This window comes from Theropithecus gelada, chromosome X (genome assembly GCF_003255815.1).
Source record: "Theropithecus gelada isolate Dixy chromosome X, Tgel_1.0, whole genome shotgun sequence".
NCBI classification, from domain to species: Eukaryota; Metazoa; Chordata; class Mammalia; order Primates; family Cercopithecidae; genus Theropithecus; species Theropithecus gelada.
Window position 1 is genome coordinate 83832925 of NC_037689.1, and position 60948 is coordinate 83893872.

The 60948-nt window shown below is 42.6% G+C and overlaps 2 protein-coding genes across 2 annotated transcripts in view; both read right to left on the reverse strand.

The window, feature by feature from the left end:
* Positions 1–2874, reverse strand: part of AWAT1 (acyl-CoA wax alcohol acyltransferase 1) — a 6131-nt gene extending 3257 nt beyond the window's left edge. Inside the window, exons 1-4 of the mRNA XM_025373328.1 lie at positions 2764–2874; positions 1704–1811; positions 1391–1461; positions 286–490 (exon numbers count right to left, since the gene is read on the reverse strand). Of these exons, the coding sequence (XP_025229113.1) occupies positions 286–490; positions 1391–1461; positions 1704–1811; positions 2764–2839 (460 nt within the window). The 5' untranslated portion in view covers positions 2840–2874. The remainder of the gene's footprint in view (positions 1–285; positions 491–1390; positions 1462–1703; positions 1812–2763) is intronic.
* A 30107-nt stretch (positions 2875–32981) lies between these two features.
* On the reverse strand, positions 32982–60408 carry DGAT2L6 (diacylglycerol O-acyltransferase 2 like 6). The gene is made up of 7 exons (XM_025373382.1): positions 60224–60408; positions 38994–39104; positions 38493–38563; positions 37880–38084; positions 36270–36444; positions 33807–34018; positions 32982–33369 (listed from the first exon to the last, which is right to left on the reverse strand). The coding sequence occupies exons 1-7, from the start codon at positions 60306–60308 to the stop codon at positions 33215–33217; spliced, it is 1014 nt and encodes a 337-aa protein (XP_025229167.1). The 5' UTR covers positions 60309–60408; the 3' UTR covers positions 32982–33214.
* Positions 60409–60948: the final 540 nt, after the last annotated feature.

Consider the following 60948-nt stretch of genomic DNA (forward strand, 5'->3'; position numbering starts at 1 on the left):
CTTTACTTGCATCATCTCCCTTAGTCATCATCCCACAACTGAGGTCAGACTGTTTTCATCTGCACCACTTTATGGATGAGGAAACTGAGGATAGTTTGCTCAAGACCATGTAAGTGGCAGAGCTAGGTTCAATCCCAGGCAGCTTAGCTCTAGAACATATGCTTTTGACTAGTATGCTACAGTGACATGGGGGCGGGGGGTGGGGAGGAGGGGATGGGATTTAAAAGGGTGCATTTCCAAGCAGAAACATGGACCAGAAGCTCCAGTAAGTATGGTCAGAAGCACCTTTGGCCATGAGGTACTCCCTAACAAAGGGGATCTTGAAGAACCAGGACAGCGTGGCCAAGTGAGGAGTGATGCCTGGGAAAGTCTTCGAGAAGCCTGTGGCCTCAGTGCAGAAGTTGCAGAAGGCACCAAAGGTCAGGAGGCCGTGGGGGTGAACCCCCATGAGGTAGTTGTGCTCAGGTGACAGGTCCTTTGTCTTCAGGATCTGCAGCCGTGGAGAGAAATGCCAGAGGTGGTGGAATGAGATTACATGGCAGACACAAGGGTGGTGACACTTCAGGGATCAGGGCGCTCTCTAAAGCAGAGCTTTCCGACAGATTTTCTGAATGGGTTTCAGGAGGGCTGAGATATTGGTCTCTGAGGCCATTGGACAACAATCTGGGACAGCTAGAACTGCCAGATCTCCTGCCTGCGGCTAGAAGTAGCCTCAGCCATCTGAGGCTTGCTTTGTGCAAGTTATCATTGTCTATGAACACTTTTGTGAAGAAGATCAGGAAGCTTGGCTCTAAAAGTCAGGGCAGTGTTTGTTGTATACTCCAAAGAGTGCCCTGAGGGTCAGCATAGCAGTACATTTCTGGAACCTCTTCCTGGCATTGTTTCCCGCCAATCCCCTTCCAGTGCCTATCTAAGTAACTTGTATTGAACTTGGAAAATCCTGCTTAGATATCACCATGTCTGTGAAGCCTTTCCTTATCCCCCATCTGAACTACTTCTGCACCTTGTGCCAAACAAATAATATACTTTATACTAATGTCCTCCTCATTAGATGTGAGCTCCTTGATGGCAGAGAATTGCATCCTACTCATTTCCCTGTGCTCCTAACATGTGGTTCAGAGTAGATTTTCAATCCATGCTTATTAAACTGATCTGAACGGTGCTTGCCTTCCGTCTGTGTCAGCTGGCAGGTGATGCCAAGGGTGTACAAAGTTTCCTAGCAGAGTATAGAGTGCTCAGTAGAAATGTTGAATCTTGAAGTATATTTAGCATAGACTGAGACTTCCCTGGGATACTTATCTTCCTTATGGACAACTCTAGTCATGTGGCATAAATGACTTTTGCCTCAGAGTTTTGGGAACTCTGGGGACACTGGGGAAGAGATACTTACCGTAATGGGGAAATAGTCCCTGATGTGGGTCCAGACACACCAGTTCCTTACCCAGGCTGAACGCCTGCCACCTGAGACAAAAGCAGTAGGGGATGATGTCAGTGTGTGCCACCCCATACATTCCACGGGCTCAGGGATTCCCTGGCATGGCTCTGCTAGAGAGGTGGGAAAGGAGGAGACCCTAGGATGGTCCTGTTTGGCCCAGCTCCTGTGGCTCTGAGAACTTGGATGAGGAGCCTGTGGTATGGCAAGTGGGACTCCCTGGCTGCAGGTTCTGATGGAACATTCTTCTTTCTAGGTCTGTGAGTCTTACCTCGCTCTGGGGTCTTCCAGTCCAGGAACAACCAGGCAAGGTAAAGCGCTGGTAGCGGCCACAAGGATGTAAACAGCAAGTAGATGAACAGTGGCTGCAAGATCCAAACTGATGAGGGACCAGGTTAGACCAAATTTGTGCTGCCAGCAGAACTTGACTATGCCCAGTCCCATCACCAGCCCTCCACATTACCTAAGCCTCTGGTCCTGGCCTCAACACAGTCCAGGTCCTGTTCATCATCGTCCATGTCTACTTCTACTTGTCCTTCAAACATTTCCTCTATCATCTACCATACACAAGCCTTATTTCTCTGCCTACCTGTCATCCCTGTCCACCTGCTTCCCTGTACAGCCACTATCTCTGTACTCCTGCTCTCTACTTCCTACCAGTTTCTTTCCCCTCCTACCCCCATTTGGTAACCATCTTTTTCCTCTTGTCTCCTGTCTCCCTCCCTATCCATCATCCCTCATTAAGCCACTAGCCCACTCTCCCTCACCCCTATGCTATCCATATCTTCTTACACACTGCCCACTCAGCATCTGCATCCTTCTACTATTTCCTATCCACGATGCTTGTCCTTTTGCTCATTCACCATTCTTTCCATGGACACTGTCTTCCCCCATGCTACCACCACCCCACTCCCAGAATAGACAACTCTATGGTTCAAACCCAGGCTATACTTCTTTAAGTCTGGGATGCTAATGTTTCCTCTGTCCTATTCCCCATGATCATAAGGGAGCATTCCCTGGGCCTCACTTTTCCTCTCCAGATAGTAAGGATTAGGAAGTGGCTGAAATTAACTAGATCTACTCATATCCATCATGACCCTGTTCCATCCCCCGCCCCTCCCCCTACATATTCTCACTGTCTCCTGGGGCTCTATCTCATTCTTCTCCAGGGCACTCATGGAACTCGAGACTCCTTGGTTTTACCCTCTAGTACAATCTTAGATGATGGAAAGGCTCGAGATGAGACTTCACATGGCCCTGAAAGTCACCCTAGATCTGGCCCTGGCTTCTGACTCTGGCTTCTTGCTATGCACTCTTGGGTCAATACTCACAGATGGCAAGGTAGCTCAAAGGCCACTGCAGAAGCATCAGACTCTGGAAGTGACTAGGCTGCTTGGAATGAGGCATGATTCTTGGGAGCCTGAGGGAGGCAGAGATCTCAGAACAGTGTTCCAACCAAAGGTGCTACCAGCCTCTGGAAGTTCACTTAATCGTGAATGCATATGACTATGAGGAGCTTGTACCTGCCCTCTTCCCTCTTGTCCTTCCCTGTCCCCCACCCACTGCAGGGGCAGGTTCTGAAGTACAAGGACTGCCCCGTCAGGTCTGGTCCAGCCCATTTGCCCTTTGACTGTCTTTCCTAGGATTATTAGCACATCAAGATGGAGAAAGGTGAGAATGACTGCCATGTAGTCGGAGTGACACAGGGACCTAGAGAAGGTGAAACCCCCTCACAGGCTACTCAGAAACTGTAGGGATTGTGACCTTAGGGAGATGACTGCTGAGAAGGGAGTTCTGGGGATTTGTGGTGTGGGGAGCACCTGGGATTTGGCCTTTGTTGCCCTGAAGCAGGCTGCTTTGGGGCTGCTCCACTTTTAACTTTTATTATAAAAATTTTCAAACACACAAAAAGCGAGAAGATGCAACAAATTTTTATCTTCATGTTCATCTTCAACAACTATTAATATTTTTCCATACTTGTTTCATTTATCTCCCCACCTTTTTTTTCCTTGGAGTAATTTAAAGCAATTCTAAGATAGCATGTCATTTCACCCCTAAATGCATCACTGTGCATCTACAAAAAATACAGATGTTTTCTTTCATATCACCCTTAACAAATTTAATAATTCCTTAATAATATCTAATATCCAGTCCATATTCAAATATCTTTCTATATAGTTGGCCAATTTGAATCACATCCAAACAAGGTCCACTGGTTATATTTGGATGTTACATGCCTTATGTCTCAGTCTCTTGCTCTTTGTTTGTCATGATAAAATAGAACCCAGATACAGAAAGCCACTTAAAACAAATGTATTGGTTAATGAATTATTGTAAGACAAACACCTTGTAACCACCACTTGGTGAAGAAGATGAACTTTTCTATCCACCCCAGGATGCTCTCCATGTGCCCCATTCCAGCCACAACCCACCACTTCCTCCTCCCAAAGTAACCATCATCTTGACATTCAGAGTCATCTTTTCCTTGCATTTCTATGGTTTTCTTACCTAATTGTACTTCCCTAATGACTATGGTTTAGTCTTCCCCATTTTAAATATTGATTTGTCCTTGAAATTTTCTCTCTCTTTTTAATTTTATTTTATTTTGTTTTATTTTTTTGAGGCAGGATCTCACTCTGTCACCCAGGCTGGAGTTTAGTGGTGCAAACACAGCTCACTGCAGCCTCAATCTCTGAGGCTTAAGTGATCCTCCAGCCTCAGCCTCCTGAGTAGTTGGGACTACAGGTATGCACTATCATGCCTGGCTAATTTTTTATTTTTTGTAGAGATGGGGTGTCACCATGCTGCCCAGGCTGGTCTTGAACTCCTGAGCTCAAGAAATCCTACCACCTCAGCCTCCCAAAGTGCTGGGATTACCAGCATGAGCCACCACACCTGGCCATTTTTACTTTTTATTTTGGAATAGTTTTAGATTTATGAGAGAGTTGCAAAGATAGTATAGAGAGTTCTCTACACCCTTCGTGTAGCTTCCCCTTTATATTAACATCTTATTAACAATGGCATATTTATCACAACTAAGAAACCAATATTGGTGCATTTATATTTACTAAACACCAAGTTTTATTTGTACTGTATCAGTTTTTTCCACAAATGTCCATTTTCTGTCCCAGGATCCCATTGGAATCTCACATTGCATTTAATCATCATCTCTCCTTTGTCTCCTCCAATCTGTGACAGTGTCTCTGTTTTTATTTTATTTTATTTTATTTTTTTAACCACATACTCAGATTGGGTTAGTTTCTCGGTCTTTCCTCGACTTCCATGACTTTGGTGCTTTTGAAGAGTTTAAGTCGGTTCCCCCTCCACCCCTTTCCTTTCCTTATGCTTTAGCTGTTGAAGAGCTCACAGGATTTGACCTGTAGAATTTCCCACAGTTTGGATTTTGCTTATCTCATACTTACAGTGCTTCAGCATGTTCCTCTGTATTTCTTGCAGATTGATAGCTGGATTCAAAGACTATAGTGATTCAGATTTGATCCCTTTGTCAAGATCTTATTTTTCTTTTAATATAGAACAATCTCCCTTCCTCCCCTCCTTTTTTTCCATTGCCACTGACTTAGTGAAGACTGTTTTTCTCTGGAGTAAGCCAGTCTTCCAAGCTTCCACGAGCAGGGGTGGGGTGTGGAGCGTGATTCCTAGGTGAGTCTCAAATACAGGCCAAAGTGGGACGGGGGAAGCAAAGCCCTCACTTCTCTCTTTGACTCTTGTAACTTTATGCCCATTAAAGCAAATGTGGTTGTGTGTGTATGTGGTTTTTGGTTTTGTTTTTTGCTTTTTCCACCTGAAGATTGCATGCCTCTAAAGAGACTGGGACCATATCTTATTTGTCAGTATATCTGCTCTTAATGCCTGAAAGCCCTAGGGCCTTGGTGTTAAGAGAAGGATCAGTAAGTGAGGATCTTAGTTTGGGGTCTATGGTTGGATGATTTCTCACATGTAATGAGATCACTAGAGTCCTATGGGGGCATATGTCCTGGGGACTTGAGTGGGGGATGAGAGGCCATACAGAGACAGAAGACAAGGAACACATTACAAAAGGGGAGAAGAAAGAATGAGAGAAAGGAAGGAAGGCAGGTGCTCACCTTTGAGGCACTTTGGCAAAAGAAAAAATTCTGCCTACTTTGCCCTCCCACTCTAGGTCTTCCTGTTTACTGGAAACCAGCCTGGCCCTAGAGCAAATGTTAGCACTCAGGTCTCACGGCACCACTGCTCTACTGATGTGCTGACATTCCGTGATTGAGGATGGAGACTCGCCCCTGACAATATGGGGAGATTAGCACTCTGTCTTTCCGGAATAGAATATCCTGGGCCTACACCAACTCCCTCTCCATGCTCTCTCATCCTTGTAAATTGTCTTCTCCAGGAAGCAAGCCTCCTGGGTTAACTTTTAATAATGTGTGAATTCTCAGTTTTTCTCCTGTATTTCCTCCTGCCTCCCCTAGAAAAAAAAGGAAGTAAATTGTTGAGAAGACACTTGAGCTAAGAGAGTTGATCTGTATATATATTTTTCTTTTTAGCACTAGATCCCAACCATCGCCTAAGTATTTTAACGTTTACAATGCCATGGCTCTCCACATGATAATATGTAACAAACTAAAGCCACTGTGTATATTACATAATGACAGTATTTATATGCATTTGAAAGAAAAGTGTGCTGCAAGCATATTATTTATTCATTCTAAACAAGGCTTGGGTCAGGTAGAGGTTTCTGGGATCCTTGTGTAATTAAGTTGCTCTTCCACTCCTCAGAGGTTTGCACCTCCAGGTTGGAAACAATGGCTTGCTTGCTTTTTTCCCAAAATGGAAATTTATTTCCTTTTATTTCTGATTATGAAAATAATCCATGTAAATCATAAAATTTTCAGAGCCCTCAGAAAAGTATAAAGGGAACAAAAGTAATTCATAATCTCACTATCCAGAAATGACCACTGTTAACTGTTAACATCCTGGTATCTATCTTTCTTGACTTTTTGTCTATATAAGTATAAGCATAGGTATAGTGTCACTGTTAAGAGTTCGGGTTCTTGAGTCCAACATATCTAAGTCTATATCTCAGCTCTGCCACTTAAGTGAACTATGGCAGATGATTTAATTTCTTAGTGCCTCCGTTTCCTCATAAGTAAAACAATAATTATAATACCCACATCACAGGGTTGTCATGTAGTTAGAATAATTCATGTGAAGCACTTTGATCAGCACCTTGCTCATATATATGATCATATTAAAAACTCGATACATGTTAGTTATTATATATATTAACCAAAATGGGATTATATTCTATGTCCCATTTTGTAACCTGCTTTTTCACCCAAAAGTATATCGTGGACATTTTTCATGTCAATCTTCTTCTATAACATCGTACATAGCATTTCATTGTATGGGTATGCTGTAATTCATTTAACCAATCTCCTATTATCGAGGAAGCACTTATTTTTAGACCTGTCTCTTCCACACTCTGGTCAGATCTTTAGCTTTTTAATGGTAGGTGAAAGGTCACTGATCAGAAACCCTCCCTTACTTGGAGCCTTCTCAGTGGCACTGCTATGTCCTCTCCCCCAGCACTTTCTAGGAGTTAGTGTGGTACAGAAAGTGAAATGCATTTTTTTTTTTTTTTTTTGAGACGGAGTCTCACTCTTGTTGCCCAGGCTGGAGTGCAATAGCATGATCTTGGCTCACTGCAACCTCTGCCTCCCAGGTTCAAGCGATTCTCCTGACTCAGCCTCCTGAGTAGCTGGGATCATGGGTGTGTGCCACCACACCCAGCTAATTTTTGTATTTTTAGTAGAGATGGGGTTTCACCATGTTGACCAGGCTGGTCTCGAACTCCTGACCTCAACAGATCTACCAGCCTTGACCTCCCAAAGTGCTGGGATTACAGGTGTGAGCCACCGTGCCCGGCCTGTGAAATGCATTCTAAAGCTTCCATCAACCTGGGTATGTTCCGGGGATCAGGCAGCCAGGTCAGCAGAATCAGCCTCTCTCTCCAAGGAGATGACCATGTCTGAACAAAGGGCTTGATTTTCTTCTCCAAACAACTCAGGAGGCAAGCGCTGTGGTCTGCAAGTGTCCCCCAAAGTTCGTGTGTTAGAAACTTAATTCCAAATACAATGCTGTTAAGAGGTGGACCTTTAAGGGATAATTAATGTCAGTATCACAGGAAGGGGCTAGTTATCATGGGAGTGGGTTCATTATCACAAGAGGGAATTCGTTATAAAAGCGAGTTTGGTGCTTTCTCGCTCTCGCTCTTCCTCTTCTGCCTTCTACCATGGGATGACGCAGTAAGAAGACCCTCACTAGACGCAGGCCCCTTAAGTTTGAACTTCTCAGACCCCAGAACTAGAAGAAATAAATTTATTTTCTTTGTAAATTACCCAGTCTGTAGTATTCTGTTATGGCAACACAAGATTGTCTAAGATAGCGCGTTTCATGAAGGCCCCCAGTATCCTACTAGACCTGGCAGGGCTGTTGTTTGGATTCACCTCAGTTAAACTGAGGAAATGTTTAAATGCAAGCTAAGTCCAGGGCTGAGGTGACGCCTGGAAAAATGGGATTTGTAAGTCCCATCACTGAGGTCAGCCTGTACCCAGGATAAACTAGATAAGAAATCTGTGTTTCATCAGTGTCTTGGTTTCTAGGCTTTTCTAGTTTTGTTTTCCTTTTGAGAAACATTCAGTCAGCTCACCTGAACTAATGATTAGTGTTTTACAACTTCCTAGGCCAGAGTGTCTGGGGCATCCAGGGATTTTCTTGGTATCTGGGTGGTCCTGGCCACCTTGCCTGAATTACATATTTTTTAAAAAAGTAATAGCTAAAAGAAAACCTGGGAATGTGGAGAACTGGTTGTTAGTAAGGACATGATCCTTTCCTTTTGTTTTTGTTTTCTTGATATGACATCAAGAAATTGTAGTAATAATAATCCTTGACTGATGACATACTTTCATTGTTTTATGAATGTCCTTCTTTTCTATCTATCCTATCTGTCCTTCTTTTCTATCTATGTATCCATGTATCTGTGTATCTGTCTATCTATCTATCTATCTATCTATCTATCTACCTACCTACCTACCTACCTATCTATCTTTGTTGATTCAGGTTTTTCCAGTTGGAATTTCTCTCTGGAGCACTACACATGAAAAGTACTGTCTTGCCCCTGGATCACAACTTAGCAGCTAGTTATCTGGCCTTGGCCTTCGCTTTCTACTCTGAGAGCTGAAGGCATCTTCTTGATGCTACAGCTTTGGTAATAGAATTCTTCTTTCCCTTATCTTCAGTCCTTGGCCTGTAAGCATTCATCAGAGCAGATTCAAACTCTCAAGTGATTTCTGTCACAATAGGATGTGGGCAGCAAATAGCTAAAATAGGTCACAGAGGATGAAGAGGTGTCAACATTCTCCCAAGCCAATGTTTGGTCATATGAGGATCCAGGTATCAAGACGCAACTTGATGTTCTAAGATCTGGAAGGTCAGCAAGTGGGGAGGTCAAGGCAAAAATAAGCCAAGAGGGAAGGCCATTCCAAAAGGTGGCAAAGCCAGTGGAAACCACCCAGGCCTAGTCCTAGGTCAAAGGTTAGTGGATATCGAAAGGGCAAGTGATCTTGGTCTCTCTGTCTGGGTGATTAGAACAATCAGACAGGAGACTTGCCATTTTCGCACCTGCTTTGACATTGTGGGCCAGGGTGTCATGCAGTGTCACTGGCTAACCTCAGCTTATACCCAAGTTACCCTACCTGCCTCTGGCTTTCTTCCTTTTCCTTTTAAACATGTTTTGGTGCAAAACAATTGGATGAATTCATGCTGTAGGGGGTGTGTGTGTGTGTGTGTGTGTGTGTGTGTGTGTGTATTTGTAAATAGCCAAGGTAGGGGCAGCAAAGATCAAGGATTTATTTAATGCAGTGTGATAGCTGCAGGAGCAAACAATTGGATGAATTCGTGCTGTAGGGTGTGTGTGTGTGTGTGTGTGTGTGTGTGTGTGTGTGTGTAAGTAGCCAAGGTAGGGGCAGCAAAGATTGAGGATTTATTTAATGCAGTGTGATAGCTGCAGGAGTGAAAACCATGGTGTGCAAAGACAGAATCTGTCATATCACAGAATGTGCCTAGGCAAATGCTATCTGGGAAGCTGCTTCCATTTCTCCAGCATGACTGAACTGTGAGGGACTGAGAACCCATCAGTCTGAAGGGCAATGGTTTATTGGCTGCAAACTCTCCGGGGCTTATGCACCTACCAGGGACTCTTTCTCATTCATTCTCAAGTCCAGGAATGGCTGCCTGCGCCCACTGGGTAACAGTCATTCATCTCATACATTATATCCTTCATAAGTAGGTAACCCCATTGGCCCCTTAATGTTTCTGGAAGATCTTAGTTTCCCACTCTTTTTACCTTTGGTGTCAGAGATACTACAGGAGACATAAAGAATCATAAAACTGGGCCAGGCGTGGGGGCCTAGCACTTTGGGAGGCCGAGGCAGGTGGATCACTTGAGGTCAGGAGTTCAAGACCAGCCTGGCCAATATGGTGAAACCCCATCTCTACTAAAAATACAAAAAATTAGCCGGACATGGTGGTGGGCACCTGTAATCCCAGCTACTTGGGAGGCCGAGGCAGGAGAATCACTTGAACCTGGAGATGGAGGTTGCAGTGAGCTGAGATCGCGCCATTGCACTCCAGCCTGGGTAACAAGAGAGAAATGCCATCTGAAAAAAAAAAAAAAGGGAGTCATAAAATTTTTCATCTTACCTTCTGGGAGAAGTAGCTGGTGTGGCTTGATGTTTCCAAGGCCTCATCTTTATCTTCTAAGAGATGGCATACTTGCCAAAGTTACTGTAGCTGCTGGGGCTGTGGGTGGAGAGGGATGCCCTTCACTGCAGGGTAGTGGGGAATTACATCAACTTTTATTGTCCTTAACCTGTTCTCAAAACTAAACTAAACTTAGTGTATGGTTTATTCAGCCTCTGGGAATGAGAAAAACATCTTTTATGCCCCAGAGCTGTGACCTGTTTACAGAGAGGAGGCAGGGAGACCTAGAAGGAGTCAAGACCTACAAGCTGAGCCAGAGGTTGCAAACTCAAGTGTCTCTAGGGATCGGAGATACAGAGATGAGGGAACCAGGCAGAGAGTTGTAATAGGGAATGGTGGGGACTTGGTTGACCCAGAGAGGGCGTGTTCCTTCTAAAGGCCTTCAAATTTAGTTTCTCCAACTTTTCTTAGAAAAAACTTCAAACATACAGGAAGGTTGAAAGAATAGTATAATAAACAACTGTATATCATCTACCTCTCCAATTCAACAATATTGTGCATATTTATTTCATCTCTCTGTACATATATGCATATGTACATGTGTACATGCATATATGTATGTATGTGTGTCTTGTTTTTCTGAACCATTTCAAATTTAAAAACAACCATAACTGTGCTGTCCACATAAAACACAACTACAAACAGATTTAGCCCAAGGGCTGCTAATTTGTTACCACTGGGGAAGGGCTGGTATGAGGTGCATAGACCAAGTGTTGGGTGCCAAGAGGAAGTCCTGGTAGTGCAATCAATAGCCGAGAGATCTGGCGTGCAACAAGGGGTGGATTAGCAGAAACAGGCATGGCCTTCTAGCTCCTTCCCTATCTTCTTGTTTCTGAAAAGAATATGTAATGCTTTTCAGATCTACTAGGGATTTTTTATCTTTTCCTTTTTGTGTTAATTATGAAATATATCATGCATATAAAAGAGTTGAAAGAATAATATGCAAATATATGTGTGTCTGCCCTCTGACTTAAGAAATAGATGCTGCCAGTAGTTTCTAAGGCCCCTGTGTGCCTCTCCCTGTTCTCGTTCCCCTGTACCCTCCCCTACCATGAGTAACTGATGTGTTTGTCTATCATTCCCTTGATTTTATTTACAGTTCCATCGCATATGTATGTCTTCCTAAACAATAAAACATTTAGGTTTGTCTGCTTTTGGCATAGAAACATTACACACACACACACACACACACACACACACAGTATTCTTCTGTTACTTGATTGTTTTCACTCAACACTATGATTTTGATACTCATCTTTGTTTACATAAGCAGCTCTGTTTTTTGTATTCCATTGTATGAATATGGATGTACCACAGTTCATTCATCCATGTTCTTATTGATGGACATTTATATTGTTTTTTCCTATTATGTACATTGCTTCTAGAACATTCTATTTTATGTCTTCTGGTGCTCATGTGCAAAAGTTTCTCTAGGATCTATAACTAAGAGTGGAACTGCTGGGTCATATGGTCTGTGTGTATTCACTTGTACTAGAGCCTACTAGATTGTGTTTTCCAAAATGATTGTATCAATATATGCCTTTGCCAGAGTGTGACAGTTCACATTGCTCCATATCCTCTGTGACACTTGGCTTTAACTAACTTTAAAATTGTTGCCCATCAGTTTAGTGTGAGATGCTACCTTGCTGTGGTTTTCATGTGCATTTCCTTAATTACTAACGAGTTTGGGTGTGTCAGTTCATATGTTTATGAGCAATATTTCTTCCGGAAAATTCTTGTTTATGTTTTTATTGATTTTTCTATTGGTTGTTTTTCTCTTATTGATTTTCAGGAGCTCTTGATATGTTCCATATATTAATCCTTTGTCAGTTAGGTGCTGGAACTGTTGACATACCAATGTGCGGTGAGGTATAGAAGACATAGCCTCCAGAGCCAGACCATGTGGATTCAAATCCCAGCTCCATTTTTTACTAACTGTGAGATCTCACACAATTTAACCTCTCTGTGCCTCAGCTTCCTTAACCTCTTTGAGCTTCTTTGTTCTCATCTGTGGAGTACCTAATTCATATGTTATGATGATGATTAATTGAATTAATATGTGTAAAGTACTTAGAATGGTGTCTGTTTCATAGTAATCAAGACATAGTTTTTTTAAAAAAACTTTTATTTTAGGTTCCGAAGTACATGTGCAGGTTTGTTTTATAGGTAAACTCATGTTACAGGGGTTCGTTGTACAGCTTATTTCATCACCCAGGTACTAAGCCTAGCACCCATTCATTATTTTCTCTGATCCTCTCCCTCCTCCCTTCCTCCACCCACAAGTAGGCCCCAGTGTCTGTTTGTGTCCATGCGTTCTCATCATATGGCTCCCACCTATAAGTGAGAACAAAGGCATAGTTTTAAATAAAATGCTCCTCTGAGAGTAGGGATTTAAAAAAAAAATTTATAAAGTACCTTTTATTTTGTTACAATGTTTTCTCTTTTAAATTTCTAACAAAGGAATAAATTCAAGTAATAAAAAATAAAATAGTATGGAGGGTTTATGATGAAAAAGAACAGTTCTCTAACCCTGTCTCCACTTCCTAAGGGTAAACAATTTTAACTCATTTTGGTTTTAATTCTGGAGATTATCTCCCTAAGTCTAAACAATATGCTTTGATCTGTTCACTGATGTATCTGAAGGGCTGTTGACAACACTTGGCACATAGTAGGTGCTCAATAATATTTGCTGAATGAATTCTCCTTTTCCTAGTTGGTAGATTGTCTTTTCACTTATTTATTCATTTATAATTTATTTGAGAGAGAGTCTCACTCTCTCACCCAGGCCCAGGCTAGAGTGCAGTGGTGCGATTTTAGCTCACTGCAACCTCCACCTCCTGGGTGGAATTCTTGTGCCTCAAGGAATTCTTGTACCTCAGCCTACCAAGTAGCTGGGACTACAGGTGCATGCCACAATGCCCAGCTAATTTTTGTGTTTTTTGTAGAGATGGAGTTTCACCATGTTGGCCAGGCTGGTCTCAAATTCCTGAACTCTAGCAGTTCGCCCACCTCAGCCTCCAAAAGTGTTGGGATTAAAGGCGTGAGCTACTTTGCCCAGCCCTTTTCCCGTTTTTAGAGATTTTTTTTCAAGTTCTTAATTTTAATGTGGTTGAATTTATCAATCCTTTCTCTTGAGGTTTATACTTTTTGCGTGTTGTTTAATCAATTCTTCCCCATCTGAGGTTTTAAAGATAGTTTCCTATGAATGTTCTTCCTGAATTTAAAGTCTATTTTTCTTAAAAATTTATTCATAACTTTAGGGAAAAGAAAGGGCTGCAAAAATAGCAGGTTTCGATAGTTACAGAAAAGAGTCTCCACAAATATTGACCCGAGTGATTCTCAGTCTGTAAATGGAGCTGGGCTAAGCCTCTTGGCTCCTCTTCAAGCTCCTTCCTTGATGTTTTTAGTCTCAGGACCAAGTCTTCCATCTTAGCCCTCCTCTGCCAACCACTGCTACCTCACATTTTCTCTAGCTAAGATTCCTTGAAGAAAAGTACGAGTAAAAAGGCTTAAACGAAATCTATTTTATATCTATCTCATTCATTTGTTCAACAAATATTTATTGCGTGTTATGTTTCATGCAGTGTTCTAAGTGCTGGGGTTACAGAAGTGAACTAGACAAAGTCTCTGTCCTCATGATGCTTACATTCTAGGGAGAGAAGACAACAGCAAACATATATAATATAATATAATATAATATAATACAATACAATATAATACCAAGCTGTGCTACATTCTGCAAAATAAAATAAATCAGAGTAAGGGCGCTGGTTAATGGGTTGCAATTTTAGATAGGTTGGCAAAGGAAGGCATGTGGCTCTAGGGGAAAAGTCACTGCAGACAGACAGAATAGCAGGTACAAAGTCCTTGAGGCAGGAGCATGCTTAACTTGTTCAAGGGGCAGCAAGTGGGCCAGCGTGGCGAGCAACAAGTAGAGAAAGGAGTAGGAAGTGGGGTCAGAGAGGTAGTGGTAGGGTTAGCCATGGCAAGTCTTTGAGGACATAAGTTATCTTGAGTCAAGGACTAGGGCCGGATTTCTATTCTGGTCTCTTGGTCCCTGGTTTCTCTTCCCTTCACTACCCATTTAATCTTTTGAAATTTCCTTTTGCACTTGTCACTTTCAGGTACTATTGCTTAGGAGATAAAGGCTAAATTTCACAGCCTCTGAAAGCTCTCCCATGTTGTTCCCTCTACCTGGAATACCCACACAGCTCTTCTTTGCCCAAGGTTGCATGACCAACCCAGTCAAGACAAGAAGCCAGTTTTCTTGACTCTCAATTGTAACAATAAGAACATATTAGAACTAGAATGATTTCTGTTAGTTGGGATGTAGGTTCAGTGCATGTGACAGAGATCCAAAATAAAATATGGCTTAAATAAGTTAAAGATCTATCTCTTTCTTCCTCTCAGTCATCACAAGGTATGTGCGTTACTGTGGCAGTTCTGCTCAGTGAAGTTGTTAGGGGCCCGGGCCCCTCCATCCCCGGGGTGTTGACCTTACTTGCATTATCCATGCCGGTTCATCACCAGGTCTCCCTAGACCATTGTGATAGCCTCTTAATGTCCTCCCTGCTTTGGCGTTTGCCCTTTTAAATTCTATTTTCTACAAGACAGCTAGAGGAAGGCTTCTAAACTGTAGGCCAGATTTTGCCATTCCCTGCTCAAAACCCTTCCAATGATGAGGACAATCTTTAGACACTGATGTGGAGTGACTTTCAGAATATGTTTTAGTGAAAAAAGCAAGATACAGAGCACCATATATAGTAATACTACCTTTTGGGCTGGATGGGGGGAATAAAAATATATATATTTTATATATCATATTATATACATTATTATCTATTACATATAATAGATATAATATATATCTATTATATATAATAGATCTAGAAATGCTTTTTGTTGCAAAAAGTACTCTAGAAGGAAAACAAACCCCAGATTAACAAAAATGGTTATCTGTAGAGAGAGGGAAGGGACAGGTTAGAGGGGGTGGAGATGGAAGTGGGATGTCTCTGAATATACTGTATCATATCAGCTAATAAGTGTGCAGGGAGTGATAGAAATAGAAAAACATTATTGTACAACCTCTGATGAAATAATAGTGTCAGTCAATGATGATCATTGGCTGCTAAAACCATGAGGTGAAAGGTTGATGTAGAATGTCACAATGAAAAGATCACGCTGTCACCACCTGCATTTCTTTTTTTTTTTTTTTTTTTTTTTTTTTTTTGAGACGAAGTCTGGCTCTGTCGCCCAGGCTGGAGTGCAGTGGCCGGATCTCAGCTCACTGCAAGCTCCACCTCCCGGGTTCACGCCATTCTCCTGCCTCAGCCTCCAGAGTAGCTGGGACTACAGGCGCCCGCCACCACGCCCGGCTAGTTTTTTTTTGTATTTTTTAGTAGAGACGGGGTTTCACGGTGTTAGCCAGGATGGTCTCGATCACCACCTGCATTTCTGATCAATCTTAGAGTCACTAAAAGTGGGGCAACCCAATGTGAAGGACCTACCTATACTTATTCTTACCTCTAAAGTTAATCCCGAATCTAAACAAGCCTTGGACTAACTTTCAGTTTACAAGAAATGGAATAAAGGAACAAATGAAAAGATACCACAGGGAAGCAAACAGAAATCCAGAATCCAGGACTTTTTACAGGACGGTAATCTAGTTTCTTTAAGAAGTCAGTGGATCCGGGCTTGGAGACATGTACCTGTAGTCCCAGCTACTCGGAAGGCTGCAGGAAGATTGCTTGAGCCCAGGAGCTCTGGGCTGGAGTGTGCTATGCCAGTGGGGTATCTGCACTAAGTTTGGCACACGTTTGGCATTGATATGGTGACCTCCTGGGAGCAGGGAACCACCAGATTGCTTAAGGAGGGGTGAACCGAGCCAGGTTGGAAATGGAGCAGGTCAAAACTCCAATGCTGATCAGTCATGGGATCGTGCCTATTAATAACCACTGCACTACATCCTGGGCAAAACAGTGAGACCCCTTTTCTTAAAAATAAGTCAGTTGTACGAAAAAAGTGAGGGACAGGAGATGAAGGACTGCTTTAGATGAAAGTAATTTATGGGACATCATAAACCAACTGGAAACAATTTTTAAGGCAATGAGGGAAATTTGACTATGGACTGAGCATTAGATGATACCAAAGAATTAATTTTGTTAGTTGTGATAATGGCTTTATTTTTATGTAAGAAAGTATTCATATTTTTCAGATGTGACATATGTAAGGGTGAAATTTGCTTTAAAATACTTCAGCAAAAATAGAAAAATTGAAATAGATGAAGAAAGTGGCATTATCTTGATAATTGTTGAATCTAGGTGATGAATTTATGGAGGTTCACCATACTATTCTCTCTACTTTCGTATCTGTTTAGAAACTTTCATAATAAAACATTTTAACTCCTCCAACAATTCCTCTTCTCACTTAGAAAAAATATCCAAAGTCAACACCTTGATCCTTGAGGTCCTACTTGATCTAGTCCCTATCACCTCTCTCACTTCATCTTCCATTCTCCCCCTGTTCATTTCACCCCGGCCAGTTACCAGGCCATCTTGCTGTTCCCTAAACATGCCAAGTAGATTCCTTCTCAGTGTTTTTGTCCTTACTGGTCCCTTTGCTTGGACTGTTCTTCCCCCAGTGGCAGCTGGTTGCCTCACTTCATTCAGATCTCTATCCAAAGAACACATTTCCAGGAAGGGTCTCTGTCAGCACCCCAGCTGAAATAGGACTCCCGCTGAGCCCTTGATTTTTCTTCATGGTACTTGTCACTACCTAATGGTGTGACTGGCTTACTTGATTGATCGTCTGCTTCCCTAAACTAGAATACAAACTTTTTGAGGGCAGAGTCTTTGTTTTATTCAGTGCTGCAATCCCAGCATCTGTTAGGTTGGCGCAAAAGTAATTCTGTTTTCTTTTTTTTTTTTTGAGACAGAGTCTCGCTCTGTCACCCAGGCTGGCATGCAGTGGTGCGATCTTGGCTCACTGCAACCTCCACCTCCCTGGTTCAAGCGATTCTTCTGCCTCAGCCTCCCGAGTAGCTGGGACTACGGGCACGCGCCACCATGTCTGGCTAATTTTTGTATTTTTAGTAAAGACAGGGTTTCACCATATTGGCCAGGCTGGTCTCGAACTCCTGACCTTGTGATCTGCCCGCCTCAGCCTCCCAAAGTGCTGGTACAGGCGTGAGCCACCGCGCCCGGCCTTAGTGCAAAAGTAATTCTATTAGGTTGCACCAACCTAATAGAACAGTTCTTGCCACATAATAGGAACTCCATAAGCATTTGTTAAAATAACCAAAGAACAGGGTAGTGATCACTTGAAAGCACTGAGTGATTTGTCAGGGTGACACATTTGCTGAACTGCTAATCCTCTACGAACACCATGTGCTATAATGACCTGTATATGTCATATGGTGTGAGAGATCTCGGAGATAAGAGTGAGGCATCTCCCAGACTCTGCTTGTCTTCAGGGAGGACTTGTTTGCACAGATGCTTTTGGGCTGTGTTACCTGGCTCACCGCCAGGCAGTTGGTTTGTAAAGGGGGTGGAGCCCTCCTCCAGCTATCAGCATGACTGCTCTGTTTTCTGACTCACCAGTTCCCTGTCTAAGGCCATCCCTAAGCTCTGTTTTCTTCCAGTTACTGGCGAAAACAGGAAAACTGGTTGTTGAGAAAAAGTGCCACCAGGTCTTGGGAGCCAGCATGTGGGCTCTGAATGTTTTTAGTTCTTCCTCAGACATCATGCCTTGAGACTGTGGTGGTTTATGCTGTGGAGGCCTGAAAAGAGTGGGTTCCCTGTGACAGTCTTGGACCTGGTAGCAGCAGTGAGTCTGAAGGTCTGTTTCCTTCCCTCAACAAGGAACCGTTCCCCTATCGACTTTACATCCAACCTCTCTCCCTTGTCCCTCTTGATACTTTCTTGTTATGTGGCGACAGGATAGAAGTGAGCTTGGGCCTGTGGCACCTGAGGGGTGCCTGGGCAGAGGCCCCATTCAATTCTTTTCAGCTCCACGAATGCTAAGGGACCTTGACCACCGATTTTGCTGCACACGAAGATAATAGTGTTGTGCCGTTGGGTTGGAGTCTTGCTTCTGCCTAGAAAGCACCAGGGCCAAGGAAAAACCTTTGTAGGCTCTGAGGAGGGCCCCACTGTTTTCCCTTAAGGGAAGAGACACAAAAGAACTGCAAGCAGAGGGACTCTAAATCCTGAGCCCATCTTCTGGGAGTCCCTTCAGTTTTTTCTATTATTTTTATGGTTTGATGATTTAAATGAAACTCTTTAATTACAATACACTTAGGTATACGGCATGACATTTTAGCTCTTTTCTCCAAATAATAGCTTACTTTCCCTGTAGCAGCATTTATTGAACAATCCACCTCTTCCTTGTTTATTTGTGAGGCTTCCTTTGTCCTGTATTCAGTGTGTGTGTGTGTGTGTGTGTGTGTGTGTCTGTGTGTGTGTGTACACACAGACATATATATGTATGTTATTTCGACTTTATTCTTTCAGATGAATTTTAGAATAAATTTCTTACATTTCAGACAAAACCCTGTTAGTATTTTATGTACATTAAACATTCAATATAATTTGGAAATAATAGCTTCACAACATTGAATTGTCTCATCCAGGAACATGGTAAATCTCTCCGTTTATTCCCACATTCCTTTACTATCTCATTAATGTTTGTAGCTCTTTCTCCCATTGTGTTTTCTAATCTGGTTGTTTTTGGTATATAGGAAAAGTTTATTTTTGTGTATATTATCTTGTATTTAGCTGAACTCTCTTATCAATTCTAACAATTTCTCAGCTTCTTCTCTTGAGTTTTTAAAGTAAACAACCATATTGTTTGTGAATAACTTATAGCTTAGTGGTTCCTGGGCCAAGTTCAGACATTAGGCTATCATAAGGTAAACTCAAATTCTATTGGCACAATATAATAATACATTGTAATTTGTTCCTGAAGACTCATCTCACACTGTAAAAATACCAGAATTGATCAGGAAAATAAATGAAAAGAAAATCCAAATATATTATTTCAAAAACTCTTGTTACCTATGTAAAACCAAACACTCAATAGAAATGTTATATCATAAATGCTTCTTTTGGATTGACTAGCCTAAAAAAAGAGAAATGCTTCCTTTGGAGGATTATTTTTTCTCAGAGAGTGGACTATCTCAGATGCCTTAAAATAGACATCCTTTGTGAACATATGAAAAACTAAATTTGTACACTTTAAAAGAATGAATTATATAGTGTATTAGTCTGTTCTCATACTGCTAATAAAGACATACCTGAGACTGGGTAGTTTATAAAGGAAAAGGGTTGAATTAACTCACAGTTCAGCATGACTTGGGAAGCCTCAGGGAACTTACAATCATGGTGGAAGAGGAAGCAAACACATCCTTCTTGACATGGCAGCAGGAAGGAGAAGAATGAGTGAAGAGGGGAAAAGCCCCTTATAAAATCATCAGATCTCATGAGAACTCACTCACTATAACAAGAACAGCATGAGGGTAACCACCCCCATGATTAAATTACCTCTCGGCCAGGCACAGTGGCTCATGCCTGTAATCCTAGCACTTTGGGAGGCCTAGGCAGATGGATCACCTGAGGTCAGGAGTTGAAGGCCAGTCTGGCCAACCTGGTGAAACCCTGTCTCTACTAAAAATACAAAAATTAGCCGGGCATGGTGGCAGGTGCTTGTAATCCCAGCTACTCAGGAGGCTGAGGCAGGAGAATGGTTTGAGCCCAGGAGGCAGAGGTTGCAGTAAGCCAAGATTGCATAAGACTGCACTCCAGCCTGGGAGACGGAGCAGGACTCTGTCTCAAAAAAAAAAAAACACACAAAAAAAAAAAAACAAAAAAAAACCTCTCACCAGGTCCCTTCCATGACACATGGGGATTATGGGAACTATAATTCAAGATGAGATTTGGGTAAGAACACAGTCAAACCATCATTCTGCCCTGGCCCCTCCCAAATCTCATGTCCTCACATTTCAAAACACAATCATGCCCTTCCAACAGTTCCCCAAATTCTTTTTTTTTTTGAGACAGTGTCTCACTCTGTCATCCAGGCTGGAGTACAATGGTGTGATTTTGGCTTACTGCAACCTCTATCTCCTGAGTTCAAGTGATTCTCGTGCCTCTAGCCTCCTGAGTAGCTGGGATTACAGGCACCCACTACCACAACTGGCTAATTTTTGTATTTTTAGTAGACATGGATTTTACCATGTTGGCCAGGCTGGTCTCGAACTCCTGACCTCAGATGATCCAGCTGCCTTGGCCTCCCAAAGTGTTGGGTTTACAGCGGTGAGCCACTGCACCTGGCCATTCCAAAGTCTTAACTCGGGGCAGAGCAAGATGGCCGAATAGGAACAGCTCCAGTCTCCAACTCCCAGCGCGAGCGACACAGAAGACCGGTGATTTCTGCATTTTCAACTGAGGTACTGGGTTCATCTCACTGGGGAGTGCCGGACAATCGGCGCTGGTCAGCTGCTGCAGCCCGACCAGCGAGAGCTGAAGCAGGGCGAGGCATCGCCTCACCTGGGAAGCGCAAGGGGGAAGGGAATCCCTTTTCCTAGCCAGGGGAACTGAGACACACAACACCTGGAAAATCGGGTAACTCCCACCCCAATATTGCACTTTAAGCAAACAGGCACACCAGGAGATCATATCCCACACCTGGCCGGGAGGGTCCCACGCCCACGGAGCCTCCCTCATTGCTAGCACAGCAGTCTGTGATCTACCGGCAAGGCAGCAGCGAGGCTGGGGGAGGGGCGCCCGCCATTGCTGAGGCTTAAGTAGGTAAACAAAGCTGCTGGGAAGCTCGAACTGGGTGGAGCTCACAGCAGCTCAAGGAAACCTGCCTGTCTCTGTAGACTCCACCTCTGGGGACAGGGCACAGCTACACAACAACAACAACAACAACAACAACAAAAAAGCAGCAGAAACCTCTGCAGACGCAAAGGACTCTGTCTGACAGCTTTGAAGAGAGCAGTGGATCTCCCAACATGGAGGTTGAGATCTGAGAAGGGACAGACTGCCTGCTCAAGCGGGTCCCTGACCCCTGAGTAGCCTAACTGGGAGACATCCCCCACTAGGGGCAGTCTGACACCCCACACCTCACAGGGTGGAGTACACCCCTGAGAGGAAGCTTCCAAAGCAAGAATCAGACAGGTACACTCGCTGTTCAGAAATATTCTATCTTCTGCAGCCTCTGCTGCTGATACCCAGGCAAACAGGGTCTGGAGTGGACCTCAAGCAATCTCCAACAGACCTACAGCTGAGGGTCCTGACTGTTAGAAGGAAAACTATCAAACAGGAAGGACACCTACACCAAAACCCCATCAGTACATCACCATCATCAAAGACCAGAGGCAGATAAAACCACAAAGATGGGGAAAAAGCAGGGCAGAAAAGCTGGAAATTCAAAAAATAAGAGCACATCTCCCCCGGCAAAGGAGCGCAGCTCATCGCCAGCAACGGATCAAAGCTGGACGGAGAATGACTTTGATGAGATGAGAGAAGAAGGCTTCAGTCCATCAAATTTCTCAGAGCTAAAGGAGGAATTACGTACCCAGCACAAAGAAACTAAAAATCTTGAAAAAAAAGTGGAAGAATTGACGGCTAGAGTAATTAATGCAGAGAAGGTCATAAACGAAATGAAAGAGATGAAAACCATGACACGAGAAATACGTGACAAATGCACAAGCTTCAGTAACCGACTCGATCAACTGGAAGAAAGAGTATCAGCGATTGAGGATCAAATGAATGAAATGAAGCGAGAAGAGAAACCAAAAGAAAAAAGAAGAAAAAGAAATGAACAAAGCCTGCAAGAAGTATGGGATTATGTAAAAAGACCAAATCTACGTCTGATTGGGGTGCCTGAAAGTGAGGGGGAAAATGGAACCAAGTTGGAAAACACTCTTCAGGATATCATCCAGGAGAACTTCCCCAACCTAGTAGGGCAGGCCAACATTCAAATCCAGGAAATACAGAGAACGCCACAAAGATACTCCTCGAGAAGAGCAATTCCAAGACACATAATTGCCAGATTCACCAAAGTTGAAATGAAGGAAAAAATCTTAAGGGCAGCCAGAGAGAAAGGTCGGGTTACCCACAAAGGGAAGCCCATCAGACTCACAGCAGATCTCTCGGCAGAAACTCTACAAGCCAGAAGAGAGTGGGGGCCAATATTCAACATTCTTAAAGAAAAGAATTTTCAACCCAGAATTTCATATCCAGCCAAACTAAGTTTCATAAGTGAAGGAGAAATAAAATCCTTTACAGATAAGCAAATGCTTAGAGATTTTGTCACCACTAGGCCTGCCTTACAAGAGACCCTGAAGGAAGCACTCAACATGGAAAGGAACAACCGGTACCAGCCATTGCAAAAACATGCCAAAATGTAAAGACCATCGAGGCTAGGAAGAAACTGCATCAACTAACGAGCAAAATAACCAGTTAATATCATAATGGCAGGATCAAGTTCACACATAACAATCTTAACCTTAAATGTAAATGGACTAAATGCTCCAATTAAAAGACACAGACTGGCAAACTGGATAAAGAGTCAAGACCCATCAGTCTGCTGTATTCAGGAGACCCATCTCACACGCAGAGACATACATAGGCTCAAAATAAAGGGATGGAGGAAGATTTACCAAGCAAATGGAGAACAAAAAAAAGCAGGGGTTGCAATCCTAGTCTCTGATAAAACAGACTTTAAACCATCAAAGATCAAAAGAGACAAAGAAGGCCATTACATAATGGTAAAGGGATCAATTCAACAGGAAGAGCTAACTATCCTAAATATATATGCACCCAATACAGGAGCACCCAGATTCATAAAGCAAGTCCTTAGAGACTTACAAAGAGACTTAGACTCCCATACAATAATAATGGGAGACTTCAACACTCCACTGTCAACATTAGACAGATCAACAAGACAGAAAGTTAACAAGGATATCCAGGAATTGAACTCATCTCTGCAGCAAGCAGACCTAATAGACATCTATAGAACTCTCCACCCCAAATCAACAGAATATACATTCTTCTCAGCACCACATCATACTTACTCCAAAATTGACCATATAATTGGAAGTAAAGCACTCCTCAGCAAATGTACAAGAACAGAAATTATAACAAACTGTCTCTCAGACCACAGTGCAATCAAACTAGAACTCAGGACTAAGAAACTCAATCAAAACCGCTCCACTACATGGAACCTGAACAACCTGCTCCTGAATGACTACTGGGTACATAACGAAATGAAGGCAGAAATAAAGATGTTCTTTGAAACCAATGAGAACAAAGATACAACATACCAGAATCTCTGGGACACATTTAAAGCAGTGTGTAGAGGGAAATTTATAGCACTAAATGCCCACAAGAGAAAGCAGGAAAGATCAAAAATTGACACTCTAACATCGCAATTAAAAGAACTAGAGAAGCAAGAGCAAACACATTCGAAAGCTAGCAGAAGGCAAGAAATAACTAAGATCAGAGCAGAACTGAAGGAGATAGAGACACAAAAAACCCTCCAAAAAATCAATGAATCCAGGAGTTGGTTTTTTGAAAAGATCAACAAAATTGACAGACCACTAGCAAGACTAATAAAGAAGAAAAGAGAGAAGAATCAAATCGACGCAATTAAAAATGATAAAGGGGATATCACCACCGACCCCACAGAAATACAAACTACCATCAGAGAATACTATAAACACCTCTACGCAAATAAACTGGAAAACCTAGAAGAAATGGATAATTTCCTGGACACTTACACTCTTCCAAGACTAAACCAGGAAGAAGTTGAATCCCTGAATAGACCAATAGCAGGCTCTGAAATTGAGGCAACAATTAATAGCCTACCAACCAAAAAAAGTCCAGGACCAGATGGATTCACAGCTGAATTCTACCAGAGGTATAAGGAGGAGTTGGTACCATTCCTTCTGAAACTATTCCAATCAATAGAAAAAGAGGGAATCCTCCCTAACTCATTTTATGAGGCCAACATCATCCTGATACCAAAGCCTGGCAGAGACACAACAAAAAAAGAGAATTTTAGACCAATATCCCTGAAGAACATCGATGCAAAAATCCTCAATAAAATACTGGCAAACCGGATTCAACAACACATCAAAAAGCTTATCCACCATGATCAAGTGGGCTTCATCCCTGGGATGCAAGGCTGGTTCAACATTCGCAAATCAATAAACATAATCCAGCATATAAACAGAACCAAAGACAAGAACCACATGATTATCTCAATAGATGCAGAAAAGGCTTTTGACAAAATTCAACAGCCCTTCATGCTAAAAACGCTCAATAAATTCGGTATCGATGGAACGTACCTCAAAATAATAAGAGCTATTTATGACAAACCCACAGCCAATATCATACTGAATGGGCAAAAACTGGAAAAATTCCCTTTGAAAACTGGCACAAGACAGGGATGCCCTCTCTCACCACTCCTATTCAACATAGTGTTGGAAGTTCTGGCTAGGGCAATTAGGCAAGAGAAAGAAATCAGGGGTATTCAGTTAGGAAAAGAAGAAGTCAAATTGTCCCTGTTTGCAGATGACATGATTGTATATTTAGAAAACCCCATTGTCTCAGCCCAAAATCTCCTTAAGCTGATAAGCAACTTCAGCAAAGTCTCAGGATACAAAATTAATGTGCAAAAATCACAAGCATTCTTATACACTAGTAACAGACAAACAGAGAGCCAAATCATGAATGAACTTCCATTCACAATTGCTTCAAAGAGAATAAAATACCTAGGAATCCAACTTACAAGGGATGTAAAGGACCTCTTCAAGGAGAACTACAAACCACTGCTCAGTGAAATCAAAGAGGACACAAACAAATGGAAGAACATACCATGCTCATGGATAGGAAGAATCAATATCGTGAAAATGGCCATACTGCCCAAGGTAATTTATAGATTCAATGCCATCCCCATCAAGCTACCAATGAGTTTCTTCACAGAATTGGAAAAAACTGCTTTAAAGTTCATATGGAACCAAAAAAGAGCCTGCATCTCCAAGACAATCCTAAGTCAAAAGAACAAAGCTGGAGGCATCACGCTACCTGACTTCAAACTATACTACAAGGCTACAGTAACCAAAACAGCATGGTACTGGTACCAAAACAGAGATATAGACCAATGGAACAGAACAGAGTCCTCAGAAATAATACCACACATCTACAGCCATCTGATCTTTGACAAACCTGAGAAAAACAAGAAATGGGGAAAGGATTCCCTATTTAATAAATGGTGCTGGGAAAATTGGCTAGCCATAAGTAGAAAGCTGAAACTGGATCCTTTCCTTACTCCTTATACGAAAATTAATTCAAGATGGATTAGAGACTTAAATGTTAGACCTAATACCATAAAAATCCTAGAGGAAAACCTAGGTAGTACCATTCAGGACATAGGCATGGGCAAAGTCTTCATGTCTAAAACACCAAAAGCAACGGCAGCAAAAGCTAAAATTGACAAATGGGATCTAATTAAACTAAAGAGCTTCTGCACAGCAAAAGAAACTACCATCAGAGTGAACAGGCAACCTACAGAATGGGAGAAAATGTTTGCAATCTACTCATCTGACAAAGGGCTAATATCCAGAACCTACAAAGAACTCCAACAAATTTACAAGAAAAAAACAAACAACCCCATCCAAAAGTGGGCAAAGGATATGAACAGACATTTCTCAAAAGAAGACATTCATACAGCCAACAGACATATGAAAAAATGCTCATCATCACTGGCCATCAGAGAAATGCAAATCAAAACCACAATGAGATACCATCTCACACCAGTTAGAATGGCGATCATTCAAAAGTCAGGAAACAACAGGTGCTGGAGAGGATGTGGAGAAATAGGAACACTTTTACACTGTTGGTGGGATTGTAAACTAGTTCAACCATTATGGAAAACAGTATGGCGATTCCTCAAGGATCTAGAACTAGATGTACCATATGACCCAGCCATCCCATTACTGGGGATATACCCAAAGGATTATAAATTATGCTGCTATAAAGACACATGCACACGTATGTTTATTGCAGCACTATTCACAATAGCAAAGACTTGGAATCAACCCAAATGTCCATCAGTGACAGATTGGATTAAGAAAATGTGGCACATATACACCATGGAATACTATGCAGCCATAAAAAAGGATGAGTTTGCGTCCTTTGTAGGGACATGGATGCAGCTGGAAACCATCATTCTTAGCAAACTATCACAAGAACAGAAAACCAAACACCACATGTTCTCACTCATAGGTGGGAACTGAACAATGAGATCACTTGGACTCAGGAAGGGGAACATCACACACCGGGGCCTATCATGGGGAGGGGGGAGGGGGGAGGGATTGCATTGGGAGTTATACCTGATGCGAATGACGAGTTGATGGGTGCAGCAGACCAACATGGCACAAGTATACATATGTAACAAACCTGCACGTTATGCACATGTACCCTACAACTTAAAGTATAATAATAATAAATAAATTAAAAAACAAACAAAAAAAAAAAACAAAAACAAAGTCTTAACTCATTCCAGCATTAACTCAAAAGTCTAAGTCCAAAGTCCCATCTGAGACAAGGCAAGTCTCTTCTGCCTATGAGCCTGTAAAATCAAAAACAAGTTAGTTACTGCCTAGATACAATGGGGGTACAGGTATTGGGTAAATACACCTGTTCCAAATGGCAGAAATTGGACAAAACAAAGGGGCTACCGACTCCATGCAAGTACTAAATACAGTTAGGCAGTCATTAAACCTTAAAGTTCCAAAATGATCTCTTTTGACTCCATGTCTCACATCCAGGTCACACTGACTTGGGAGGTGGGCTCCCATGGTCTTGGGCAGCCCTGTCCCTGTGGATTTGCAGGGTACAACTCCTCTCCTGGCTTCTTTCACAGGCTGGCATTGAATGTCTGTGGCTTTTCTAGGTGCATGGTGCAAGCTGTGGATGGATCTACCATTCTGTAGTCTGGAGGATGGTGGCCCTCTTCTCACAGCTCCACTAGGTAGTGCTCCAATGGGGACTCTGTGTTGGGGCTTCAACCCCACATTTCTCTTCTGCACTGCCCTAGCTGAGGTTCCCCATGAGGGCTCTGTCCCTTCAGCAAACTTCTGCCTGGACATATAGGCATTTCCATACATCCTCTGCAATCTAGGTGGAGGTTCCCAAACCTTGATTCTTGACTTCTGTGCACCCACAGGCCCAACACCATGTGGAAGCTGCCAAAGCTTGGAGCTTGCATACTCTGAAGCACAGCCCCAGCTGTACCTTGGCCCCTTTTAGCCATAACTGGAGCAGCTGGGACACCAGGCACCAAGTTCTTAGACTGCCCACAGCAGGTGGGGCCCGAGCCCAGCCCACTAAACCTTTTTTTCCTCTTTTCCTCCTAGGCCTCCAGGCCTGTGATGGGAGGGGCTGCCGCTAAGGTTTCTGACATGCCTTGGAGACATTTTCCCCATTGTCTTGGTGATTAATATTTGGCTCCCTGTTACTTATGCAAATTTCTGCAGCCGGCTTGAATTTCTCCTCAGAAAATGCTTTTTTCTTTTCAGTCACATTGTCAGGCTGCAAATTTTTCAAACCTTTATGCTCTGTTTCCTTTTGAACACTTTGCCCCTTAGAAATTTCTTCTGCCAGATACCCCAAATCATCTCTCTCAAGTTCAAAGTTCCTCAGATCTCTGGGGCAGATGCAAAATGCCACCAGTCTCTTTGCTAAAGCATAGCAAGAATCACCTTTACTACAGTTCCCAACAAGTTCCTCATCTCTATCTGAGACCACCTCAACCTGGACTTCATTGTTCATATCACTGTCAGCATTTTGGTCAAAGCTGTTCAATAAGTGTCTAGGAAGTTCCAAATTTCCCCACATCTTCCTGTCTTCTGAGTTCTCTAAGTCTCTAGGAAGTTCCAAACTTTCCCACCTTTTCCTGTCTTCTTCTAAGACCTCCAAACTGTTCCAACCTCTGCCTGTTACCCAGTGCCAAAATCACTTCCACATTTTTGGATATCTTTACAGCAGCACCCCACTCTCTGTGGAGCCAATTTGCTGTATTAGTTCATTCTCATGCTGCTAATAAAGACATACCTGAGACTGGGTAATTTATAAAGGAGAGGTTTAATTGACTCACGGTTCAGCATGGCTGGGAGGCCTCAGGAAACTTACGATCATGGCAGAAGGGGAAGCAAATACATCCTTCTTCACATGGTGGCAGGAGAAAGAAGTGCCCAACAAAAAGGGGAAGAAGTCCCTTATAAAACCATCAGATCTCATGAGAACTCACTCACTGTCGCAAGAACAGCATGAGGGTAATTGCCTCCATGATTAAATTACCTTCCACTGGGTCTCTCCCACAACACGTGGGGGTTATGGTAACTACAATTCAAGATGAGATTTGGGAGGGAACGCAGCCAAACCATATCATATGGTCTGTATATTAAATCTCAAGTAAAAAAAGAAAGAAAGAAATACAAGTCCTCGAAGTTTGGAATGAAGATGTCATATTTTTCTGCTAAATATTCCTCAAGTAAACACAGGAATTCTTTATTACTCTCAAGGCCCTCCAGGTGTATTTTATAATAGGGTCATCTCTCTGGAAAGTTTTTGTTGTCAATGAGGTGTGTAATGACACGTGGTAAATACTTGGAACAAGGTAATTTCTATAGCAACTGTTACAATGATCCCTTGCTCTCCTATTTCAATCACATTTTATGGCTGAATTCTTTGGAGAATCTAGCAATTCAGCCATCTCTGCTTTACAGTCAGGCCTTGATTTGTATTTCTCAGTAGTGTGGATTTGTGACAGCATTAGATTATTAAAAAGTCTTGTTCCATTGATATGAGTCACTTGTTTGCAAATAGTAGCTTTCCTTTTCAAGATTTCAGTTACCTTTGCCAGAAACTTCAATGCTTTTGTGCTGGAACCTGCAGATACCCTTTGTCCCAATTCTGGGACTGGTTACAGCAACCAGTTCTCTTTTTTTTTTTTTTTTTTTTTTTTGAGACGGAGTCTTGCTCTGTCGCCCAGGCTGGAGTGCAGTGGCGGGATCTCAGCTCACTGCAAGCTCCGCCTCCCGGGTTTACGCCATTCTCCTGCCTCAGCCTCCCGAGTAGCTGGGACTACAGGCGCCCGCCACCTTGCCCGGCTAGTTTTTTGTATTTTTTAGTAGAGACGGGGTTTCACCGTGTTAGCCAGGATGGTCTCGATCTTCTGACCTCGTGATCCGCCCGTCTCGGCCTCCCAAAGTGCTAGGATTACAGGCTTGAGCCACCGCGCCCGGCCCCAGTTCTCTTTCTGTAGTTGTTACACCGGAAATACGTTTTGCTCAGAATGAAATGTCTTTCTTTGATATCTCACTCTGCCTACTTTTATATGTTCTTAAGAGAGACAATATTTTTGCCAAAATTGTGCCTGGCTCATTATGTGTTCATGGAGTCAAAATTCAAAATATTGTATTTTGATTTGAAATCACAGCTCTTCTTGATATTTTATTGATTTGACGTTTCTTTTCTTATATATCGGGAAGGGTGTAAGTTTTAGATGTTTTCAGCAGCTTTACTTGTAATAGCCAAACAACTGGAAACAATCCAGATGTCTTTCGATGAGTGAGTGGTTAAACAAACTCTGGCCTGTGCAGAACATAGAGTACTGCCCAGCCAACATAAAGGAACGAACTATGGATACATTATAACTTAGCTCTTTAAGGGCATTATGCTTAGTGGAAAAAGACAATCTCAAAATATTACCTACTGTGATTCCATTTGTATAATCCTTGAAATGACAAAGCTGTAGAGATGGAAAGTAGATCAGTGATTGCCAGGGACAGGGACAAAGGTGTGGGTGTGTGGTTATACAGGGGTAATATGAGGAAGTTCCTCTGTGGTAATAAAACAGTTCTATATCATGATGGTCATGGGAGTTACATGAATCTATTTATGGGATCAAATTGCATAGACACACATGCACACACACACAAACACACATATGTGAGTGTAAAAACAGTGAAAACTGAATAAGTTTTAACAGTATTGTACCAGTGTCAATTTACTGTTTTGATATTGTACTACAGTTACATATGATGTCACCATTGTGGAAAGCTGGATAAAGGGCTCAATGGACTCTAATTTTGCAACACCTGTAAATCTACAATCATTTCAAAATAGAAAGCATTTAAATTTTTTTATTGTGAATTTTTTACTTTAAAATAGCTCACAGTTTTTTCCCTTAAATTAAAAGGCTAAGTTTTCTTAAACATTGCTCTTTCACTGAGATAGAATTCACATACCATAAAATTCACCATTTTAAAGTGTCCAATTTAGTGGTTTTAGCATATTTGCAAGGTTGTGCAACCACCACCATTATCTAATTCCAGAACATTTCATCACCCCTAAAAGAAACCCCTACCCATTAGATGTCATTCTCCTTTCCTTTCTTCCTTCACAATTTCTCTTTCTCTTCTCTCTTTCTATCTCTATATTTGCTCATTCTGGACATTTCATAGCATACAATATATGACCTTTTGAGTCTGGCTTCTTTCACTTACCATAATGTTTTCAAGGTTCATCTGTTTTGTAGCATGTATCATCACTGCATTCCTTTTTACTGCCAAATAATATTCCATTGTATGGATAGACACCAATACATTTATCCGTTCATCAGCTTGTAGACCTTCGGATTGCTTGCACAGTTTTGCTATTAGGAATAATTCTGCTGTGATCATCTATGTACAAGTTTTTGTGTGACCATATGTTTTAAATTTGAAGGGTATATAACTAAAAGTAGAACTGCTGGGTCATATGGTAACTCTACACTTAACTCTTTGAGAACTGTCAAACTGTTTTCCAAAGTGGCTTCACCATTTTACGATCAGCAATGCCGAAGAATTCCAGTTTCTCCATATCCTAACTAATACTTGTTATTGTCTATCTTGTTTTATTATAGTCATCCTAGTGAGTGTAAAATGGTGTCATAGTGGTTTTGATTTGCATTTCCCTAATGATTAATGATTTTGGGCACTTTTTCTTTTTCTGTTTTATTAGAGACAGGGTCTCACCCTGTCATCCAGGCTGGAGTGCAGTGATGTGACGATTGTAGCTCACTGCAGCCTTGAACTCCTGGGCTCAAGCAGTCCTCCCACCTCAGTCTCCCGGTAGCTGGGAATACAGGCATGCATCACCACACCCGGCTAATTTTTTAATTTTTTGTAGAGATAGGGTCTCACTATGTTGCCCAGGCTGGTCTCAAATTCCTGGGCTCGAGCCATCCTCCCTCCTGGGCATCCCAAAGTGCTGGGATTACAGATGTTAGCCATTGCACCCGACCCTTACTTTTTCATTTGTATAGCTTCTTTGGAGAAATGTCTATTTAAATCTTTTGCTTATTTTAAAAATTGAACTGTCTTTCAGTTGTTGAGTTATAAGAATTATTTATCTATTCTGGCTCCTAGACTCTTATGAGATACGTGATTTGTAGATATTTTCTCCCATTCTGTGGATTGCCTTTTCACTTTCTTAATGGTGTCCTTTGAAGCACAAAAGTGTTTAATTATAATGAAGTCCAACTTATCTATTTTTTATTTTGTTGTTTGTGCTTTTGATGTCATATCTAAGAAGTCATTGCCTAATCCAAGATTATGAAGCTTTACACCTATGTTTTCTTCCATGAGTTTAATAGTTTTAACTTTCACTTTAGGTCTTTGATCCGTTTGAGTTAATTTTTGTATACGATATGAGGTAAGGTCCAACTTTATTTTTCTGCATGTGGATGTCCAGTTTTCTCAGCATTGTTTGTTGAAGACCATTCTTTCCCACATTGAATTGTCTTGGCACCCTAGGTGAAAATCAATTGACCCTCTGTGTTCTCATTTCCTTTCTATTGACATAGAAAGATTTTTTAAATTAATCAATTATTTTCCCTGGGGCCTAATATAGGACCATTGTGAGTAGAATCAGTGCCTTTTTTGCCCACATTTATGAACTAATTTTGGTGGAGTGCCGGGGGGCCTCATTTAGGAAAATGAAGCCGAAAAATGGGTCTCCAGAAAACGAGGAATGGGGACATGCAGTGGTACATTGGAGAGAACTTTGGCTTGAATGCTAGTTCTATCCAAAATTGTGTGGCTTTGGGCAAGTTACTAACCCTCTAAGAGCTTTAGCTACTGGGAAATGGAGGTGATGACAATCTCAATCTCACTGGGCTTATGTTTAGTATTAAGAGACAATGGTTATGAAAGCAATGTCATGGTCCCTGGAACATAGTAGGGACTTGACATCAAGCAAACTTACCGTTGGTGCATGGTCTTGTGGCTCCCTCGCTTCTGACATAGGGTGGTTATGTGGGATCAGGAGAGGTGGGCTACCCAGCGGGTACCTGTGCCAGTTCCCATGTTTCTGCTCCTGTCTCCCACACTGTGCAGCAGCTATGGTTCCACTCCCCCACCTTTTCTGTCAGGGGAAGTATGAAGGGTAAATAAAGAAGAGGAAAGTGGCTCTCCATAGAGCAACTTTCTGGTTAGAAGGGAAAATCCCAGGTTTGAGGGAAGCCCAATAGCGAACCACAGAATAATCAGGAAATAGTGGTATCCTGTTTTATATGTCTAGAACTTTATTTTCAAAGAAGAAACAATGTAACTGCATTGCCAATCTAGAACTCTATCACAACTGAGGGAATCCCGTCTGCTTTGACCAGGCAGCTACAGTGCAGGTCCAGCCCTCCCCAGTCCTCCCCTGCCCCTCTGGTTCTTTCCCCTAAGCCTGCCTCAGCCACTTAGGAGACTACTCTATTGCTAGAACTCTGATTTATTAAATAATTTCTGGTTTGGATGGTCTCCTCTCTCATCCTTACAATCTTTCCCTTTCCTGGAATTCTTTTTCTGTGGCTCTACTTGGATCCCTCATGGCTTAGGGGGTAGATTAATGAGGAATGTGCCTCCTGTTATATAATTGTCAGCTCTTGGGTCTCAGGGAGGCCATATTCAACTTTATGTTGGTCAAAGAGCTTGCGCAGGGCATTGATGTAGAGTGCGTGATACTTGTCCACTGTCTTCTGGTCTGGCCTCTTAATCCTGGGAATTGGCAGGGGTTCCCCAACTATGAAAAAAGACAAGAGACAAACATCAGAGTCCCCCCTCCTCAACTCAAACTACACATCCCTCACTGGGAGCCATGTCCTGAAACTCAGTATCTGGCTTTCCTCCCCTTCTTTCATTCTTTCCCTTTGCTCCAGTCTCATCCTGGCCCCTGTTCTCTGATCATCTAATCAAACCCATGCTCAAGAGAATGCAAGCAAGCTCAGGAGAGTGGTGACAGAATGTGTGTGAATGGTGATGTTCTTGTAGCAGATGCTGATGTCACATCCATGAATGGCCACAACTCTTATCTGTTTAGCTGTCCTACCCACCCTGCTCTCAACCACACCCATTGTCCATCTCAGATGTGAGTTGGGTCCCCCTGGACTTGATGGATGATTTAAAGTGGGTGGGAAGTGAATGAAGAAACAGGCCATCTGGAGATACTGGAAAGCTCACCAACAGTGGTAATGGGCCGATTGAAAGGCAGGAAGCCCCAGGATCCGTGAGTTAAGCCCCGGCCATGGAAGGTACAGAAATTTAGTCCCAGGATTTTTTTGAGTGTGTTCTGGAAGGCTTTTTGGAGCAACCTTAACCACGTGCCCTCAGGGAAGGTCTCCTGATTGAAAACCTCGTTCTCACCAAAGGAATATGAAGGGACAAGGTATGCCCTGCAAAGAGAGGGGCAGGAGTGTGAGCTCTCTGAGGAAGATCCCCAGAAAAATCCTCTCCAAGGTGGGAAACCTCTCCAACCTCCCCCTTATAGGACAAGAACCCAAGCACCCAAACATCTCCAGCCTCATGTCCCATTCCTGCCATGCCCCACTCTCCCAACTGAACTCTCTGAGGGGAGCTGCTGCTCTGCCTTGTTCTGGTATAGGAAGAAACTAATCTCAAAAGTTCTGTCTTCATTGCATCCAGCATCCAGAGCGTTCTTTGTAAACTGCATATCTGGACATGCCACTCCTCTCAAAATCTTGCAGAGCTCCTCAGTTTGCACCATGCTGCTTCCTTACGGCCTTTTTGCTCTGGCCTTCCCTCCCTGGCTAGTTTTTCCTCTCCCCACTCTTTCCTTGCAATCTGCTTAGCCGTATTAATTGTGCCTTGTATTCTCGTATTCTCTCATCTATGTCTTTGTACATTTTGCTTCCTCTGTCGGAAGTGCCTTCCCTCTGTCTTCATGTGGCTCATTCAGTTTTGCCCTCAGTCCCAATTTCATCCCCTTAAAGCAACTTTGTTTGACCACCTCAATTCCCCCACTGCAGATTAGGTACCCCTTATCTAGTGCTTACCTCTCTTCTACACTAACACTGCCCCAACCATGTATTACAGTCATCTCCTTACTTGCCTGACTCGCCCCATAGACAGCAAGCCAATCAAAGGCAAGAACTGGGTCGTATTCATCTTTGAATCCCTAGGCCCCGGCATAGCGCCTGACATGCCATAGGTCCTCACTGAATGCCTGAGTTCTTTCTCCCTTTTGGTGTGCCTGGAAACTCCTACTAATATTTCAAGTCACAATTCAGATGTTACCCACCTATGAAACCTCTATTCTGGGTCAAGATTTTTCCATCAATTGGTGCTCACATAGCACTTTGTACACATTTCCATTGTAGTGTTCCATTTGTTTAACAAATATTAAGTTCTTTCTATGTGCCAGCACTGTTTTAGGCCCTGGAGATGCATCAGTGAATACAATGGATTTTTAAAAATTCTGTCTTCATGGAGTTTACTTTTTTTGGGAGGAAGACAGACAATAAACATTGAAAATAGTAAGTAAACAAATAAATAAAATGGATGATCTATAAGAAGATAAGTGTAACCGGGAAAAAATAGAGCAAGATGGTCAGATAACCGTATTGAGAAGAGACATTTGAACAAAGACTTGAAGGAGATAAAGGAATGAGCCAAGCAGTCATTTGCAGGAATAGTGTTGCGGGCAGAGAGAACAGCTAAAGCAAAGACCCTAAGGCAGGAGTGGGTGGCTTGCTTGAGGGACAGCAAAGAGGCCAGTGGTACTGTGATGGAATGAGAGAGGAGTGAGAGGAGTGAGTGATGAGAACAGAGAGACAGCTAAGGACCAGATTATTCCACGTCTCGCAAGCCCTTGTAAGAACTTTGGTTTTTACTCTGAGTGACATGGGAGCCACTGGAGCATTTTGAGAAGTGACATGATCTGACTCGTGTTTAACAGGATCATCCTGGCTGAAGCTGGGAATAGACTCTTGGGGGTGGGGGAGGCGGGAATGGATACAGGAAGAGCAGTTAGAAGTGTTATAATCATCCAAGGGAAGAGATGATGGTAGTAAACCAAGGGGTGGTAGTCTAGGTAGTAAGTGGTTGGATTCTGCATGTATTTATTTGGTAATTATATGTGCATGGGCCTGTCTTCTTCCATATTGGACTGTGAGTTTGCAAGGACCAGGTCTTATTTACTTTTAAATCCTAAATGCCTAGTACTATGCCTGACATACAGTGGGTGTTCAGTAACTGCTGAATGAATGAGGTCTATTTCTCAAACCAGATTGTATACTCTTTGGGGCATGTCTTATCTTTTTGATCCTCACAGCATCAAAGCTAGTGCCTCCCCTTGCAGTTGGTAGATTCTCAGGGCCTCTCAGTTAACAGGTTGATATAGAGTGGAGCCCCGCTTTCCCAGACCTCCAGCCTACCAGGTCAATGGGCAGAAAGTAAAAGGTTTTCTTCTGCTGTTCTTTCTCCAACTTCAAGTAAGAAAAGTGCCCACTGAAATGTATCTGGAGGCCCCAACATCCCTAAGGCACAATGTGAGGGGGTAGACGGAAGGAATTAGAGTGAAGATGGGGGCCCTCTAACAGGTGCCCAGGGAGGGCACCATTCTGGAGAGGGCTACAGAGGGCCTATGACACCCTGACAACAAAGCACTAGAACCTTGGAACCTACCCTGTTTTCAGTGCCAACTTCACAAAACCTTTACGCTGCTTGAGGAGGAGAGTGGAGGCTCCTGGCTGGCACAAGAGAGCTTCAGCAGCTCCACCCACCACAATAACCACGGCATTGCCTGAGCCTTTCTGGGTCAGCAAGTACTTCAAGGCTGACCTACTCACGGGGCACACACCTGTGAAACCAAAGAGTCAAGTGGTAGAAAAACTTCATGCCTGAGGATGGGATGAGGGGTTTTTCCAGGCTCTTCCTGTCAGAGACAGTTCTTCTGTTTTCTGATGATTGCTGTTTCCACCTTTCTGTCTCTGACCTTCGTGTCCTGGGTTATGACTGCTCTAGCCTAAGGTTGGTTGGTCCTTAGGGTCAGCTGTTTGCCTTGGGGGTCTGTGCTTCTGCAGCTGGGTCAATACTGAGTTCCTCTGCCTCTTACCATCCATAGCCTACTGCATTTCAGATCAATAGTATCTAAGCCCACCTCATCCCTCTCTACCCATGAAGCACAGCCATCTTCCACTCTGCCCAGGCTGACAGCACTGGAGATCCTCCAGAGTTCTCTCCTCCAGGGCTAATCGAGACTAGCCACCACCAACCTGCTTCCTCCTAAGAGTAACCTGCCAAAGGGAAGCCAATGGCTGGGGTTTCTGGAGAGTAGGCAGACCCCTGAGCCTGCCCAAGCCAAACTGAAATGTAGTTGAATGATGGAATGTGAATGACACCCTGTTGTTTAACAACAATCATCTAGCCTTTCTCACTTCTGTCTCCCATCTTTGCCCTGTGCTCACCATCTAGTCTCCACTGGGATGGCAGAAATTGCCTCCAGGCTCTAGCCATTGAGAAAGAGTCCCGCTCCAGGGCCATGCTAACCTCAGAGCAGAGTAGAAGCACTCTCTGGGACTCTAGTGGTCCCACCTGGCCCCTCCAGAGAACTGTATCTTACCTTTTAATGTTTGACTTCAGTTGTTTTCTGGTGTCCAGAAGGATGACTATTTGTTCAGAGAGAGAGACATTTGTCACAGTGCACTGACCTGAAGCTGAGCATGGGGAAGTTGTTCTGGATACTCTGATGAACTCCTATCCTTTATCCCTTGGCGTTTTATGCAAGTGTGAAGGGGTTCCAAGGAGATAAAAGTCATGGACCAGGAGAGTTTTAGCTAGTATGATAGACTTCAAAATGCTTTTAAGACACCATGGTGTACAAATGACCAGCCCAAAGACGCCAACTGACATCCTAGAGAGAGCCTGGTGAAGTTCACCGGAGCGATCCCATTCACATCTGCTTTTCCCTGCATTTGTGTTTCATTCTTGGCTTTCATCCTCTGATTTGCACTTTGGCATTGGTCCTGAATTCCAGCCTTCTGGTTCTCCCTCTGAAAAAAGTCCTGGTGACTCTTATGAATGCCTATAACTTCCCCTGCTGTGCAACCAAACCCTGCTTCCCAGATCTTGGACAGAAACTAATGCTTAGCCACATACTCCTGTTACGGGCCCAGGGTGTGCTGGACTTATTTTCTATCACGTACTCTTCAAGCAGGGAATGATTGTCAGGACTTATTGGGGTTGCACCTTTGAAGTAGGTAAAAAAAATAGAATTAATTATTTCTTATACTCACCCATTGACATCACATATTCTCGCACAATTGGGATCCAAAATATCCCTTCTAAGGTCCCTACAAAGGGAGTGATGGATGGGAAAATCCGAGCAATGCCAGTGGCCTCAGTGGCAAAGTTGATGAAGACACCAAAAGAGAGAACACCATGGGGGTGATTGGCAATGATGTAGTTGTGTTTGGGAGAAAGATCATGAGTCTTCACCAGCTGTTAGAGGGAGATTGAGTCAGAGCATTGGCTACAAAGAAGGAAGAAATGACGTGTGGACTAAAATCCCAGCAGGTAGCCTATGTTTCCCTTCGGGAGCCCCAAATCCCTGTTCACTAAGATGTCATCATTGTCATAGGACTCACGATGGTCAGAGAGGTTGACCAGGGCTCACGTGAGCCAGGGCTCACGATGGTCAGAGAGGCTGACCTGGCTTTGCCAGTGCAGGAAAGGCTGCCATCCACCTGTCTCCCCACCTGCCCATCCATCTCGGGCCCTTGCTTTGCATTATGACTTGGGGCCTTGACCTTCGCTGCTGACCACCAAAGCCTCTGAAGACATGGAGCTGAGTAGGGAGCAAGAGTCTGGGCAACAGGAACTGAAGGCACCCCGAGGAAGAGTAGTCACCTTTACTGGGAAGTAATTTCGGAAATAAGTCCATAGGGTCCAGTTTCGTACCCAAGCTGAACGCCTGCCGCCTGTGTATACAGAAGGGAAGGGAAGAGTCTGTAGGGCATTGTAGTCCCTCTACCTCTCCCAGAGGAGGCGAGTTCTGCCTGCAGTCCTCAGGTCACAGGAGGGGCCTCCTTCTGACACCTCAGAACTGTAAGTACTGTCCCTGAATCCAGTCCCCAAGACATAGGAAGCCCCTGCTCCTCTAGAGCTGACCAGAAAGGTGACAGGAAAATAGTCTGAGGCTGGGGGCACCTGCCCAGAGACCTCAACCTCATAATTCTTCCTCAGCTACCTGGTAGAGACCTCTGTCCCTGCTGAGCTTTGCTCTCCCTTCTCCCCCCCCTTCCTTCGCCTCTCCCTTACCCTTGGTTCTCCCTCTCTCCCTCCACCTCCCTCTCCCTGTGCTTCCACTGTTGGCCCAAACAGGATGACCATTGTGCCCCTGTCTCTTACCTTGACTGTGGGTGTTCCAATCATAGGTGAGCCAGGCTAAGGAGAGCACAGCCAAGGACCAGAACTTACTGAACAGCAGAAAGTAGGGTATAAGGAGAATGGGAATAGCTCCTGAGGAGACACAAAGGGTTCACGCCTTTCAATTCCCTTCAAGTTTTAGTACACCGCTCATAACCCCGGCCTCTGCTCTACACTACAGGAGCAGGGCTAGGCTGGTGTGCGACCCTTCTCTCCTTCTCCCCTCTTCCCCAACCCCTCGCCCTCCATTTGTCTCTGCTGTGGTCTAGGCAGGCCTCTGAGCCCCTGGATCTGGGTCTCCTTGATGGTCAAACTCTCAACTGAAGAAAGAGCAGAACCATGAAGTTGGGGTCAAAGGACAGCATGGCTTGCTGAATGGGAAGAAGAGTACATTGGGCTGGTAGCTGAATCCCCATTCTGGGACCTCTGGAAATTCTTTCTAAAAGCTTGAACCGCTTTCCTGTGCTGAACTGCTAAGTCTGCATATTCCAGCAGGGACGTTACCCGCAGTGTACAGGCTGTTTGATGCTGAAAAGTAAACATGGATTAAAAACTGCTCCACTTTGGGAGGCCGAGGCAGGTGGATCACAAGGTCAGGAGATTGAGACCATCCTGGCTAACACGGTGAAACCCCGTCTCTACTAAAAATACAAAAAATTAGCGGGGCAAGGTGGCACACACTTGTAGTCCCAGCTACTCGGGAGGCAGAGGCAGGAGAATCGCTTGAACCCGGGAGGTGGAGGTTGCAGTGAGCAGAGATAGCACCACTGCACTCCAGCCTGGGCAACAGAGCAAGACTCCGTCTCGAAAAAACGAAACAAAACAAAACAAACAACAACAACAACAACAAAACTGCTCTACTAGGCCAGGTGCGGTGGCTCACTCCTATAATCTTAGCAATTTGGGAGGCCAAAGCGAGAGGACTGCTTGAACCTAGGAGTTTGAGACCAGCCTGGGCAACAAAGTAAGACTCTATCTCTAAAAAACCAAAAAAACAAAAAACACAACAACAACAACAAAACCACTTTACTATGTTTATTTTGTTCCATTCAAAAGTGTCACGAAGGTTCAGAAGGGGAAGTCTGTATTAGCAAATGACCATAGCAGGCTGTAACTGCGAACATGATACATCTTACAGCAGTGGGAATGAATTCCATTAAAAAAATCTGCATTCATGAGAAAGAGGGGCTGAGTATACATATGGTGAATAAAAAAGACTTAGCTAAGGGAATGACTTCTTTGACCAGGTACCATGTCATGGCAGATAAAAGTTTAGGGAAGAAGAAACTCAGGAGTTACCTACCAGCTCTTTGTCTCTTGCATTTTGGACATAAATGAAAATAGCAGGAAAAGGCTGAGTGGACAGTGCTTTAAAAAGTCATGTTATGGAGTAGAAGAAACCTTTGTAATAAGCTGAATTGCCCTCATAAGCACTGGTCGAGATGGTTGTTGTAAGCATTCGAATTAGACAGGAAAGAGTGGTGGGAGGAGTTTTATGGGAAGCCTGTCATGGAGAAAAGCCTTGCTATCCATGCCCTTCATCAAAGAGGAGAGTAAATTTGCCAGTTAAGCTTCAGAAGAAAATTCAGATAAAGTTAAATAAGAATCATCACTAATTAAAGTTAGCTTAAGTGTATCATTTCCTTTATATTTTGTTTTAAATACATTTTGTTTGTATTCCCAGTATTTAGAAGAGAGCTTGGCACACAGTATGTGTTCAACAAATATCTGTAGACCGATTGAAAAAGAAATAAGAAAATGTTTTCTGTTTTCAGTAGTAAACTTGATGATTACTATTTAGTCAGCATGTGTAGTGTTATTTAAATGTGATGTTATTTTAATAGCATAGACGGATTAGTTGTGTGCCTTTCATCTCACTCATTTATCCACCAGTCCTAAAGGCGGTCTAAGAGCCCTTACCTGGGTAACACCGTCCCCCTTGTGGAACCTATTGGAACTGCAGGTATGACCCGGCAGGAGACCAAGAACGTTTTCTCAGAGCAAGGCTTCCAGACCCAGCCTGAGTGTCACTAGAATCGTGCACAGTGACAAAAGTGGAATTTAAAGATATAGGAGAGGCCGGGCGCGGTGGCTCACGCCTGTAATCCCAACACTTTGGGAGGCCGAGGCGGGCGGATCACGAGGTCAGAAATCGAAACCATCCTGGCTAACACGGTGAAACCCCGTCTCTGCTAAAAATACAAAAAGAAAAAGAAAAAAAAAAAAACAAAAAAAAACTAGCCGGGCTTGGTGGCAGGCGCCTGTAGTCCCAGCTACTCGGGAGGCTGAGGCAGGAGAATGGCGTGAACCCAGGAGGTGGAGCTTGCAGTGAGCCGAGATCGCGCCACTGCGCTCCAGACTGGGCGATGAGCAAGACTCCATCTCAAAAATAAATAAATAAATAAAGATACAGGAGAAATAGAGGCCAAATGTGGAAGAGCTAAGTCTCATGGAAAAAGAGTTCCGTGACATAAAGCAAGGGTACCTGAGAAAGGAATGATGAAGAACAAGCATTTATGTATGTGTGACACTCCCTTAGTTATTATGGCCTTGACACCAGAAGATGGTTCCAATCTCTCTTGTCACGTACAAGTGAGGCGTCTTGGAGAGGGTTATCAAAGAGGAAGTTCACATAGGTAGGCTTCTAATTTAGTTTGTAGTGAAGATGGCCAAGCCATTCTAATATATGCGCACTGGGGAGGGAAGAAAAAAAGGAAAAAAATGAAGAAAAAACTAATATATGCGCATTGGTAGCTCATCGTAATTTTAACTTGCATTTCTCTAATAGCTAGTGATGCGAAACAACTTTTCATGTGCTTGTCTGCTTTCTGCATATCCTCTTTGGTGAAGTGTCCATTCAAATCTTTTGCCCGTTTTTCTTTTTCTTTTTCTTTTTTTTTTTTTTTTGAGACGGAGTCTCGCTCTGTCGCCCAGGCTGGAATACAGTGGCCGGATCTCAGCCCGCCACCTCGCCCAGCTAGTTTTTTGTATATTTTAGTAGAGACGGGGTTTCACCATGTTAGCCAGGATGGTCTCGATCTCCTGACCTCGTGATCCACCCGTCTCGGCCTCCCAAAGTGCTGGGATTACAGGCTTGAGCCACCGCGCCTGGCCTATGAGTTCTTTATCTATTTTAGAGATTAACCCCTTGTGAGATATGTGGTTTGCAAACATTTTCTTCCATTCTGTGGGTTGCCTTTTCATGTAGTTGATTGTTTCCTTTGCTAGGCAGAAGATTTTTAGTTTGAGGTATTCCTGCTTGTTTATTTTTGCTTTTGTTTCCTGTGCTTTTGTTGTCATATCCAAAAAATCATTGCCAAGGCCAATGTCAAGGAGCTTTTCCCCTATATTTTCTTTTAGGAGTTTAATGATTTCAGGTCTTACATTTAAGTCTTTAATCCATTTTGAGTTAATGTTTGTGTATGTTGTAAGGTAAGAGTCTAGTTTCATTATTTTACATGTGGATGTCTAGTTCAACACCATTTATTGAAGAAACTATCCTTTTCCCATTGTGTATTCTTGGGACCTGTTTCAAAGATTAGTTGGCTATAAATGCATGGGATTATTTCTGGGCTATCTATCATATTTCACTGGTTTCTGTGTCTGTTTTTATGTCAGTACCATAGTGTTTTGATTACTATGGTTTTGTAATATAGTTTGAAATCAGGAAGTGTGATGCCTCTAGCTTTGTTTTTTTCTCAAGATTACTTTAGCTATTCAGGGTCTTTTGCTGTCTCATACAAGTTTTAGGATTTTTAAATGTTTCTTCTAAAAATGTCATTGGAATTTTCATAGGGATCGTACTGGATCTATAGATCACTTTGAGTAGTATAGACATGTTAATAATATTAATTTTTCCAATCCATGAACACAGGACATCTTTCAACTTATTTATGTCTTCTTCAATTTTTTTTCAATGTCTTACAGTTTTTGATATACAGATCTTTCACCTCCTAGGTTAAATTTGTTCCTAAGTATTTTATTCCTTTTAATGATATTGTAAATTGAATTGTTTACTTTCATTTCTTTTTTGGATAGTTTATTGTCAGTGTATAGAAATGCAACTGACTTTTGGATGTTCATTTTATATCCTGACATTTTACCAAATTCATCTATTAGTTCTAACAATTTTTTGGTGGAGTCTTTAGGGTTTTCTATATAAGATTATGTCATCTGCTAACAGAGACAATTTAACTTCTTTCTTTCCAATTTAGGTGCCTTTTCTTTCTTTTTCTTGTGTAATTGCTCTTGGTAGGACATCCAGTACTGTGTTGAGTAGAAATGGCAGAATGAGCACCCTTGCCTTGTTTCTAATCTTAGAGGAAAAGCGTTCAGCTTTTCACCACTGTGTATGATGTTAGCTGTGGACTTTTCATATATGGCCTTTATTATGTTGAGATCCATTCCTTCTATGTCTAACTTGCTGAGAGTTTTTATCATGAAAAGATGTTAAATTTTGTCAAATGCTTTTTCTGCACCTATTGAGATGATCTTATGATTTTTATTCTTCTTCTGTTAATGTGGCATATTACATTTATTGACATATGCATGTTGAACCACCCCTGCATCCCAGGGATAAATCCCACTTGATCATGGTGTATGATCCTTTTAATGTGCTGTTGAACTTGGTTTGCTAGTATTTTGTTGAGGATTTTTTGCATCTATGTTCACCAGGGATATGGGCCTGTAATGTTCTTTTCTTGCAGTATCCTTGCCTAGCTTTGGTATCAGGGTAGTGCTGGCATTGTAAAAGGAGTTTGGAAGTGCTCCTGCCTTTTCAATTTTCTGGAAGAGTTTGAGAAGGAATGACATTAATTCTTTTTTTTTTCTTTTGACACACAGTTTCACTCTGTTGCCCAGGCTGGAGTGCAGTGGCGCGATCTCGGCTCACTGCTCCCTGGTTCAAGCAATTCTTGTGCCTCAGCCTCCCGAGTAGCTGGGACTACAGGAGCATGCCACCATGCCTGGCTAATTTTTGTACTTTCAGCATGTTGGCCAGGCTGGTCTCAAACCCATCACGTTGGCCGAGCTGGTCTGGAACTACTGACCACCTATGAAGCTGTCTGGTCCTGGGCTTTTCTTTGTTAGGAGGTTTTTGATTATCGATTAAATCTCATCTGTCATTGATCTGTTTAGATTTTCTTCCTTCATAATGTATTCTTGGTAGGTTGTATGTGTCTAGAAACATATCCATTTCTTCTAGATTATCCAATTTGTTGGCGTATGATTGTTCATGGTAGTCTTTTATAACCTTTGTATTTCTGTGTTATCAGTTGTAATGTCTCCTCTTTTATTTCTGATTTTATTTATTTGATATTCTCTCTCTTTTTTCCTTGGTTAGTTTAGCTAAGGGTTTGTTACTTTTGTTTATCTTAGGGTTAGTTTATTCTTTTTTTTCTAGTTTCATGGGATGTAAAGTTAGGTTATTGATTTGTGATATTTCTTTTTTCTTTATGTAGGTATTTATCATGATAAACTTTCCCCTCAGAACTGTTTTTGCTGCATTCTATAAGTTTTGGTTTGATGTGTTTCCATTTTCATATGCTTCAAGATACTCTTTGATTTCCACTTTTAACTCTAACATGAGATAAGAGACAAAAGTATTAAAAATAACTACAGCTGCAATAATTTTTTAATGGATACATGATATAAAAAGATGTAAAGTTAAAAGTGATTTACACACTACCATTTTGGATTTGATGATATATTTACCTTTACCAGTGAGTTTCATATTTTTATCTGTTTTAATATTGTTACCTAGTATCCTTTCGTTTCAACTTGAACACCTTTCTTTAGCATTTCTTGCAAGGTAGGTCTAGTCGTGATGAACTCCTTTAGCTTTTATTTGTCTGGAAATGCCTTTTTTTGTTGCTAGAGATGGGGTCTCATTTTGTTACCCATGCTGAAGCACAGTGGCATGCTCATAGCTCACTGAAGCTTTGAACTCCTGGGCTCAAGCGATCTTCCTGCCTTAGCTTCCCAAGTAGCTGGAAGTCCAAGTAGCTGGACATCACCATGCCTGGCTAATTTTATTAGTTTTATTTTTGCAGAGACAGAGTCTCACTATGTTGCCCCAGCTGGTCTCAAACTGGCCTTAAGCAATCCTCCCACCTCAGCCTCCCAACATGCTGGGATTACAGACATGAGCCACCATGCCTGGCTTTGAGAATGTCTTTATTGTTCCTTCATTTATGAATGACCACTTTGCTGGTTATAGTATTCTTCATTGGCAGTTTTTCATCTTTTAGCACTTTGAATGTATCATCCCACTCCCTCCTGGCCTGCAAGATTTCTGCTGAGAAGTGGGCTGATGAGGTTCCCTTGTATGTGATGCAACTCTTTTCTCTTAATGCTTTCAATATTCTCTTTTGTCTTTGACTTTTGACAATTTGATTATAATGTGCTTCAGGATATTCTTCTCTGAGTTGATCTTGCTTGGGATCCTCTGAGCTTCATGAATCTTGCTGTCCATTTCTTTCCTAGGATTTGTGAAGTTTCCAACCATTATTTCTTAAAATAAGCTTTCTGTTTCTTTCTCTCTCTTTTTCTTCTCCTAAATTATGGGACTCCCATAATTAGTAGATTCATTTGCTTATTGTGTCCCATAGGTTCCTTATGCTGTCTTCACTCATTTTCATTTTTTTCTTTTTTGTTTCTCTAATTGGCTAATTTCAAATTACCTATCTTTGTGTTACCCATTTCTTTCTTCTGCAGGATCAAGTCTGCTATTGAAACTCTTTCTTTTAGTTTTCAGTTCTGCCATTGTATACATCAGCTCGAGGATTTCTGTTTGGGTTCTTTTTATGGTTTTTATTTCTTTATTAAACTTCTCATCTCATTTATGTGTTGTTTTCCTGATTTTGTTTAGTTGTCTGTGTTCTCTCACAACTCACTGCACTTCAGGATGACTATCTTGAATTCTTCATCAAGCCTTTAATAGATCTCCATTTATTTGGGCTGTTACTGGAGCTATACTAGTTTACTTTGGTAGTGTCATGGTTGCTGGATTGTTTGTTATTTATGTAGCCTTTCATTGGTGTCTGTGCAATTCAAGGAGCAAATCAGTCTTTATAGACTGATTTCAGCAGGTTTATGGGAGGGCTTCTGCTAGGTCACTGGGTGGGTCCCTGGGCAGGCAGGACAGGCCCAGGACTGTGGCTGAGAAGGGATAGAACCAAGTCATAGGGCTGCCTCAAGATCTATAGCCAAGACTGAGGCCTGCAGGCCTGCCTCCATGGGCATGGACAGGTGTGCCTCCTGCCAGGTTCCTGGGTGGACAGGACTGCTCTGGACAGTGCAATGGAGCTGGAGCCAAGTTATGGGGCTGTTTCAGGATCTGCTGCGGTACCAAGGTTAGCAAGCTTGCTTCCTATGGCACAGACAGGCACGACTCCCAGCAAGCCCCTGGGAAGGCATAATTGCTCCCATACCACAGCAGAGTGTGACCAGAGCTGAGTTATAAGGCTGCTTCAGGGTATACTACTGGGACCAAGATAGGCAGTCCTGTAACTTGAGGCACAGGTGGTTGTGACTCCTCCTGGACGCCTTGGAAGATGATTTTGGTGGCGGAGTCAAGGCCAAATGGCATTGTAGCTGAGTTTACAGGGGGATGAGACTATTTCCAGGTCTGTAACCTTCATCATGGTCAACAACCCTGGGTGTGGGTCTGCCCTCTCAAAACAGCCTTCCTTGGTGTTGGACTCTACTAGAGTTTTGCAGCATCCTACCTGGGTCCAAAATTCCCACAAAGATACTTTGGTCCACGGATGGCTGCCAAATTCTTGTTGCTCTGGAGAGATGTGATGGACTTCCCATTCACCATCTTGTTGATGTCATACTTGAGTCAATTTTTATAGAGCCTGAAGTTTGGGTCAAAGTTCATTTTGCCACATATGGACATCAAATTTTCCTACACCATTCCTTGAAAAGACTTATTCATCCTCCATTGAATTGCTTTTTCATCTTTGTCAAAAATCAATTGACCATATTCGTGTGTTTATTTCTTGACTCTCTTTTCTGTTCTGTGGATCAATATATCTATTTCTTGACAAATATGTCACTGTCTTGATTGCTGTAGTCTTATACTAAGTCTCAAAATCAGATGGTATAATTCCTTTAACTTTATTCTTTCTCAAAATTGTTTAGTTATTTGTAGTTTCTTTGTTTTTCTATATAAACTTTTGAATCAGCTTGTTTATTTCTACAAAAATTCTTTTTTTTTTTTTTTTTTTTTTTTTGAGACGGAGTCTTGCTCTGTCACCCAGGCTGGAGTGCAGTGGCCGGATCTCAGCTCACTGCAAGCTCCTCCTCTCGGGTTCACGCCATTCTCCTGCCTCAGCCTCCCAAGTAGCTGGGACTACAGGCACCCACCACTTCGCCCGGCTAGTTTTTTGTATTTTTTAGTAGAGACGGGGTTTCACCGTATTAGCCAGGATGGTCTCGATCTCCTGACCTCATGATCCGCCCGTCTCGGCCTCCCAAAGTGCTGGGATTACAGGCTTGAGCCACCGCGCCCGGCCAAAAATTCTTGATGGAGGTTTTTAAATTAAGCTTTTTATTCTGACAAAACAAGATTATTTTAATAAAGTCTTGTATAATCTTCATCTACATCTGCCCATTGTCAACATTTTACATTTGATTTATCTTTAAATGTAAAAATGTAAGTATATACATATGTTTGTATTTGAGAATACATCACAGAAATTATAACCTTTTGCTTCTAAATACTTTAGCATGTATTTTGCAAGAAAAACGATATTCTCTTCCCTTATAGCACCCACAATGCTATTACTGAATTTGGGAAATTTAATATTTTTGCAAAACTGTTACCTAATATACCCTGGCTGTGATTTTTACTTGAATTGCATTATACTTATAGATCAGTCTGGGGAGAATTGGCATCTTTACTCTGTTGAATCTTCGAATCTGTGAACATGGTATGTCTCTAATTATTGAGATCTTTTATTTTATTCATCAGCATTTTGCAGTTTTTAGCCTATGAATCCTGTATGGTTTATTAGATTTATTCCCAAACGTTTTATTTTTGAAGATATTGAAATGGTATTGTTTTTTAAATTTCCGTTTTCAATTCTTCTCTGCTAGTATATAGAAATGTGATTACTTTTTATGCATGATCTTGTATCCTGTGACTGGCTAATCTCACTTGTTAGTTCTTGGAGGTTTTTGTTTTATTTAAAGTAGAGTCCTTGGGATTTTCCTTACAGACTATCATGTCATCTACAAGTAAGGACAGTTTTATTTCTCATTTTTTCCTATCTGTATGCATTTATTTCTTTTTTTTCTTTTTGCCATATTGCATTTGCTAGGGCTTTTAGTATACCGTTGAATACAAGTGGTGAGAATGGACATCCTTGCTTTGTTTCTAATCTTAGGGAGAAAGCATTTTGTCTTTCATGATCAAGTGCGATGTTAACTGTAGGGGTTTTTTTTTTTTTTTTTTGGTAGATGCCCTTTATCAGGTTGAGGAAGTTCCCTTCTATTCCTAGTTTGCTGAGAGATTTTATCATGATTAAGTGTTGAAGTTTGTCAATTGATATGATTACGTGGGGTTTTTTCATGCTTAGATGGTTAATATGGTAGTTTACATTGATTTATTTTCAAATATTTACACTTGCCTTCTTGGATAAAGGCCACTTGGTCACGGTGCATTATTCTTTGTAATGTATTGCTGGATTCAATCTGTTAATATTTTGTTGCTTTTTTCATTTATATATATGAGGGATCTTAGTCTATAGTTTTCTTTTCCTTTTTTTGTACTATCTTTGTCTGATTTTGGTATCAGGATGTGGCCTCGTAAATGAGTTGGGAAATGTTCCTTTCTCTTAAGTTTTCTCGCAGAGATTTCATAGAATTCGTGATATTTCTTCTGTAAAATGTTTGTAGAATTTGCTGTTGAAACCATCTGGGTCTGAAAATCTCTTTTTGGAAGGTTTTTTTTTTTTTTTTTTTTTTTTTTTTTTGAGACTGAGTCTGGCTCTGTCGCCCAGGCTGGAGTGCAGTGGCCGGATCTCAGCTCACTGCAAGCTCCGCCTCCCGGGTTTACGCCATTCTCCTGCCTCAGCCTCCCAAGTAGCTGGGACCACAGGCGCCCGCCACTTCGCCCGGCTAGTTTTTTGTATTTTTTAGTAGAGGCGGGGTTTCACCGTGTTAGCCAGGATGGTCTCGATCTCCTGACCTCGTGATCCACCCGTCTCGGCCTCCCAAAGTGCTGGGATTACAGGCTTGAGCCACCGCGCCCGGCCTTGGAAGGTTTTTAACCTTCTAAAATTAAGATTATAGTGATGGGTTATTTATTTCATGTTAGGTGAGTTTTGACTGATTGTGGTTGTCAAGGAGGTCTCCAAATATAATTGCTAATTTGTCTATTTTTCTTTTTAGAGCCATCAGTTTTTGCATCATGTATTTTGAAATTCTATCATTTGAGGCACACACATTTAGGATAGTTGTTTTCTTGGTGAATCATCCCATTTATCATTACATAGTGTCCCTCTTTATCCCTGATCCTGACTTTAAAAAAAGTTAAACCTGTATAGCCTCAAATGGCTAATGATTACTAGCTTAAGTTAAAAATGGTACCAATATGACCTAAGTGGGTCCTTTCTTCAAATCATCTCTGATTCATCTCACTTGCTCACTTATCCCATAGATGAATAGCCAATATCTATTGTACACTTATCATGTAAAGCTAAGCGTTTCACGTGGCATAGTTCATTTACTCTTCATAAAGACCCCATGAGAACAGTAATCATTATCATTTTGTGGATGAGGACCTGAGGTTCAGAGTGGTTAAATAGTTCCAAAATTACACAGCTAGGAGATAAGTGAACCAGGGCTGAGAACCAAGATTGTCTTACTCCAGAGACTGTACCCTTAACCACCAAGCTCTAGCTGTTACTTCCATTTAGTCAGGTACCAATTCTTGCCACTTCTGCCTTCCAGATCTCTTTCAAATTATTATATTTCCCACCTCTATGCTACCACTTGCTCAAAGCCACCATTATCTCTCACCTAGATGACCACCAGTGTCTTCTAAATAGGCTGCCTGCTTCCATTGGAGCCATGACCCAGCCAGTGCATTAAATGCAAGTCTGTCTCTGTCACTCTATAGCACGTAGCCAAGGACATGGCTGGTTTGTCAAAGAGGCATATCTGTGGCTTTATGATTACCTACTGTTAACTGTGATAACCTATTAAGTTAACTATAAATATAAGAACCTGTGGGAGTATATGGTAATTTAACAATTCAACAATTAACGTGGTTTCCTGTGGCCCTTAGGATCAAGTCCGGTCTCCTAACCCTGGTTTAGAAGGATTAGGAGATCTTGGTGATCTAGGCCCTGGCCACCACCTTGTCCTTTGCATTCCACCATGCTATTCTTTCAGCTCCTTCAAGTGCTCTCTAGCTTCAGGGCTTCTCTGCATGCAGTCCCCTTTGCCTGGAAAACTCTCTCTTCAGCCCTTTGTCTGGCTACTTCCTATTCATCTTTCAGGCCTCAAGATAAATGTCATAGGTTCAATATTTTTAGGCCATCTTTGACTTCTTTCCCTTTCCAAAAAAATCCAAAACAAACAAACAAACAAACAACAACAACAACAACAACAACAAAACCTCTTCTATCCGTCTTCCTGTCTCTGTCCCCATTGCCACTGCTATGGTCCAGGACTTGATTTTTTTCTAGTCTGGACTGCAGTATTTTGTCTGCCCTTCAGCTACTGCTTTCTTCCCCTCCAATCCATTTTCCACACCTCTGCCAGAAATTTTTAAAAAGCACAATCACATAATGTTGTTTGCTTTCCCTAAAACCATCAATATTTTCCAACTGCTGACAGAATAAAGTCTGCACACATTGGCCTGGTATTCAAGGCCCTCACTGGCCTAGCCCCATATATCTTCCTAGCCTCATCTCTCAGTGCCTGTACTCACATTCCTTATGCTGCAGCCTAGTATTTCGCAAAGTGTTTCTCAGCCTAGTGTTCCCATGCTCTGTAGGGACATTAGATGATCCAAGGTGGCATATGGATAAAAAGTTATTTGAATGCATAGAGAATAAAAGCAAATTCATGGTAGCAATATAAAATTTCCTGTTAAAATACATTAATTTAGGCTACAGAGATGACTTAATTTGAAGGAAAAGTATGTTAAGTAATAATAGCATGGGTGGTACACAGCTGTGGAAAGAGCCAGAAGGTGGGACACAAATGGCTAAAGTATGGGAAACAGGGGCCCGACCACCTTTGTCTACTTCCCATTCCCTCAATTCACCATGTAATTCACATTTCTGTGCCTTTGATGATGCTGTTCCCTTATTTTTATTACTCTGTTTCCAACTTTCTGCTTATCAAAATTCTCTCAGGCTTTAAGGATTAGCTCAAATGACACTTCCTTGTGATATCTTTGCTCATCTCCTGGTCAGAATTAAGGACTGCCTCTTCTGCACACTCCCAAGACACTACTCGTGCTTCTTTCTGGTTCTGGTCCATTTTGTTTGATTGTGTAATTAGTACCTCATATGTCTGTTTCTCTCCCTATCAGACAGTAAGCTTCTTAAAAACAGCCTTTAGCACAGTGCCAAGCACAAAGAGATAGCTTATGATAATTATTCATTACATTGAATTGTAGTAAAGGAAGAAGTTCGATTTCAAAATTCTCCAAGTTGCAGGTGAAAGTTAATAGGAAGAGAAACCACCAATGCCCTTATTCCAAACAAGGAAAGGCCTTCTGAAGTTATAAGGTGTGCATGTGTGTGTAAGGATATAGGCAACGAATTATTTTCAGTGTAAGGTGAAAGCCTATAAATCTTATGGGTGAAAACATTATGTTTCATGTTTCGGGGCAATGACCTAAATATGAATGTTGGCAATGCTTGCCAAATCTAGTCAGTTGGCTCAATGCCTTCAGAAATTAAAAAAACAAACAAAAAAAAAACAAAAAAAAGGGTAGTTTGTCAAAGAGGAATCCTGTAGCTTTGTGATTACTTGTTGGATCCAAATAAACTATCAATATAAGAACTTGTAGGAGTGACAGGTAATTTAAAAATTCAATAAACATTGATGAGCCTACCTCATATGAAATCTCTATGTTAAAAGCCATGGGGACAGGGTTGGGAACTGAAAAGAGGAGGGTGAAGGGAGTAAATATGGAAATGATGAAAAGAATGCATGCATGGTCCTTGATACCATGTATTGACCATTTGTTGTGAAAGGCACTCTATTCAGCACTTAATGTATATTATCTCATTTAATGTTCTTGCAATCCTCATAGGCGGATAATTTTATTATCTCATTTTACAGATGAAGAAACTGAGAATCAGAGAGATCATGTATCTTTACTCCAAGCTGTAGGAAAAAAGTAGATAGCATTTGTTGCATCTTCATTGTGTGCCAATAACTATTTTAAGTACCTCATGTGTATTAACTCATATTAATACATGTGGAAAACAAAATTCCTGTCTTCCAGAAGCTCTGGGTTTCTTGTGAAAGGTAAGGTTCAGAGTTGAATTTTGGAGAAAAGGTAGGATTTTTGTCAGATGGCTTGGTAGAGGAAGGGTCCTCCATGCACAAAGAAGAACTCGAACAAAGGCCAAGAGATGGGAGAGTCCAAGGCCCGTGAGTAACATCATTACCTGCAAAAACACAGGCAGCCTAAGGAAGCCGTGGTACAGGAGATGAAGCTGGGAAGGAAACTGGAAAGATTAGGCCTGATGCTGAAGGGAATGAGTAGCCAGTAAAGGTTATTAAGCAGAGAGCAGAAGAGTAGCATGATCGTGTCTGTTTCAGGAAGATAATCTGGAATAACTGTGAGAGCAAGAGAAACTATAGGCAAAGAGATCAGCTAAGAGTTTTGGCATTCAGATGAAAGCCAGTGGGAACCTAAAATAGGCTACCATTTCACATAGCAATTTGAAAGTCACCAAGGAGGTAGAATTTTCAGCCCAACACAGCTGATTTGATGCTGGGGTGATGGAAGGGGATTAATGAAAGATGCCGTGATGGGGTATGTGGGAATGCTGGGAATGCATCAAAGTCTAGGCCGGGCGTGGTGGTTCACTCCTGTAATGCCAACATTTTGGGAGGCCAGGGCAGGAGGAGCACTGGAGTCCAGGAGTTTGAGACCAACCCAGGCAACATAGTGAGACCTCACCTCTACAAAAAAATTTTAAAATTAGCCGAGCATGGTGGTGCACACTTGTAGTCCCAGCTACTCGGGAAGCTGAGGCAGGAGGATCGCTTGAGCCCAGGAGTTTGAGGCTGCAGTGAGTTATGATCATGCCACTGCACTCCAACCTGGGAGACAGAGAGAGACTCTGTCTCAAAAAAGAAAAAGAAAGAAAGAAGAAAGAAAGAAAAAGAAAGAAAGAGAAAGGAAGAAAGAAAGAAAGAAAGAGAGAAAGAGAGAAAGAAAGAAAGAAAGAAAGAAAAGAAAGAAAAAGTGGTTGTCACTCCTCTGTTGATCAAGTGGCAAGGTTGGCAGTATCTTATCAGGTGTGGCGGTTGGGCTCCAAGTAGTCAATTTTGGTAGTTGAAAGGAAGAAAATTAACATGTATTGAGGATTTTCTCACCTCAGAGATCTCTGGAACAGTCTTGAGAGGCAGGTACTATGCTGTTTCTGTTATGGTACAGGGTGAATGACTTACTTGCTCAAGGTCACATAGAAAGTAACAGAGACTTACTTGCATAAGGTCTCATAGCAAGTAAGTGACAGACTGGTCTATCTGACTCTGAAGACTGTGTTCTACTTTTATTTATTTATTTTGAGACAGGGTCTCGCTTTATTACCCACGCTAGAGTGCAATGACGTGATCACAACTCACTCTAACCTTTACCTCTTAGGCTCGAATGAGTCCCCCATTTCAGCCAGCACAATAGCTGGGACCACAGGCATGCACCACCATGCCTGGCTAATTTTTTGATTTTTTTTTTTTTTTCTGTAGAGATGGAGTCTCACTCTGTTGCACAGGCTGGTCTCAAACTCCCAGGCTCGAGTGATCCTCCCACCTCGGCCTCCCAAAATGTTGGGATTACAGACATGAGCCACTGCACCCAACCTGTTCTATTTTTTACAGTACCAGAAACCAGAGAAAGAGGGCAGGCCCACACACCCAAAAAAGGATGTCCAAGGGAGAAAAGAAAGAGTAAGAGTGAAAATAAAGATTTCTGCTGAGGAAGAAGAAATCTGGAAGACCTTCAAGTTAGTGTCAAGCTTGATCTTGCGTGAAATATAATGATGATAAGAAAGAGCTCCTGTTCTCATGGAGCTTATTGGGTAGAGGGCACAAAAGATATAATGGCTGCTCCCCAGCCTATTCTTTCAAAGTGCTCTAGACTTTCAGAGGCAATGTAGTCTTGGGTTGTCTGGAAAATGTACAGAGAAGATATGATTTGAGTAATATCTAAAAGGAGGCGCTGTCCCTGGAGAGTCCAGGAAGAGCTATCATGCTGTCTTTCCAGTGGCAGGAGTAGTAGGAGTAGTGGGAGCAGAGGTGAAGGAATGGGAGAGTCGATTTCCTGTTTGTTTAGTGAATAGATTACCTGGAACGCAAGGCAATCATGTAGGGAAGAATAGGAGGATGAGCTGGCAACGGGTTAACACCAGAGAGTGGAGGAAGACTTTGAATGCCCAGTCTGACACCTTTATACATCACCACACAGGCAATGGGAAACCACTGACTATTTTTGAGCAGGAGAGGGATGTAATCAAAGATGCTTTTGAGACGGTGGCTCATGCCTGTAATCCCAGCACTTTGGGAGGCTGAAGCGGGTGGATCACCTGAGGTCAGGAATTCGAGACCAGCCTGGCCAACATGGCAAAACCCTGTCTCTACTAAAAATACAAAAAAAAAAAAAAAAAAAAAAAAAAATTAGCCAGGTGTGGTGGCACATACCTGTAATCCCAGCTACTTACGAGGCTGAGGCTGGTAAATTGCTTGAACCTGGGAGGCAGAGGTTGCAGTGAGCTGAGACTGCCCCACTGCACTCCAGCCTGGGCAACAGAGTAAGACTCCATCTCAAAAAAAAAAAAAAAAAAAAAAAAAGGGATGCTTTTGAAAGACCTCCAGAAGCAGGCACTGGAATAGATTGGAGAGGGTGGAGATCAGAGGTTAGACGATCAGGAAAAAGAATATTGAGATAGTTTAGGGGGATGGTGATACAAGCCCAGAAGAGATGAGGGAAAGCCATCCTCTGAATGAAAGCTGGCCCTGAGAGGGGCTGTCAGAGCCACAGCCTAATTCTAAGGACATGAATATTTGTATTCCAAATCTCCTCCAAGCCGTTTTCTCATTCCTCTCTTCTTGCTTCCTCCCTCCTTCTTGTCCCTCTGCCTTTTCTCCATTTTCTCTATTTCCTCCCCATTACTTCCAGTAATGCTCCGTAATCAGCTATGATTCTGAACATCATTTGGGAAGGAGGGGAAGCACTGAGGGAGGCTCTGAGCAAGATAGAAGGAAGGAAGGAAAGAAGGTGAGAAAGAAAAGGAAGAAGGAAGGGTGGAAGGCAGACATTTCTGTAGGAGCATTTCCCATGAACCAGGCTGAGAGACTAGGGACACAGACTTAGAGGGATTGCAGTACTTCTTTGGAGTCACACAGCTAATTGCCATCTAAGTCTGATGAACTCCAGAACTCATGTCCTGTTTGCCATGCCACGGTGACTCCCTTTCCTGTCTCCCCTGATCTGTTCAACTTGTATAATATTTTCTTATTCTGATACCCTAATATCACTTTGTCATGGCTCTTTCACTCACCACAGTCTGTCTTACATTATAGTGATCTGTGTATGTGTCCAGCACTGGCACATAAAATGGGGACAATGGTTGAGTGAATGATTGGTTTATCTCTGTTACTAGATAGTAAAGAGCCTGTAAGGATCTCACAGCAAGGACAGCCCAAGATCTTATCATTAGTATTTACTCTATAACTGTTGGATTGAACATATTTGAATGTCTTAGGCACCTGTGTGGGCATCACGCCCTGTTGGACACTGAAGCTACCTTGGTAACTTTCAAGACCCAGGATTTATGTTGTAATTTCTAGCATAGTCACTAAAAGAACAGAAACAGGACGTATAGCACCTGAACAAGAAGAGAAAGACAAATGGAATGGTAAAGCTAATCAGTCTAAAAGAAGTCAAATCAAATGGCCAACAAGCACACGAAAAGATGCTCAGCATTATTGATCATCAGGGAAATGTGAAGCAAAACCACAATGAGATATCATCTCACACTCATTGGGATGGCTATTATTTAAAAAACAGAAAATAAGAAGTATAGGTGAGGATGTGGGGAAATTGAAACTCTTGTGCACTGTTGGTGGGAATGTGAAATTGTGCAGCCGTTAAGGAAAACAGGATGGCAGTTCCAAAAAAAAAAGTAAAAACAGAATTACTGTGTGATCCAGGAATTCCATTTCTGGGTGTATATCAAAAGCATTGAAAGCAGAGTCTCAGAGATGTTCGTACGTCTATATTCATAGCAACGTTACTCACAATAGCCAAAATGTCAAGGCAACCTAAATGTCCATCAGTAGATGAATGGAGAACAATATGTGGCATATCCACACAAGGCACTGTATAACTCAGCCTTTCAAAGGGAAGAAATTCTGACACATGATACCACATGGGTGAGCCTTAAAGCCATTATACTAAGTAAAATAAGCCAATCATGAAAGGACAAACACTGGAATAATAATTCCAATTATATGAGGTACCTAGAATAGGCAAATTCATAGAGACAGAAAGCAGAATGGTGGTTTCCAGGGGCTGGAAGGAGGGGAAATTAGGGAGTTATTGTTTAACGGATACAGAATTTCAGTTTGGGAAGATAAAATTCTGAAGATGGATGGTGGCCATGCATTGTGAATGTACTTAATGGCATGTACTCAGAGCACACTTAGAAATGGTTAAAATGGTAAATTTTATGTTCTAGGTATGGTACCACAATAAAAATAACTTTTAAAAATGAAGGTGAAAAAAGTCCCATTTATTCTTTTTTTAATTATTTTTAAAAATTTTTAATTTTTTATTTTGTTTGAGACAGAGTCTTGCTCTGTCACCAGGCTGGAGTGCAGGGGCGCGATCTTGGCTCACTGCAACCTCCGCCTCTCGGGTTCAAGTGATTCTCCTGCCTCAGCCTCCCGAGTAGCTAGGACTACAGGCGCATGCCACCACACCCAGCTAATTTTTGTATTTTTAGTAGAGATGGGGTTTCACCATGTTGGCCAAGATGGTCTCGATCTCTTGATCTTGTGACCCGCCCGCCTCAGCCTCCTGAAGTGCTGGGATTACAGGCGTGAGCCACCACACCCGGCCCCATTTATTCTTATGTGTTTCCACTGAAGACACATGGGTATCATCCCCACTCCACGCCTCCAGCTCTTCTGGGACAACTAGAAACCATTGAAATTTGGGGGTGAAGGGGCATTACTTGGAGGCTAATCCTCACCTTCTTGGTCCCTCACATATCCAGTTATCTGATACACTCTCTACCCTATACCCAGCAGGACGCACTGTCCTTTGAGAGAGGAAATGAAATAGAGAAAAATATATATAAGAAAGTATCATTTTCTGGCAGAAAAATGAGTACATTTTAATTAGAAAAGCTGCCTCGGCCGGGCGCGGTGGCTCATGCCTGTAATCCCAGCACTTTGGGAGGCCGAGGTGGGCAGATCACCTGAGGTCAGGAGTTTGAGAACAACTTGGCCAACATGGCGATACCCCGTCTCTGCTAAAAATACAAAAATTAGCTCCGCGTGGTGGCAGGCGCCTGTAGTCCCAGCTACTTGGGAAGCTGAAGCAGGAGAATTGCTTGAACCCGGGAGGCAGAGGTTGCAGTGAGCCAAGATCGTGCCATTGCACTCCAGCCTGGGCAACAAGAGCGAAACTCCGTCTCAAAAAAAAAAAAAAAAAAAAAAGCTGCCCCAGAAGAGCCTTCCTGGGTGGAAGAGGCCCTACACCTAAAAGGACCCGCTCACAAAACTCATCCTCTCTTGATATCTTTTCCCTGCTCTCTCTGCCCCATCTCTGCCCATTCTTTCTGGGATCCTGATTTGACACAGTTGCTGCCACCCTGATAGCAAGTGTCTTAGGACATTCCTGTGTCCCTCACTTTCCTGGCTGAGGGCCGGAACTTATCAAAGGGGTCTTTTTGGGGAAGTTAGGGGAAATGCAAAGGAAAACAAAAAGAAACTATGAAAGTCTAGAAACAACTAAGTTTACTAACAAAATCACTTTCTTCTCTCGATATAGCTAAAGTCAAGCCATCAATGGGCTTAGCGTGTTTTGATTTTAATAAGGCTTAATAAGTCTGCATTTTGAGAAGGCTGTGGACCCCTCTGGCAGTCTGGTGAAGCCATGGACCCTTTCTCTGAATAATATGTTTAAATGCACAAAATAAAATACACAGATTTACAAAGGAAACCCATTATATTAAAATTCAGTTATCAAAATATTACCCACAATGTGATATAGTAACATATGTGCTTCTTGATGTATGCATTAAATAACCAGATCTAACAGCAGTGCCAATAACTACTGGTGTTTTGAAGTAGTCGTGAACATAAATGAAATTTCGAGATACCTGCAACAACTGTAATATGAAATGCAAATCTCTGTGATGTCTGTTACTGACACTCACAGGTACTCCTAATACTTTGTGGTTTATTGCCTGCATTCATCATTGAAGGAAATACTACATTTCAATTAGATGTTAGTGGAAAGAAAGAGGCAGTTTGTTTTATTTGTTTTTTTTGTTGTTGTTTTTTTTTTTTGTTTTTTGTTTTTTGTTTTTTTGAGACGGAGTCTTGCTCTGTCGCCCAGGCTGGAGTGCAGTAGCACGATCTTGGCTCACTGCAAGCTCCGCCTCCCGGGTTCACACCATTCTCCTGCCTCAGCCTCCTGAGTAGCGGGGACTACAGGTGCCCGCCACCACGCCTGGCTAATTTTCTGTTATTTTTAGTAGAGATGGGGTTTCACCGTGTTAGCCAGGATGGTCTCAATCTCCTGACCTCATGATCCTCCTGCCTCGGCCTCCCAAAGTGCTGGGATTATAGGCGTGAGCCACTGCACCCAGCCGAAAGAGGCAGTTTTATTCATCCCAATTCAAAGTACCCCCCCATCCACCCTGAATTTTTGGTCTATAGGACCCTGGTTGAGAGCCTCTGCTCTAAGGATCATATAGCCTCCCATGGGTTGGAACCAGCTATCTCCTACCTGTCTCATCCCTCAGGATGACATTATTTCTCCTCATCCAGTTTTCAAGCTTGCCCCTGTAATTGACCGCCCCCAAATCCCCGGTTTCTGGCAAGGAAAATCTTGGAGCTGTCAGCCCATTTGCAGTTTGCACTCCAGCCTGGGCGACAAGAGCGAAACTCTGTCTCAAAAAAAAAAAAAAAAAAAAGTGCTGCCTCAGAAGATCCTTCTTAGGTGGGAGAGGCCCAACACTGTTGACTTCCGTGCCGTGAGTCCGCGGAACAACTGGCTCTTTCTCAAAATTCTGTCTGAGATGTCACTGAGGCAGCCCTCAGATTTTCCAGAATTCTCTCACCGTAACTGTAGACTAGAAAATCACCCAACACCTACCTAGTAACACCAACTCTGTAAGCCACCACCACTTCTGCCCTGTCCCTGAATATGACTCTTTTCAGCTAGTTCACAGGGGGACAGCTCCTGAGAAGGCTGGAGTGATTTTTTTTTTTTTTTTAATCTGGAGACAGAGTCTTGCTCTGTTACCCAGGCTGGAGTGCAGTGGCAGGATCTCGGCTCACTGCAAAGTCCACCTCCCGGGTTCAAGTGATTCTCCTGTCTCAGCCTCCCAAGTAGCTGGGATTACCCGTGCATGCCACCATGCCCGGCTAATTTTTGTATTTTTTCTTTTTCTTTTCTTTTTTTTTTTTTTTTTTTTAGTAGAGACGGGATTTCACAATGTTGGCCAGGCTGGTCTCGAACCCCTGACCTCAGGTGATCCACCCGCCTCAGCCTCCCAAAGTGCTGGGATTATAGGCGTGAGCCACCGTGCCTGGCCTGGAGTAATCTTTAAACCAGAACAGCCGCAGCCTCACTCCTGGCCTTTGTGCCTGGCAGATCCTTCCCAGAGGGTGGAGATCAACCAGACGATCTCTTTGGAACCCTCCTCATCTGGAGATTGGACACTCTTTTGGTTTGTTCCCCATGTGCTCTCCAGCCCTTGGGGCTCACTCACCTAAAAATACATAGACTGGAATCCATTGCAAAACAGAGAGGGTTTGGAGGCCCTCCTGGAGATCCAGTCGGGAGAAGAAGGCCATGGTGATGGTGCTGTTCTGTTGTGATAAGAAGCCCAACCAGAAGGTCAAAACTTCTTAAGCTGAGTTGATTATAGATGCTTTGCTATAATCTCTTATTGTGGAGTGAGATTAGCTACTGGGGTTTTGTCAAACTTGACCAAACCTTTCCTCCACTGCTCCGCCCCAACTTCCTACCCACACATCAGGTTGCAGATCAGGCAGTATAATTGATCTCGCCAGTGGTATCCTTTCTCCACGTGTGCCCCATTGTAATGAAGCAGAAATGGCCCTGGGGTGGCTCTAGCTGTGAGGGAGGGGCACTCTTGATAAATCAGTGCAGGAAGAGAGTAGCTTGGGCCTCAAATAGGACCTCTGAAGAGCACCCCACTCCCTTTCCCTGCTTAAGAAAAGGGACTTGGCAGCCACACTTGTTTCTGCCCTAGGGGTTCCCCCTTGTCTCCTCTTGTCTTCTGCTGAGTCACCTAGCCCACTGGGGCTGTTTTTCTGCACTGGATATCTGTTAATAGACTCCTCAGATCCCTCTTTGTGCCTCTAGTCCCAAGGGCCCTGTCTCAGTGGCCAGACACCTTATCATAGAGCGGGAGAAGCATTGCACAGAAGGAAGACCTGGCTCCCAGTCCCTGCCCTGCCATGCTCTTCC

Bases quoted from the DNA above. Each gene is read 5' to 3' on its own strand.
- DGAT2L6 (XM_025373382.1), bottom strand. From the start codon at position 60,308: ATGGCCTTCTTCTCCCGACTGGATCTCCAGGAGGGCCTCCAAACCCTC. The intron at 38,564-38,993 runs GTAAGAGACAGG...CTGTATACACAG, and splicing joins TTGGAACACCCACAGTCAAG to GCGGCAGGCGTTCAGCTTGG. The intron at 38,085-38,492 runs GTGACTACTCTT...TCCCTCTAACAG, and splicing joins GAAATTACTTCCCAGTAAAG to CTGGTGAAGACTCATGATCT.